This window comes from Pelodiscus sinensis, chromosome 33, assembly GCF_049634645.1.
Source record: "Pelodiscus sinensis isolate JC-2024 chromosome 33, ASM4963464v1, whole genome shotgun sequence".
Taxonomy (NCBI): domain Eukaryota; kingdom Metazoa; phylum Chordata; order Testudines; family Trionychidae; genus Pelodiscus; species Pelodiscus sinensis.
Genome location: NC_134743.1, coordinates 3,003,204 through 3,070,978, shown reverse-complemented (window position 1 = coordinate 3,070,978; position 67,775 = coordinate 3,003,204). Strand labels below are relative to the sequence as shown.

Below are 67,775 nucleotides of genomic sequence, written 5' to 3'. Positions count from 1 at the left end.
GCCAGACCAACTTTACTTTCATGCTAACCTGCTCCTGGGTTTGCATGTGGCCTTTGGTGGCCAGGCTGGCAGCTATCCTGCCATAGACAGCCACATTCCTCCATCTAGTACGGATATCATGGAAGTTGGGGGCATCCCCCCCAAATCTGAATAGGGTCCATGATCTCCACCCTGGACAAGGAAGGCGCCTGCCTTCTCCAGCCCCTGTCAGGCTCCTGGGAGCTGGCAGACTGCTCCTGGGAAGCGGTGGAGGGCTGGCTGCCAGTGGCTTGCTGGCTCATGTTTTGGGGCCACTGGGTCAGGGGCTCCGGTGGCCACTGCTGGCTCTGGGCTGGCAGGCTTGAAGCTGGCACAGGCTTGGAGCTGGCTCCGGGGCTGGGGGAGAGGAGAGTAAGCTTTCCTGGTTGTGCCCAGAGTGGTCACCAGGGCTCTCTGGGAAGGGCTGGAGGCCCCCTATTTTGAATTAAGTGTCTACACAGCACTTAATTCGAAATAGCTATTTCGAATTTGGTGTTACTCCTCGTAGAATGAGGTTTACTAAATTCGAAACAAGGGCTCCACTATTTCGATTTATTTCAAAATAGCGGTTTGCCTGTGTAGATGCTATTAAAGTTAATTTGAAATAACTGCTGTTATTTCGAATTAACTTTGTAGTGTAGACATACCGCATATACTTGTGTTTAATATGGTGTATGTGTTTGTGTTATTTTCTGGGAGTCTCCAGCTATCTGGGAAGTACGTGGGAATTACCCTGGGTTAGAATTTTCCTCCCAAGCTGCCCTGGTGACCCTCCCAAGAAGGAGTGAGGGGGGTGGAGGCACCGCCAAATAAATGCATAGGAAAAAATAAAGTGAGCGTATGGCAGGATCCAGAAGAACCCAGACCTCTCCATCAGAACCTATAAGCAGATTGGCATTAAAGAAGATAACCAGGTGGAGAGGGGGGGCGCTACAATTATGTTATTAACGACAGTGTGCAGGGGCATAGATACACCCGCATCATATGTCGATGTAGCAGAGCGTGAGCACACATGGATATGTGTGTACACGTTTGGATGCCCATGTGTGGGTGTATATGAGTGAGGGTATGTGACAGACGTGCACATACAGGTCTGTGGAGGTTGTATCAATGTGCAGTAAACACACTGATCACCTTCACAAAGTATCACTGGCCGATAGCCATGGCTCTGCCCCCAGTCCAACTCCTCGGGACTGACACACACAGTCCAACAGTCCAGCAGCTGTTTCCTCTCAAATCAAATGTCCAGGGAACTTTTCCTTCTCCCCCCCCTCCCCCCAAAGTGTGTGATCTCCCTCCAAACTCCTCCAGCCCTTGTCCTGGACACGTGCAATCCCCTGGCCCAACGATCCACTACAAACTTGAGCCCCTCCAGAGCTAAAAACAGCAAATTCAGGCTCAACAGAAGGAGGATTTGCAGTGGCCCAATGAGACACACAGAACTCACCCAGTCAGCGGGACGGGGGGCACTGCATGGGGAGAGAGAGAGTGTTTGGGGACGGATGGACAGACAGACAGACAGATAGAGGAGGTGTTGGGGACAGAAATACAGACAGACACTCAGTCGCAGACACATACCCCACACCCTAGCCCAGCTGGACAGACCCCAGACATAGGATGAGTTGGAAGCCCCGAGGAGGGGGCCTGGGAACCTGCTCACCTGGGGTTTTCAAGGGTGCTCCTGGTCTTGTTGCTTATCTCAATGCCCACACTCCTGCCAGCAGCCACCTCCAGCATCAGCCCTTCGATGGTCTCCATCTCGCAGCACCGAGGGCTCGCTGAGCAGCAGAACTGACCCACTGGCCTCCCAGCCAGCCCAGGTCCAGCCCTGGCTGCGTGTGCAGCCCACACGTCACCTGCGGGCAGGGTCGCTACATGACAGTGGCAGGATGTGAAGGTCTCAAATCAGCAGGGTTTCTGCAAGAGGAAGTCCTGTCTACTCGAGTGGGGGAGGGAGCTCTCAGGGGAGAAACAAACCTAGCGTTCTCACGTTGCTACATAAACACCCCAGGGAGGTGAGTTTGTAGAAATGGTGGTGCCCAGAATGGGCCCTCGTCCCTCCCCTGCACCTGCCTAAGGCTTTGGGAGGGAGTTTGGCTCCGGGCTGGGGCAGGGAGTGGGGGTGCAGGAAGGGTTCAGATTCTGGGAAGGCTCAGGGATTGGGGTGCAGGAGGGAATGCAGAGTTCAAGTTCTGGGAAGGAATTCGGGTGCAGGTGGGGCGAGGGTGGGAGGAGCGGACACGGGGGCAGGGAGTGAGCAGTGTTGTGCTCACCTGTGGCACTCCTCCTCTGACATCCGTTCCTAGGCAGGGGGATGGGGCAGGGGTTCTGTACCCTGCTGCCTGCATGCACCTTCTCTGCAGCTCCCACTGGCCACAGGAGCACTTGGGCTGGTGGGGGATGTGCAGGGACAAACACACACACACCCTGCCCAGGGGCTGCAGAGACGTGCCGGGAGCCATCGCAGAGCGAGAGCAAGCAGGGAGCCGCGTTAGCCCCATTGCTGCAGGGGGTGACAGTGTAGGGCAGCCTGTACAACCCCGTCTTGACCAGAATAATAATGTCTGTGTTGTCCCGCCCTGCAGGGCCTGGACTAACGATGGCTGCCTTGACCAAAGTGTGTCTTCCAACATAGCAAACCAGGCCTGATTTGAACCTAGTGCATGAAAGCACATGGGCCAGGCCAAGTGGGGGTGAGCTTTGAGAATCAGGAGTGCGTTAAACTCTAGTGTGCTGGGAGTATTGGTCTAGAGATACTGTGCCGAGATCACTGGGAGTAACCCGGTACTGGTACATAACAATTCTAATGAGCAAAAATCACCCATGCAGCCATAGAACTATCCATTAAGTATCGAGTAGTTTGACTAGCAGGACGTGTCCAAAAGAGGGGCATAAACAATACATGATTAATTGGTAGATTTTACTAGAACGAGCAAGTCTTGCTATGGCTGTAAAAGTAGGAGTAGAAAAGATAATCGGTGGGAGGGATTCGGTAAGGGGTCCCCACGACCTAACCCACTGCAACTAGAAGCTGTGCCTGTTCCTAGTGACTAAGGCATGTGGACACCTCTGCGCATGGGGAAATGAGGCCACGACCTCCCGTCTGACAATCATCTGACAATCGTAAGGTCTTAGCGGTGGAACTGTGAGTGATTTATAGACATAAGTACATGTATATCCCATCCTTAAAATCAAGTATCTGGGGTATTGTGCCAGGTGTAGGTGTTCTATTATTGTCTGTGCTATCTATCCTGTGTATTGAACAGATCTATGCAACCTTGCACTGCTTTCCTTTACCATTCTGTGCATGATAAAGTTAAGAAGAGTTTATCTGAGGTGTTTTGACTGGCTCCTCTCATATCCAAAAGCCGAACCACACGACAGACAGCAGCAGCCCGGGGGCCTTTTTAAATAATAGAATCAGAGAATCCCGGGACTGGAAGAGACCTCAGGAGTCATCAAGTCCAGCCCCCTACTCAAAGCAGGACCAACCCAACTAAATCATCCCAGCCAGGGCTTTGTCAAGCCAGGATTTAAAAACTTCTAGGGACCCCATCCCAGTACTTCACCACCCTCCTAGTGAACTAGTTTTTCCTAATGTCCAACCCAGACCTCTCCCACTGAAACTTGAGACCATTGCTCCTTGTTCTCCCATCTCTCATTACTGTGGATAGCCTTTCTCCAGCCTCTTTGGAACCTCCCTTCAGGAAGTTGAAGGCTGCTGTCAAATCCCCCCTCACCCTTCTCTTTTGCAGACTAAATAGACCCAAATCCCTCAGCCTCTCCTCGTAGGTCGTATGCTCCAGCCCCCGAAGCATTTTGGTTGCCCTCCGCTGGACCCTCTCCAATGCGTCCACATCCATTCTGTAGTGGGGGGTCCAGAACTCGACACAAAACTCCAGATGTGGACTCACCAGAGCCGAATAAAGGAGAATAATGACATCTCTGGATCTGCTGGCAATGCTCCTCCTAATGCAGCCTAATATGCCATTAGCCTTCTTGGCTACAAGGGCACACTGTTATCTGATATCCAGCTTCTCGTCCACTACAATCCCCAGGTCCTTTTCTGCAGAACTACTACTTAGCCATTTGGTCCCCAGCCTATAACAATGCTTGGGATTCTTCCATCCCAAGTGCAGGACTCTACACTTGTTCTTGTTGAACCTCATCAGATTCCTTGTGGCCCAATCCTCCAATTTATCTAAGTCACTCTGGACCCTATCCCTGCTCTCCAGCGTATCTACCTCTCCCACTAGCTTAGTGTCATCCGCAAACTTGCTGAGGGTGCAATCCATCCCCTCAGCCAGGTCATTAATAAAAATGTTGAATAAAATCGGCCCTAGAAGTGATCATCCGGCACACTGCTTGAAATTGACTGTCTACCAGTCATCAAGCCATTGATCACTACCCATTGGGCACGACCATCTAGCCAGCTTTCCGGCCATTTATCCAATCTATAGTCCATGTATCCAATCCATACTTCCTTATCTTGCAAGAAAGAATATTGTGGGAGACCATATCAAAAGCTTTGCTAAAATCAAGGTATCTCACATCCACTGACTTTCCCATATCCACAGAGCCAGTTACCTCATCATAGAAGCTAATCAGATTGGTCAGGCGCGACTTGCCCTTTGTGAATCCATGCTGACTATTCCTGATCACTTTCTGCTCTTCTAAGTGCCTCAAAATGGATTCCTTAAGGATCCCTTCCATCATTTTTCCAGAGACTGAGGTAAGACTGACCGGCCTATAGATCCCTGGATCGTCCTCCTTCCCTTTTTTGAAGATGGGCACTACATTTGCCTTTTTCCAATCGTTCAAGATCTCTCCTGATCTCCACAAGTTTTCAAAGATAATGGCCAAAGGCTCTGCAATGACATTTGCCAACTCTCTCAGTACCCTCAGATGCATTAAGTCCAGACCCATTGATTTATGTATGTTTAGCTTTTTTAAATAGATCCTAACCTCCTCTTTACCCACCGAGGGCTGTCCATCTTCATCCCGTCTCGCATTAGTCTGGGAGCTGACCTTGACTGCGAAGACAGAGGCAAAGAAAGCATTGAGTACTTCAGCTTTTCCTACATCAGCTGTTACTAGTGTTGAAGCAAAAAACGCTCCTCTCTGTTTAGGCAGCTAACAAACAGCTTTATTAATTAATAAAGCACAGCATGAGCCAAACATGGTCCCAGCAGAGCCAGGCCCAGTAAGGCTGGCTAATACAATCAATCCTAGTATCTTTATACCCTTAGCCAAACAGTCTGACGTCAGGGCATCCAATTACAGAAATCCTCAATTAAACTTGGAAAAACAAAGCCTTATCAACAAGATGGCAGACAGGTACAAGGGAGTGCATCTCCTGTCCCAACCAGCCCAATTAACACATACCAATAGCCCATCCTGTAGGCCTCTTCTCACGGGGTGACAAAGTTCACTCTGGTCTACGTGCTTGAGAGAAAAGCTGAAATGGTTTCTGTTATACAAGATGGCTTCTAGCTAAATATGAAAATGGTTTCTACAGCTTCTACACTAGGTTACCTCCTTCATCCAGTAGGGGCCCCACACCCTCTCTGATCACCCTCTTATTGCTAACATGCCTGTAGAAACCTTTCTTGTTACCCTTCACATCCCTTGCCAGTCGCAATTCCAATTGCGCTTTCGCCTTCCTGATAACCTCCCTGCATTCTCGAGCTATACATTTAAACTTCTCCCTGGTCATTTGTCCAAGTTTCCACTTTTTGTAAGCTTCCTTTTTGTGCTTAAGTTCACCGAGGATTTCCCCTGTAAGCCAATCTGGTCTCCTACCATGTTTGCCTCTCTTGCTACGTGTCGGGATGGTTACTTTCTGTGCCTTCAATAAGGCTTCTTTAAAATACTGCCAGCTGTCCTGGACTCCTTTCCCCTTCATGTTAACATCCCAGGGGATTCTGCCCATCAGGTGTCTGAGGGAGTTAAAGTCCCTCCACATATCGCTGCTCTTGTGAGTATTAGAGGTGGGGACGGGGGTAGGTGCTTGGGAAGCGCACTGGGGAAATGGGAGGAGACAGTAGCAAAGGAGCAGACAGAATGGTAGGGAAGGGGGTCTACAGACACTGGTGTCTGGGGACAGGCCTGAAGATCTCATGCCCTGGCGGAGCTGGTCGGGCTTTTCTGATGAATGAGGGGCACAAGGAACCCGAGAACAAGTCACTCCGCTGAGTGGTTGTGGCTGGGAGTAACAAGAGATGAATCCTGGCGGCTTCCAGCCCAGGAAACGTAGCACCCAGATCGGTTCCAACCACTAGCGATGATAAAAAAGAAGCTGAAGTCAAATCTTCATTCACTTGTGAGCAGGGGCGGATATAGGGCAGGGCAAACGGGGCGGCCGCCCCAGTCCCAGCGCTTAAAAGAGCCCCGCACATGCGCTGTGGTGCCACCACGCATGCGCATGGTGTCACGGCGCATGCGCCAAGGCAAAGGTGGGGCCCCTCGGAGTTATGCTGCCCGGGGCCCCGCAAAACAATCATCTGCCCCTGCTTGTGAGCTTCAACTCTCTAGTTGGTCCTGACGACATGTCCGCCCATGGCTGGAAGTGCCCCACTGTTCAACTCTCAGTGTTTTATAGGACCATGTAGCCAATTATTTTAGTAGCTGGTTCATTTATTGTGTGGTTATGATGAATTGGCACTGTATGCTAAATAGAGTTAAGTTGTAGGGCTATAGAAGTATGTATCAGGATGTAGGAATAATCCTGTACTAGATGTCTCAGTAAGCTTGAAACTCAAGGCCTGTGGGTTGAGGCCTGCAAGATTGTAGCTGGGCTATTTTAGGCCTTACAGCTAAGAAACGCTGACACAAGTAGGTGAGCGAGGAAGAACTTGAAGCCCTAAATATCAGAGGAGCAGCCATGTTAGTTTGAATCAGTCCTGTGGCACCTTATAGAGCAGGGGTGGGCAAAAGGGCCTCCTCAGGCCGGATCTGGCCTGCCAAGTAGGTGAATCCTGTGCTGCTCCACTGCCTCCAGGCCTGGGGACAGAGGAGCGCCCGAAGCCTTCTCTGCTCTGTCCCCACCCTGCCAGTAGTGCGTGGTGGGGGCAGAGCAAAGAAAGCTTCAATGTTTCCCACCCCCTGCCCAAGGCCTTAATTGGCCTGGGGGTGGGGGAATGCACAGACTCTCCTCCCACCCTGCCAGGAGCACCTGGTGCTTTGAAGTACCATGCGCTGCTCGCAGGGCGGGGGCAGAGCAGAGGAGGCTTTGTGAGCTCCCCTGTCCCCCAGGCCAAGTAGGGTCTGGGGGCAGGGGAGCTGTGACGTTTCCTTCACGCTTCCCCAGCCCTGCCAGGAGCCCGCGGCCCTTCAAAATGCCACGTGCATGTAGTGGAAATTCCAGAGGCAGTTATAAATATCCAGGCACACGAAAAGAAGGGAAGACCAACAGGGCCAGCTTTAGGCCGATTCAACCTATTCCCCCGAATTGGGCCCCGCGCCTAAGAGGGCCCCGTGCCCTAAAGCCGTGGTCCCCAACCGGTCGATCGTGATCAACTGGTCCATCACGAGGCCTCAACCAGTTGATCGTATGGTGTTCGGGATCCCCCATCCCACTATCTACTTGCAGCGTAGTGCCGGCTTCCCACGGGGTTGGACAAAAGTCCTTCCTGCAGCTTCGCACCACTTCCAGGGATTCCGGAAGTGCGCTGGCTGCTCCCTTCCCACAGCTCAGTGGCATGCCGGGCGCAGTGCAGGAGGGGGTGTCAGCCCCGGAGGAGAAGCGTGGCGCCGTTGGCTTCCCTGCACTGTGACCACAGGACTCAGGAGGGGTGAATCGAGCTCAGGGGTTTTGACTGTGCCATGGGAGGACGGTTTGGCCTCGGGGAAGGCAGGGGAGTAGTTTTGGCCGTGCCGCGGGAGGGGGTTTTGGCCCCGGGGCAGGCGTGAGTGTGGGTTTGGCCTCTGGGCAGGTGCAAGCGGGGGTTTGGCCCTGCCGCGGGAAGGGGGTTTGGCCCCAGGGCAGGCATGGGACTGTGGGAGGGGTTTTGGCTGTGTCGTGGGAGGGGGGGTTTGGCCAGCTTCTGGGGTGGGGGGAGAATCCTGGGAGGAGGCAGGTGCAGGGGACTCTCTACCCCCACTGGTCCCCGTTCCCTCTCCCCACTCCCCTGTTCCCTCTCTCCACTCCCCAGCCTCAGAAACCTGTCCCCACTGGCACCCTGTCCCCAGCACTATGTCCCCTGCTCCCACCAACACAGTTGGGGCCACATTAGTGAAGCTTGGGGGGGGGGGTTGGAGGAGGGGTTTTTTTGCATCTCACTTGTGTGGCCCCAACTGAGTTTTCTGTGAGTCAGTGACCCCGACTCAAAACAGTTTCCCCACCCTTCTCAGAAATAAAGACAATGCAGAAACTTTTTGTGTTTGACACAGTATTTTATTTAAAAATGAAGCCTGGCCAACAAACCCCCAATTGGAGCCAAGCCACCATCTGGTCACAGCATCATAACACTCCTGCACTCCCCTTTCCCCCAGACCCTACATCTGATAATCAGTTGTACAACTATCAAAACAAATTATTTTCCTAATATGAAAGTGAAAATCTATAATTAATATTCTTTTAGAATAAAGTGGTGACTTCTATCAATATGAGTAAGTAAGAGATCAAAACTTTTATGTGTGGTGTGTTTTTTGTTTTTTTGTTTTTTGCTCAACAAAAAATCCTGGGTGCCGGGGCCCCGTCGAAACTCTTTGAATTGGGCCCCGCACTTCCTAAAGGGTATGTCTACACTACCCTCCTAATTCGAACTAGGAGGGTAATGTAGGCATACCGCACTTGCAAATGAAGCCCGGGATTTGAATCCTCGTGGAATGAGGAGTAACAGTAGTTCGAACTACCTAGTCCGAACTACCTAGTCTGTGCCGCGTGTAGCCGCATGGCACGGGGTTCGAACGAGCCGGGATTTAAAAATGGCGGCACCTGGCTTATGCAAATGAAGCCCGGGAAATTCAAATCCGGGCTTCATTTGCAAGTGCGGTATGCCTACATTACCCTGCTAGTTCGAATTAGGAGGGTAGTGTAGACATACCCAAAGCCAGCCCTGAGGATCAATCAAGAGGGAGGCCAGAGATAACGAGCTCAATTCAGTCAGGGAGGATGAGGCCCACTTCTAGCAGCTGATGCGGAGGTGTGAACAGCAAGAGAGGAGAAAACTGCTTTTGTAGTTGCCCAGCCCTTCCCAGTCTTTGTTTAATCCTAAACTGACAGTGTCCAATTTGCAAATGAATTGTAGCTCTGCAGCTTCTCTTTGAAGTCTGTTTTGGAAGTTGTGGAGCATGGGCCGGGCATGTCGTGGGGAGCAATGTCCTTCCGTGTGTCACCACGTAGGTCAGTCTGTCCCCCTCTCCCATGCTCAGGAAGGGGGTGAGAACCTGGACTTTGTCTTTCCTGGAAAACATTGACCAGGCGGTTGGGCCGGGCCTGGATCCCTGATCCCACCCCATAATAGACCTTTGTCCCCACCTTGCCAGGACGGACGCTACACTGTGCAGGCCTCATGCTAACCTGCCCATATGGCATCATTTAACATCTCCTTAAATTCACAGTGTGCCGCAAGCTTTTTCAAATTTGCTACAAATTGTACAACTGTTTCACTTTCTTTTTGGCCTCTGTTATGGAACCTAGACCTTTCTGCAATTACCAGTGGTTTTGGAGCATAATGTGACCCCAGGATTTCCACAATGTCACTGTAAGATTTGGTCTCTGGCTTAACAGGGAGCAGTGCAGCAGAAAGTGGGTCTTAGCCCCTACAACACTTACAAATATTGGCATCGTCTTCTCTTCCTTAATGTCATTCACAATAACAAAAAGTTCCAGACTCTCAGTATGTACGTGCCATTGCTCTATAGTCTCCTCAGAAAATCCCAGTGTAAGTGTAGCCATGGCTGCTGCAATTCCTTTCCTTCCTTCCTTCCTTCCTCCCTCCCTCTGGGCTCCACGGATCTTAGTTTCAGTTTGCACTGTCAGTACAAGCAGTCAGTTCTTACCCCCACCTTCCAGAACAGCTAAAAGCTTTGTTTCCTTACACTGACTTCCACTGCTTCTGTTGCTGGAGGCAGCACAGGTTTCCCATTCTTGTCACCACTTGGTTATTCCGTGTGGAATTCCACAGTTGAGGAAGAAATCATTGAAAACACAGTGAGCTTGAGTAATTGCAAGTGTCCATTTTATTGCATGACACAGAACTTACTGGAACCAGCCCAAACTGGCTGGGTTGACCGAATTCAGTTACTATAAAAACAAGATCTGTATCTACAACCCAATACACAACACATGTAGAAACCTTTCTTCCTGATTGCACCCTGCATGCTTGAGAAATATATTTATACTTCTCCCTAGTCACCTACCCAAGTTCCCACTTTTTATAAGCTTCCTTTTTGAGTTGAAGCTCACCAAGGAGTTCCCTGCTAAGCCAATCAGGTCACCTGCGATATTTGCTTTTCTTACTGCGCATCAAGCTGGTTTGGCCTTCAATAAGGCTTCTTTAAAATACTGCCAGCTCTCCTAGCCTCCTTTCCCCTTCATGTTAGCACCCCAGGGGATCTTGCCCATCAGTTCCCTGAGGAAGTCAAAGTCTGCTCTTCTGAAGTCCAGGGTGCGTATTTTGCTACTCTCCTTCCTTTCTTTGGTGGGGATCCATAAATATAGCATCTCATGATCACTGCTGCCCTGGTTGCCATCCACATCTACTTCCCCTACTAGTTCCTCCCTCTTTGCGAGCAGCAGGTCAAGCTGTGCATGGCCCCTGGTCGGTTCCTTGTACCCGGAAGTTATCCCCAACATTCTCCAAACACTTCCTAGATAGTCTGTGTGCTGCTGTATTGGTCTCCCAACATTTGTCAGGGTGATTAAAGTCCCTCACTGGAACCAGGGATTGTGATCTGGAAGCCTCTCTCAGTTGTCTGAAGAAAGCCTCATCTACCTCATCCATTTGATCTGGTCTATAGCAGACACCAACCACAACATCACCCCTGTTGCTCCGGCCTCTGAACTTAACTCAAAGATTCTCAACAGGTTTTTCTCCCTCTAAGTACTGGATCTCCAAGCAATCATCCTGCTCTCTGAGGGTATGTCTACACTACAAAGTTAATTCGAACTAGCGGAGCGCTTAGTTCGAACTAGGTAAACCTCATTCCACGAGGACTAAGCCTAGTTCGAACTTACTAGTTCGAATTAAGGGCTGTGTAGCCCCTTAATTCGAACTAGTGGGAGGCTAGCCCTCCCCAGCTTTCCCTGGTGGCCACTCTAGCCAACACCAGGGAAACCCTATTGCCCCTCCGGGCCCCGGACCCCTTAAAGGGGCAAGGGCTGGCTACGGTGCCCGTGCCAGGTGCAAGCCTGCCAGCACCCAGCCAGCAGACCCTGCACCGGGCACAGCTCGAGCCAGCCACCCGATGCCCCCCAGCCCTCCCCCTCTTCCCGGGACCAGGCTAGCGGCTCCCGGGAGCTTGCCCAGGACCACAAGAGGCGGGCACCCGCCTGGTCCAGTACAGACATCGTGGACCTCCACACTAGGCACAGGAAAGCGGCCGTCTAGGGCAGGAGAGCTGCCAGCCTGGCCACCCAGGAGCAGGTGTGCATGAAAATCAAGGTGGTCCAGTGAGATCCCCGACCCTGAGTCCTGAGCTTAGAATGGCCGTACTGGGTCAGACCAAAGGTCCATCTAGCCCAGTAGCCTGTCTGCTGACAGCGGCCAAAATTAGGTATCCTGGAGGGGATGGATCGAAGACAATGACCAAGCCATTTGTCTCGTGCCATCCATCTCCAGCCTTCCACAAACAGAGGCCAGGGACACCATTTCTACCCCCTGGCTAGTACCACTCCATCGACCCAACCTCCATGACTTTATCTCACTTCTCTTTAAACTCTGTTCTAGTTCTAGCCTTCACAGCCTCCTGCAGCAAGAAGGTCCACAGGTTGACTATTTGCTTTGTGAAGAAGAACTTTCTGTTATTAGTCTGAAGCCTGCTACCCATTCATTTCATTTGGTGTCCTCTAGTCCTTCTATTATGGGAACTAATGAAGAACTTTTCTTTATGCACCCTCTCCACACCACTCATGCTTTTATAGACCTCTATCCTATCCCCCTCAGTCTCCTCTTTTCTAAGCTGAAAAGTCCCAGTCTCTTTAGCCTCTCTTCATATGGGACCTGTTCCAACCCCCTGATCATTTTAGTTGCCCTCCCCTCTCCCACCCTCTCTCTTCCCCTCTCCCACCTCCTTTTCCCAGTCTCCCCGAGTTTTGTTCAATAAAGAGAGTTTCTATTTTTGAACACACGTGTCCTTTATTTTGTACACCAGGAAGGGGGGCTAGGGAAGGGTAAGTGGAAGGAGGTGAGGGAGGAATGGGGTACGAGCCCGCGATGGGGAGGACTGGGGTGGCTCGTGGGCTCCTTGTGGTGGAAGCTCTCCTGCAGGCCCTCGATTAACTTCCTCCCCCCCCCCCCACTGCTTCCGGCCTGTCTTAACTTCGGTTCAGGGTCCACTCAATGTGGACGTGCTAGTTCGAATTAGCAAAATGCTAATTCGAACTAGTTTTTAGGTCTAGATGCACTAGTTCGAATTAGCTTAGTTCGAATTAACTAATTCGAATTAAGTTAGTTCGAATTAGTGCTGTAGTGTAGATATACCCCATCTGTGTAAACCCTTCCTTAAGAGCTGGGCCAGGAACGCAGGGACTGGTGGTAAGAACTGACAGAGGAATGGATGGTTTTGTTCACACTCACGGGTACAAGGGGTTGGGCTGGTAACCAGCCACACCTGGCGTGGAACAGGTAATGTTTGTGTCGATGCAAACTGGCAGAAGTCAGAGGAGGGGCCTCTCTGGCAGTGTCCTGGGGCATTGCCTGGGGCATGGGGCACGAGCAGGTTGGAACCAGTAGAGGTGAGTCTCTGTCCCTGGCCTTCTCTACACTCTGACTTGAGGCCTTGGGGCACTCGGCCAGAAGCTGGGGGTGCGTACAGGAGTGGGGGGGGGTTCTGCGATGTGCAGGGGTCAGACTAGGATGGCCCAGGAGGCCGAGCTAGGGCCATTGTCGTGAGCACATATGTCTCAGGGTGGCTGCACCAGGGCGTGTGGCCACAGGATTTCTCGGGCCAGGAACTGAGCAAGATTCAGAACAAGAGCAGAGGAGTCGTCCCTCTGGGGGTAGTGTGGGCGGGAGGGGCAATAATACGTAGCTCTCTAGAGGGGGGACATGTGCGCACCTCTGGGGCCAGGCATCTACATCTGGACTCTTTAGAAAAAAAGATTTAGAGACACTGCCCCCTGGTGACAAGGCAGAATGCAGCAGGCAGTTACTCTGGTAAGGAGGCACAGCACAGCACAGCAGGCAGAGACTGGAAGTGGAATGTAGATGGCTCTGGGTATGGGGAACTAAGGGCTTTCCACATACCCCTGTTGAAGTACCTCAGCAGGAACTACACACTGAACTATTCTGGTGTTCGGAGGTAGTGTTGGTTCTCCCGCATGGCCCTGAAGGAGGTGTTCTCCACCACCGCTGTGAGGGCTGTGCCCTCTCCCCCCCCCCCCCCCGCCAAAGTGACAATGAGGAGGCTGCTGTGAGCCAGCCCCATCCTTCAGGAGCTTTGCAGATCCCATTGCAGCCCTCATGGGGGATGAGCCGGGGCCAGAGCCAGGATTGCGCACTGGGAGCAGGGTGGGCTCCACCCCCCTTACAGCAGCAAGCGCCTCGTGATCTGCAGGGTGGGAGGCGAGTCCCAGCCCCGTCGATGGCCATGGTGCGAATCCTGAGCAGCGCTGCTCGCCTTCCACAGGCATCTGTGGGGACTGGAAGAACCATTTCACAGCAGCGCAGAGCAAGGCCTTCGACGGGATCTACCGGGACCGCATGGGAGGCCTCCTGGGGGCGTTCCCCTGGGATGCGCCCTGGGAATGAACAGTGGGAATAAAGCAGCCAGGAGACCACAAGGAGCCAGGGCTGAGTTGCCGGGAGTGGCTGGCTGCCGTGGTTCACACAGCCTATGGGAGGGAATGGCTCCGGCCTGGCAGAATGGACCAGGCTGAGGAGCATTGCCTGGCTTGGCCATTCCCTGCCAGCAGTACCTGCCATGTCCTCCCTCCCACCAGGCACTCGAGTCAGCCTGGCCTCTAGCCACTGCAGCTCGCTCCCTTGGCCTGTGACAGCCCCCTGAACCTTACCGGCACCGCTCTACAGACTGTACAGAGGTACATGTTCTGGGGGTGAGGTGTTGTGTTATCCCCTGCCGTCCACAGGCCTTTCACATTGGGTCCCAGCAACATGATGGGTGTAAAACGTCCAACTTACACAGCACGCAGGGTGTGGCCTGCTGCCCTCCACCCCATCCCGCCCTGACTCTGGGCCACAAATGCGGCGATGAGCCAAAGCCAGTGACCTTTGCCCCGACCCTCTTCCCCCAGGTGCCAGGGCACCGTGTGAGGGGGAGCCCACCCCAGGGCAGGGCCGTAGGGACGGGCACCCACAGGCCAGGACATGGGCACAGGGCTGACACTGCCAGCCCCTCACGTGAAGGGTCCCCTTTGGCTCCTGCTCCCTTCGCACATGTGTGTGTGGGGGGGGGGGCAGTTCCCGACCCCCTGGAGCTGGAGAACCCTCTGCCTGCAGCGGGCTGTGGGTGGGGGCTGCTCCCAGGTACGGTTCCCTGTTCACATCCTGCCCTGTGAGAGCAGCAAGTCCCTGGGCAGGGCGGCAGCGCAGGGCACAGACAACCAGAAAGGACATTGTCTTGACGACTTGATTACCTGCATCCTGCTTCAAAGACCTTTTAAGACTTCATTTCAAAGAGAATCCTCTGAACTGTCATTCATGATTAAATTTGACACTTTACACTCAAATTTGAATAAAGACCCTAATTATCTTACCCATTACAAAGATAGCTTCCCCAATTATCACCTCTAATATCATTAGGTCACAGACATCTACCTCCTCCCCTTCCTCCCCTCCATCCCTCTTCTGTTCTGAAATTTGATTTGTCCTTTTCATATGTGTTCATTTTTTTTTATTTGTATCCTTTGGTATATATGGTTGTGACAATTTTCTTCCACTATTTGATCTGATGAAGTGGGTCAATAACTGAATGGATCAATAACTCCATCCTCCTGGACAGGTACGGGACACAGTCAGGTGAGACCTGACAGTTCTGCAGAGATGTTGCATGCATCACAAGATCCATAACTTGGGATAGAACTGAGTCAACACGAGTTGCTCTCTTAACTTGTGCAGCAGTGATGGGCGTGTGCTCTACCTGTTCAAAGTAGAAGATTTCCTTCTAGCCACTATCTTGATGTTTGACTGGCAAAGGCAGCCTACAGGGACCATCCGCATTGCCATACAGAGTGGATTTCTGATATCTGATCTCATATGTGTGTCCCTGTGTCAGGATCCCCACTCAGGCCCCTTGGTCTGGGTTACCTTCTGGTCCACAAATCAGCCAGAGATGCTTCAGGTGCAGTCACCTGTGCTTTAATTGTTAGTTCCCACCACCTTCTATGTACAAAGCTTACAGTCAATTCAACCAGCTCCTCCATCTGCCTGGAAGCACACCCAGCCACAACCTGGCTTCTGGCTCCTGGCTTCTCCTTGCCTCTCCTGGCTTCCTTCCTCTGCCTTATATAGCCCTCTCCCAGTGAGGCCCACAGCTGCTTCTAATAGCCCTTCAGGCCTGGGCTTGTTCAGCTGTTTCCTCTCAGTGTCTTTACCCAGGCTACAGTGGCAGAGCTCTGGTTTGCCAGCCATCTGTCACAGTCCCAAAAGCCATGATGCCCATAGTTGCATACGACTAGCAGCCCGTTAGAGATGGAGATCAGTGAGAAGTGTAAACTTTCGTCCAAACAGGTACTGGTGAAATTTCCAAAGCCCGAAAACAATTCCCAATGCTTCACACTCGATTTAAGCATAGTTAGTTTCAGCCTTGCGTAAGGTGGGTGAAGCAAAAGCAATTGGTTTCTCTTCTCCTGAAGGCAAAATGTGTGACAAGACCACTCCCACTCCATACGGGGAGGCATCACAGGCCAACTGTAAAGGTGAGGATGGATCAAAATGTGTGAGGACCTCTGAGTTTACATCAAAGGCTTCAGTCCACTTCCAGGCCTTGTTCTGGCCAAGGAGCTCATGAAGTAGTTTGAATAGTGTGGCTGACTATGAAATAAACTTTCCATAATAGTTCAATAGTCCTAGTAACGAACAAAGTTGACTAACATTTTGAGGGGGTGGAGTCTCCACAAAAGCCTTTTAATTTTGAAGGGGACTTGGCCAGTAGCATCAATGGGGTTGTACCATTTGACTGGAGAATTGCTAATATAGTTCCTATTTTTAAGACAGGGAAAAAAAGCGACCCGGGTAACTATAGGCCTGTTAGTTTGACATCTGTAGTATGCAAGATCTTGGAAAAAATTTTGAAGGAGAAAGTAGTTAGAGACATTGAGGCTAATGGCAATTGGTACAAATTACAACATGGTTTTACAAAAGGTAGATCGTGCCAAACCAACCTGATCTCCTTTTTTGAGAAAGTAACAGATTTTTTAGATAAAGGAAATGCAGTGGATCTAATCTACCTCAACTTTAGTAAGACATTTGATAGAGTACCACATGGGGAATTATTGGTTAAATTGGAAAAGATAGGGATTAATATGAAAGTTGAGAGGTAGATAAGCAACTGGTTAAAGGGGAGACTACAGCGGGTCATACTGAAAGGTGAACTGTCAGGTTGGAGGAAGGTTACTAGTGGAGTTCCTCAGGGATCAGTTTTGGGGCCAATTTTATTTAATCTTTTTATCGCTGACCATGGCACCAAAAGTGGAAGTGTCCTGATAAAATCTGCAGATGACACAAAGTTGGGAGGCATTGCCAATTCAGAAAAGGATCAGGATATCATACAGGAAGATGTAAATTGGAGTGATAGCAATAGGATGAAATTTAATAGTGAGAAGTGTAAGGTTATGCATTTAGGGATTAATAACAAGATTTATAAGCTGGGGACACATCAGTTGGAAGTAACGGAGGAGGAGAAGGACCTCGGAGTCCTGGTTGATTATAGGATGACTATGAGCTGCCAATGTGACATGGCCGTGAAAAAGGCTAATACGGTCTTGGGATGTATTAGGCGAGGTATTTCCAGTAGGGATAAGGAGGTGTTAGTGCCATTATACAAGTCATTGGTGAGACCCCATTTGGAATACTGTGTGCAGTTCTGGTCTCCCATGTTTAAGAAGGATGAATTCAAACTGGAACAGGTACAAAGAAAGGCCACTAGGATGATCCGAGGAATGGAAAACCTGTCTTATGAAAGGAGACTCAAGGAGCTTGGCTTGTTTACCTTAACCAAAAGAAGGCTGAGCGGGGACATGACTGCACTTTTAAATATATTAGAGGGATAAATACCAGGGAGGGAGAGGAATTATTTAAGCTCAATACCAATGTGGACACAAGAACAAATGGATATAAGCTGGCTAGTAGGAAGTTTAGACTTGAGATTAGATGAAGGTTTCTAACCATTAGTGGAGTGAGGTTCTGGAACAGCCTTCCAAGGGAAGTAGTGGGGGCAAAAGATCTATCTTGCTTCAAGATTAAACTAGATGGGTTTATGAAGGGGATGGTTTAATGAGATAACATGATCTTGGTAACTATTTGACCATTCATTATCAGTGGGAAATAGGTCAATGGAGGGATGATAGGAGTTACTATAGAGAACTTTCTGAGTGTCTGGCTGGTGAGTCTTGCCCACATGCTCAGGGTTTAGCTGATCGCCATATTTGGGGTCGGGAAGGAATTTTCCTCCAGGGTAGATTGGCAGAGGCCCTGGAGGTTTTTCGCCTTCCTCTGTAGCATGGGGTGCAGATCACAGCTGGAGGATTCTCTGCATCTTGGGGTCTTCAAACTATTTGAAGGCTTCAATATCTGAGATATAGGTGAGAGGATTATTCTAGGAGGGGGTGGGTGAGATTCTGTGGCCTGCACTGTGCAGGGGGTCAGACTAGATGATCATAATGGTCCCTTCTGACCTTAAAGTCTATGAGTCTATGAGTCCCAAATATTCAACAGAGGTCTGAAAGAATGCACACTTTTCTTTGTGGACTCATTGACCATATTCTTCCAGTCTTTGTAGGGTAGCCACTAAGTTCTCAAGGTGATCCTCTTCATTCCCGCCCATGACCAGGATGTTATCAAGATAGCACTGGATTCCTGGCAAACCACACAAGATCTAGTCCATTGCCCTATGGAACAAAGCTGTGGCAGAAGAGTAAGCGACAGTAACGTTAAAGCACTTTGTGTCACAATAGTCAACAGCTCTTGAGATTTCTAATCAACATGCACCAGTAAATATGCTTGACTCAGACCAAACTTGCTGGACTTTTGCCCCCCAGCCAGGCCCACAAAGAGTTCATCGATGAGGGGAAAAGTGGTATTGCTCTGCACACAACTCTGGGTTAACAGTGACCTTAAAATCTCCACCAATACGAATAGAGCCATCTTTGTTCAATATTGGAACTTTAGGAGTTGCCCATGGACTATGGGTAACTGGTATTAGGACTCCATTTCTGAGTAAGCGCTCCAGGTCCACTTCAACTTCTGGCCTGACGGCATATGGCACAGTTCTGGCCTTCAGATATTTTGGCTGGCTGCCGGGTTTAATGTTCAGTTTCATGGTGATTCCCCTCAAACTTCCCAGAGCCTCTCCAAAAACAGCAGCATGTTTCTTTAATACATCGGTCAGAGCTGTTTCTTCTTTAGTCATCCAGTGCACTTCTGTCCAGCTCAGCAGGATCGTCCTAAGCCACAATCTACCCATTTAGGCTGGGTAATGACCTTTCACCACAAACATTGGCAATTCAGCAGTCTGTCCATTGAGCACCACCATCATCAGTATGGGTCTTCAGAATGATCTTTGTTGCCTTATGCGGAAGATGCTGTAGCTTTTCCTTATACACAGTGGCTACGTCTAGACGGGCATGATTTTCCGCAAATGCTTTTAACGGAAAAGTTTTCCGTTAAAAGCATTTGCGGAAAAGAGCATCTAGATTGGCACGGATGCTTTTCCGCAAAAGCACAGTCTCCAGCAGACTAGCAGACCAGGGAGACGCGGAGCAAAGCCGCGGAGCACGGGGGCAGCGGGACAGCCCATACACGCCACGGCTGTCCTGCTGCCGGCGTCCTCTGAGGCTTTGCTCCCCATCTCCCTGGTCTTCTGGAGACAGCAGACCAGGGAGACGGGGAGCAAAGACAGCCGTGGCGCGTCTGGACTGTCCCGCTGCCCGTGTGCTTCGCGGCTTTGCTCAGCGTCTCCCTGGCCTGCTGGGGGGGGCTTCCCCCCCCCCCCAGCAGACTGGGGAGACGTGGAGCAGCTTTTCTCGCCCCAGAGGACACGGGTGGCGGGACCGCGGCGCATCTGGGCGTCCCGCCGCTACCGTCCTCCGGAGCGAGAAAAACCCCGTTCGTAACTGCGGATCAGACATAAGTCGGATCCGCATAACTCGGGAACTGCCTGTATTGATACACAGGGTCCTTACACCAGCATTCTGATGCATGGTGACCTGGCTTAGCACAGCAGTAACATTCCTGCCTCCCAGCTGTTTTGTGGGTAGGTTCCTGGGACACTTTGTGCACCCTAGGAGATGCACTGAGATTTTGTGCCTCCCGTGTGGTCAATTCCATGGAGACTGCAATATCAATGGCCTTCTGAAGGGTGATCTGGGCTTCTGTTAATAAACGGAAGCTACTCTGTGCAGGCCACACAGTAACCTGTCCTGTATGGCATCATTTAACATCTCTTTAAATTCACAGTGTGCCGCGAGCTTTTTCAAATTTGCTACAAATTGTCCAGATGTTTCACTTTCTTTTTGGCCTCAGTTATGGAACCTAGACCTTTCTGCAATTACCAGTGGTTTTGGAGCATAATGTGACCCCAGGATTTCCACAATGTCACTGTAACATTTGGTCTCTGGCTTAACAGGGAGCAGTGCAGCAGAAAGCAGGTCTTAGCCCCTACAACACTTACAAATATTGACACCTTCTTCTCCTCTTTAATGTCATTCTCAATAGCAAAAAGCTCAAAAGGCTCCCTATGTACGGGCCATTGCTTTATAGTCCCCCCAAAAGGTCCCAGTGACCCTGTAAGCGAAGCCATGGCTGCTGCAATTCTCTTCTTTCTTTCCCAGTCTCTCAGCTCCACGGATCTTCGCTTCAGTTTGCACTGTCAGTTCTTACCCCCACCTTCCAGAACAACAAAAAGCTTTATTGTCTTACACTGACTTCCACTGCTTCTGTTGCCGGAGGCAGCACAGGTTTCCCATTCTCGGTGCCACTTTGTTATGTCGGGTGGAGTTCCACAGTTGAGGAAGAAATCAGTGGAACACAGAAGCTGCATTTATATTGGCAAGATTTTGCACAAAAGCAGCTGCTTTTGCGCAAAATCTTGCCGCCTGTCTACATTGGCCGCGAGTACGCGTGTTTCCCAGGGTTACTGCATTCGTGTGCAGACACCGTAGATAACTAGCTGATTGCCCAACCTTCTCCATACAACTCAGGACTCCTCTGTCTTGTATTTCCTGTGGGGTCAGGTGGTGGGGCGAGGAAGAGTACATGGGGAGCAGGTAGGGGGTGGCAGGACAGGAGAGCCCTGGCCATGAACTTTGCTGGAGCTGGGCCCCTGGGCCAGGAATATTCCTGGAGCCCAGGTACCATGGGAACATATAACTCTCTGCCTGTGTAAACCCTTCCTTAAGAGCTGGGCCAGGAACGCAGGGACTGGTGGTAAGAGCTGACCGAGCAATGGATGGTTTTGTTCACACTCGCGGGTACAAGGGGTCGGGCTGGTCACCACCCACACCTGGTGTGGAACAGGTAACGTTTGTGTCGATGTAAAATGGGAGAAGTCAGAGGAGGGGCCTCTCTGGCAGTGTCCTGGGGGAATGGGGCATGTGCAGGTTGGAACCAGTAGAGGGTGAGTCTCTGTCCCTGGCCTTCTCTACATGCTTGAGGCCATGGGGCACTCGGCCAGAGGCTGGGGGTGTGTACAGGAGTGGGTGGGGGGGTTCTGTGATGGGCAGGGGTCAGAAAAGGATGGCCAAGGAGACTGAGCTGGGGCCATTTTTTTGAGCACACATCTCAGGGTGGCTGCACCAAGGTGCGCAGCCGCGGAAAGTCTCGGAGCAAGATTCAGAACGAGATCAGAGGGGCTACGTCTAGACTAGCATGATTTTCCGGAAATGCTTATAACAGAAAAGTTTTCCATGAAAAGTATTTTCAGAAAAAGCGCGTCTAGATTGGCAGGATGCTTTTCCGGAAAAGCACTTTTTGCAGAAAAGCGTCCGTGCCAATCTAGACGCGCTTTTCCGCAAAAAAGCCCCGATCGCCATTTTCGCAAAAACAAATCTGAGCTGTCTACACTGGACTTTTGCCCGAACGGGAGCAGCATAGTATTTCCGCAAGAAGCACTGATTTCAGACAGTAGGAAGTCAGTGCTCTTGCGGAAATTCAAGTGGCCAGTGTAGCCAGCTGGCAAGGTTTTCTGCAAAAGCGTCAGTCTAGACACAGCCAGGAGGCGACCCCGTGGGGGTAGTGTGGACGGGAGGGGCAATAATACGTAGCTCTCTAGAGGGGGGACATGTGCGCACCTCTGGGGCCAGGCACCTACATCTGGGCTCCTTAGAAAAAAAAGTTTTAGAGACGCTGCCCCCTGGTGGGGAGACAAATTGCAGCAGGCAGGGACTCTGGTGAGGAGGCAGAGCGCAGCAGGCTGGAATGTAGATGGCTCTGGCTATGGGGAACTAAGGGCTTTCCACATATCCCTGTCAAAGTACCTCCGTGCTGACTGGCAATAGCCTGCGTGTCCAGTTGGGGAGGACACACTGAACTTTTCTTGCATGCAGAGGCAGTGAAAGGGTCACAAGACTGAGCTCACAGTAGAAATTACTTGTTCACAGCCAGGCAATTAGCCTCTGGCAACATCTTTTAAACAATCAAAATGAAGTTTCCATTTGCAGGCCCCTCTAGAGCACCGGCACCGTTCTCACAGCGCAGTGTCCAATGCCTCCACGGATGCAGATGAAGTAGCAGCCACAAAGGAATTAGTCACCTTCTAGCAGGGGTGGATGAATACCGGCCTGCTGACTGGATCCAATCTGCCAGTGTTAGCCCCCAGTGGGCCCCCAAACCACCGTATTCACCTTCACCTCTGCGGGGTGGGGGATCACAGCTCCCATTGGCCACAGATCGCCGTTCCTGGCCAATGGGAGCTGCAATTGGCCGTATCCGTGGAGATGCGGGTAAATATAGCACCAGTGGCCCACCAGGGGCTAACCCTGGCAAAACGCCACTGGTTTATTGCCCACCCCTGCCTTATTGCGACCTTGTGTCTGCTAAAGCAGCAGCCAGAATAATTCATTGAAGCACCTGACGTGCTTCTGTGGGCACGTGGCTGTAGAGTGCTGAAAGACAAACCAGAGCTCTGGCTACGCCATTGTGCCCGAGAGCTACACTGAATTAATCACGTGCCAGGTGAGCCAAAGCATAAATTTCACGGCTCCCACCGCCCCATGCGCACATGCACACACACACACTCCGTGCCGGCACCAGCTGCCTCCACTTCCCCCACAGCTCCTCCCCCAACTCACTTCTCTGACGCAGGCCAGGGTCAAGCACCAACTTTCTCATTACTAAAAACTGCACAACTTTACCTCGTCTCTTCCTCTAAGGAACCAGAGAACAACTCACTCTCAGCTAGAGTGGTAGTGGCTGGGAGTAAGAAGAGATGAATCCGGACGGCTTCCAGCCCAGGAAACGTAGCACCAAGATCAGTTCCAACCACTAGTCATGATAAAAAAGAAGTTGAAGTCAAATCTTCATTCACTTGTAGTCCGATAGCCCCCTCTGAGTGGAAACTCTCTAGTCGGTCCTCACAACATGGTCGCCCATGGCTGGAAGTGCCCCACTGTTCAACTCCCAGAATTTTATAGGACCATGTAGCCTATTTTAGTGATTCATTTATTGTGTGTTTATGATGAATTGGCATGTTAGGTCACATATAATCACCGTGTGCTAAACAGAGTTAAGTTGTAGGGCTATAGAAGTATAAGACTGATCAAGATGTAGGAATAATCCTGTACTAGATGTCTCAGTAAGCTTGAACCACAAGGCCTGTAGGTTGAGGCCTGCAAGATTGTAGCTGAGCTATTTTAGGCCTTACAGCTAAGAAAGGCTGACACAAGTAAGTGAGCAACGTATGACTTGAAGCCCTAAGTATCAGAGCGGTAGCCATGTTAGTCTGAATCTGCATAAACACCAAGAAGTCCTGTGGCACCTTATAGACCAGGGGTGGGCAAAAGGGCCGTGGAGGCCCTGCGGCTCCTTCCTTCTCCCTGCCCCAACCCTGCGAGGAGCCTGCAGCACTTCAAAGTGCCACGTGCTCCTCACAGGGCAGGAGGAGGCTTCCTGTGCTCCCCAGACCCTCATTGGTCTGGGGGTGGGGGCGTGTCCCAAGCGTCTTCCAGGGCATGGGTGCTTAGAGGGAAGGGGGGGCAAAGGGACTTCCCCATGCCCAGACCAATCATGATCTGCGCTGAGGTAGCCCCTTCCCTTCCTGTTTAGTCCCCGTCAGATGCATGTAGTGGAAACTCCAGAGGCAGGTATAAATATCCAGGCACATGAAAACAAGGGAGGACCAATCAAGAGGAAGGCCAAGATAACGAGGTCAATTCAGTCAGGGAGGATGAGACCTACTTCTAGCAGCTGATGCGGAGGTGTGAACACCAAGAGCAGAGAAACTGCCTTTGTAGTTGGCCAGCCATTCCCAGTCTTTATTTAATCCTAAACTGACAGTGTCCAATTTGCAAATGAATTGTAGCTCTGCAGCTTCTCTTTGAAGTCTGTTTTGGAAATTGCTGGGGGCAGGCTGCAGAGCATGGGCCGGGCATGTCGTGGGGAGCAATGTCCCTCCACGTGTTGCCACGTAGGTCAGTCTGTCCCCTCTCTCCCGTGCTCAGGAAGGGGGTGAGCACCTGGACTTTGTCTCTCCTGGAAAACATTGGCCGGAGCGGGAGGGGGCTGGGCTGGGACTGGTTCCCTGATCCCGCCCCATGACAGACCTTCGTCCCCACCTCGCCAGGCACTGTGCTAAGCTGGGGTTCAGGGCACTGCAGTGAGAACTTTTCTTCTGGCCTCTGTCCTGACAGGGCTCTTATGCCCTGGCTGCTGCCACCCACACTCCCAGGCAGAGCCATCAGGGCAGGTGAGTACAAGGGCTTTCCCGAGGGCAGAGTAGCCACCAATTCCTTTGAGAGGGAAAGCTCCTCTCCAAGCGAGCTGGGCAGGGAGGGGGCTGGGAAGGGGGTGCCCTGAGCAGGGGAACCCAGCTGGGAGGGGGCTGGGTGAGCTGTGCCTGGGGGAGAGTGACCAGCAAGAAGGGGACTGGGGAGGGAGTGTCCGTGGGAGGATGCCCAGCAGGGATGGAACTGGGCAGGCAGTATCAGGCAGAGGGGTGTCCAGGAGGGAGGGGGATGGACTTGGGGGAGGGGTACCCAGCAGGGATGGGGCTGGGCAGGGAGTGCCAGGGAATAATGTCCAGCAGGGAGATGTTCAGGGGGTGTCCTATGCAGTTGTAGGGCTGAATCATACAATCATAGAACCATAGAGCTGGAAGAGACCTTAGAAGGTAATCAGGTCCAGCCCCCTGCTCTAGGCAGGACCAATCCCAACTCAATCAACCCAGCCAGGGCTTTGTCAAGCCGAGACTTAAACACCTCTAGGGATGGAGACTCCACTACTTCCCTAGGGAACCCATTCCAGTGCTTCATCACTCTCCTAGTGAAATAGTTTTTCCTAATATCCAACCTGGATCTCTCCCACCACAACTTGAGACCATTGCTCCTTGTTCTGCCATCTGTCACTACTGAGAACAGCCTCTCTCCATCCTCTATGGAACCTCCCTTCAGGAAGTTGAAGGCAGCTATCAAATCCCCCCTCACTCTTCACTTCTGCAGACTGAACAAACCCAAATCCCTCAGCCTCTCCTCGTAGGTCTGTCACGTTGCTGAATTGGAGGGAAGCAGCCAGATCGCTGCTGCACCCCTAGGTGGGGGTGTTGGCCCCAGAAATTGGTGTGGGGGGAGCCATGTGGGGTATTGAATGGGAGATTATTGTTTGTTGATCTTATGTACGCTATTTATGTGAGTGTATAATGTCTATGTGTGTAGGTAGGAATCTGTAATCTGTGTGGAAGCTGAATATTTCTCTGAATGTGGTTAAGCATGGCTATGAACAGGCTGAGTAGCAAAGTCCTGTGGAACAATGACTCTCAATAGGCTATGGACACACCCAAAGAATGGGATTTGTCACCTGAGGGCAGCCGGCAGGGAACATAGAGATTGGCCTCTGACCAGGTGACTTGCTGCATACAAGAAGAGGCCAGGAAGGGGATAAAAGAGGCCATGTGGTCGATGCCATTTTGTTCTCAGCTCAGCACTTCATCCCAGAGGCAGCACTGCAGGGATTGAAGAGCCCGGAAGACCTGTGAACCCATCCTGATCGTAGGATGTGCAACAAGAACTTTTAAACCAGCAGCTGCAACATCTCTGCTAGAGCCTGCATCGAGAACTGGGAGATTCGGTGCATGTAACGTACTGTACTTTAATAACCTTACTCTCATGCTTTTCTTTCTTGTAATAATAAACCTTTAGATATAGATTCTAAAGGATTGGCCCAGCGTGATTTGTGGGTAAGGTCCAGAGGGTAAATTGACCAGGGATCTGTGGCTGGTTTCTTGGAACCGGACAGAACTTGTTCGGGGTAGGTGGGATTGGGTGCTAGGACCCCCCACCTGTGTATAGGCCCGGGGCCATCTGGGGCACGGATATTGCTGGGGTGTCGGAGGGGTTTTGCTCGGGAGGCTTCAGGCAGGCAGCTGAAGCGCTCTGTGAGACTGGTTTGTGGCCTGTTTGGAGAGGTCACCAGTCAGGGGGACTGTAAGGAGCCCCGGATTTGAGCAATTCGCCCTGAGCGGACGCCCTCAGTTGTGCCCAGACACGGCCCGGTCCGTCACAAGGTCATATGCTCCAGCCCCCTAATCATTTTGGTTGCCCTCCGCTGGACCCTCTCCAATGCGTCCACATCCTTTTTGTAGTGGGGGGCCCAGAACTGGACACAGTAATCCAGATGTGGCCTCACCAGAGCCGAATAAAGGGGAATAATGACATCTCTGGATCTGCTGGTAATGCTCCTCCTAATGCAGCCTAATATGCCATTAGCCTTCTTGGCTACAAGGGCACACTGTTGACTCATATCCAGCTTCTCATCCACTGTAGCCCCCAGGTCATTTTCTGCAGAACTACTACTTAGCTGGTTGGTCCCCAGTCTATAATAATGTTTGGGATTCTTCCATCCCAAGTGTAGGACTCTGCACTTGTCCTTGTTAAACCTCATCAGATTTCTTGTGGCCCAATCCTCCAATTTGTCTAAGTCACTCTGCACCCTATCTCTGCCCTCAGGCGTATCTACCTCTCCCTCTAGCTGAGTATCATCCACAAACTTGCTGAGGGTGCAATCCATCCTCTCATCCAGGTCATTAATAAAGATATTGAACAAAACTGGTCCTAGAACCAAACCTTGGGGCACTCCGCTAGAAACCAATCGCCATCCTGACATCGAGCCGTTGATCACTACCTGCTGGGCCCAACATTCTAGCCAACTTTCTATCCATCTTACCGTCCATTTATCCAATCCACATTCCTTTAACTTGCTGGCAAGAATATTGTGGGAGACTGTATCAAAAGCCTTGCTAAAGTCAAGGTATATCACATCCACTGACTTTCCCACATCCACAGAGCCAGTTCTCTCATCATAGAAGCTAATCAGATTGGTCAGGCACAACTTGCCCTTTGTGAATCCATGCTGACTATTCCTAATCACTTTCCTCTCTTCCAAGTGCCTCAAAATGGATTCCTTAAGGATCCCTTCCATGATTTTTCCAGGAACCGAGGTAAGACTGACCGGCTTATAGTTCCCTGGATCGTCCTTCTTCCCTTTTTTGAAGATGGGCACTACAGTTGCCCTTTTTCAATCATCCAGGATTTCTCCCGATCTCCATGACTTTTCAAAGATAATGGCCAAAGGCTCCTCAATGACAAAAACACCACTTGCGCTCCAAATTCTTGGATCCTTCTTCCCAGCGCTAAATAATCTGCAGTAACCCACTCAAGGTCGTTCTTGGCCGTATCATTAGTTCCCACGTGGAGAAGCAGGAAGGGGTAGCGATTCAAAGGTTTGACCATTTTGGTAAGCCTCTTAGTCACATCCTGAATTTGAGCTCCCGGTAAGTAGCCCACCTCTTGAGATTCCAGGTCCAGTCGGCAGAGGGATGGCTCAGTCCCTTTTAGGAGCGAGTCCCCGACCACCACCACCCGTCGTTTTCCTTTGGGGGTGGTGGCCGTGGAACCCCCATCCCTACGACTATGCATCCCATGCCTTCTAGTAGATGGTGTTCCCTTCTGGTTTCTTCCTTGTGAGGTCCCGTCCAAACCATTCAACACTGCTGAGCCTGTGGAGAGAGCCTGAAAGCGATTGTTTACCTCTATAGCACTGGGGGATTCCCGTGCTGGCCTTTTTCCGCTTCTAGAAGTTACATGCTGCCAGTTCTCTTCTTGGTCCCGTACTGCCCTCTCTGGCTCTTCTGCCTGCCGTGCTTGAAGGATTAAACGCTGCCTTCTATCGAGGAAGTCTTCATCCTCTCTGATCGAGCGCAGGGTTGACACTTGGGCCTCCAGTCCTCTAATTTTTTCTTCCAAAATGGCGACCAGCTTGCACTTCATGCAGACGAAATCTGTTCTTTCTTCCAGGACGAAGCCAAACATGGCACACTCTGTGCAGGTAACAACAGCAGACCTATCACCATCCATCGCTGCTGTCCTGGAGAAGGGATTTAAAAAGAAGGCAATAGAACCTCGCCTCCTTCCCAACTCCCTCTCTAAACTCCCTGGGTATGTCTACACTACAATGTTAGTTCGAACTAACTTTCATAGGCGCTACACCAGCGCTCCGTTAGTTCGAATTTAATTTGAACTAACGGAGCGCTTAGTTCGAACTAGGTAATCCTCATTCCACGAGGATTAAGCCTAGTTCGAACTAGCTAGTTCGAATTAAGGGGTGTGTAGCCTCTTAATTCGAACTAGTGGGAGGCTAGCCCTCCCCAGGTTTCCCTGGTGGCCACTCTGGCCAACACCAGGGAAACTTGTCTGCCCCGCTTCTGGCCCCAGACCCCTTAAAGGGGCATGGGCTGGCTACGGTGCCCGTGCCAGGTGCAAGCCTGCCAGCACCCAGCCAGCAGACCCTGCACCTGGCACGGCTCGAGCCACCCACCCGATGCCCCCCAGCCCTCCCCCTCTTCCCAGGCTGGCGGCTCCCGGGAGCTTGCCCGGGACTGCAACAGGCGGGCACCTGCCTTGGCTAGTGCAGACATCATGGACCTCATCCACGATCTCCGCACTAGGCACAGGAAAGTGGCCGGCTAGGGCAGGAGAGCTGCCAGCCTGGCCACCCAGGAGCAGGTGTGCAAGAGAATCAAGGGGGTCCACTGAGACCCCCGACCCTGAGCCCTGACCTTACAATGGCCATCCTGGGTCAGACCAAAGGTCCATCTAGTCCAGTAGCCTGCCGACAGCGGCCAACCCTAGGGACCCTGGAGGGGATGGACCGAAGACAGTGACCAAACCATTTGTCTCGTGCCATCCCTCTTCAGCCTTCCACATACCTTGGGCAGGGACACCACTCCTACCCCCTGGCTAATACCACTCCATGGACCCAGCCTCCATGACTTGATCTCACTTCCCTTTAAACTCTGTTCTAGTTCTAGCCTTCACAGCCTCCTGCAGCAAGGAGTTCCACAGGTTGACTATTTGCTTTGTGAAGAACAACTTTCTCTTACTAGTTTGAAGCCTGCTACCCATTCCTTTCCTTTGGTGTCCTCTAGTCCTTCTTTATGGGAACTAATGAAGAACTTTTCTGTATGCACCCTCTCCACCCAACTCCTGCTTTTAGAGACCTCTACCCTGTCCCCCCTTCGTCTCCTCTTTTCTAAGCTGAAAAGTCCCAGTCTCTTTAGCCTCTCTTAATATGGGACCTGTTCCCAACCCCTGATCATTTTAGTTGCCCTCCCCTCTCCCAGCCTCTCTCTTCCCCTCTCCCACCTCCTTTTCCCAGTCTTCCCCAGTTTTGTTCAATAACGACAGATTCCATTTTGGAAGACATGTTATCTTTATTTTGTACATCAAGAAGAGGAGCTAGGGAAGGGTAAGTGGAAGGAGGTGAGGGAGGAATGGGGCACGAGCCCCTGATGGGGAGGACTGGGCTGGCTCTGCGGGCTTCTGGGTGTGGAAGCTCTCCTGCAGCCCCCCAATTGCCCCCTCTCCTCAGATGGCAGCCTGCGGCAAGTGCAGCCAAGTGCTGTGATGTGCCCAGTGTGGGTAGTCCGGGCACTCCAAGACAGGACTGCTTTGCAAGTGGGGCACCCCTGAGAACTGTCTGTCCAGGGTGGGGGTCGGGACCCTTTAAGCACAGCCCTCGACTAGCCTGAGACAGCAGCGCCATGCTCTAAGTCCTCCTCTGATGCCCTGCCGGCACTGCTTCCGGCCATCCTTAACCCCGGTTCAGGGACCACTTAATGTGGACATGCTAGTTTGAATTAGCAAAATGCTAATTCAAACTAGTTTTTTAGTCTGGATCCGTTAGTTTAAATTAACATTGTAGTGTAGACATACCCCCTGTTAGCACTCACCTGTTCGCAAGCTCCCTGGTCACTTGCCCACTGTCTTATAAAGCCCTGGAGTGCCTGAAAGTCCCTCCCCCTAGCAAGGCTCAGCCAATCAGCAGAGGCTTCTAGAATTCAAACTTTAATTAGAAGCCAACTGTTTCCACCTGCCAATCACAGAATACACTGCATGAAGGGGAGGGGGAGGGGCAAAGGGGAAGTGAAAAAAAAAAAGCCTCACTCACAAACAGGGAGAAAAAAAACCACACCAACAAAACAAAAAAGCACACACACCAACCCTCACTCACAAGCTCAGCACACAGCAAGAAAGCCCCAAACACAACACACACTTCCCTCAAGAGTCCTGTATCTGCTTCTCCTCTACCTGGAGAACTCCCTCTCTAAACTCCCTGGTAGTACTCTCCTGTTCACCGGTTAGGAGGTGCTGGGGGAGGCTAACAGTGCCTATGCAATGATGAAAGGGTGGGGGGGAGGGTCTGCAAACAGGCTGACCAAGGCCCAAGGCCCCTCGGCAGGGTGCACTGGGGGAGGGGAAATAGATGGGTCTGCTGTCGGGCTGACCAAGGCTCGACACCCCTCAGCAGGGTGCAGTGGGGAAAGGGGGTGATGGGTCTGCAGTCGGGGAGAGACAAGCCCTTGTGCTTGGTTATGGGCTCCTGCATCTCCCTGCAGGGCCACCCGTCTAAAGCGCTGCAAGGACGGGCAATGCCAGTGGAATACGTCATGTACCAGGGCATCAAGTTCCCCCCTGCGTACAACTCCGAGCAGAGCCTGCACTTTGCCCACCGGGAGTTCCAGGTGCAGGATGACGACGTCTTCAACGTCACCTACCCCAAATCAGGTGGGGGGCTGTGGGCACAGGGGTGGGATCAGGAGAGGGCCCTGGCAGGGCGAAGGGTGCACACCTTACTCTGGAACCCAGGGCAGGGCTTGCAGAGGGGCGGAGAGGGCAGAGTGTGGCTGGCACTGTGGGTCCCTAAGATGGCTCCAAAGGTGCCACTGATGGAGCTTCCTCCCCCCGCCCCCACCCCACCCCGCCCCATTCTTCACAGGCACCGTGTGGATGACTGAGATCTTGAGTCTGATCCGCAGCGGCGGGGACCCAGCCTGGAACCGAACTGTCCTCAACTCCACCCGCATGCCCTGGTTCACCACCCGCCTGGGGCTGGAGGCTGCACTGAACTACCCCCCACCCCGCCTGCTGACCTGCCACCTCCCCATCCAGCTCTTCCCCACCTCTTTCTTCGGCTCCAGGGCCAAGGTGAGCCAGGTCGGCAGCGCACAGGGAGCAGGTTACAGTGCCAGGCTGGGGCCAACCCCCCAGGGTTATCCAGGAATTACTGATGAATCTTTCATTAAGGATTCTGTCCTGTGATGAAATCTCCAGAAATACGTCCAAGCGAAACTAGCAACCCTGAGGGTGAGAGGGGGCAGGGCTGTGGTGCTGAGCAGGGGACAGGGCTGTGGAGCAGAGAGGGGGGAGCAAGCGTATGGTGCAGAGCAGGGGAGCAGGGCTAAGAAGCATAGGCGAGGGGTGCAGGGGGGCAGAGCTATGCTGCAAATCCAAAGGGGTAGGATGCATAGCTGAGGGGTGTGGGGTCTAAGCTGCAGACTGGGGGGGGGGAAGCAGTGTTATTTGCAGAGCAGGGGGGCAGGGTTATGGTGCAGACCCAAGAGGAGCAGGGCTGTATAGCTGGGGATGCGGGGGCTAAGGTGCATATCTGGGGGGAGGGAGTGGAGATGCAGGGGCTAAGGTGCAGACCCCTAGGAAGCAGGGTTTGAGGCACATGCAGCAAACGGAAGCCTTAAGCATGTGCCTGAATTCCAAGTTCCTTGACCCTGCCCCATAGTGCCGTGGGGGATTCCCTGGCTCACCGGTGGCTGGATGCCCACAGACAAGCTAGCTGGGCACTTCAGGGTCTCCCTGACCCATAGGGGTAATAACTGAGCAGCATTGCCCCTCGCCCCAGCCCACGTCTCTGGCCCTACCCCTGCCTGCGCTCCCCTCCAGGTGATCTACACGCTCCGCAACCCTAAGGACGTCCTGGTCTCCTACTTCTATTTCTCCAAGATGTGCAGCTCATACGAGGACCCCGAGTCCTTCGAGCAGTTCCTGGGGGACTTTCTGAGCGGGGACGGTGAGTGAGGCTCCAGGACCTCGGCCATCTCTGGTCATGGGGAGGAGGAAGCTGAGCAGGGACTGGAGACCCATCTTCAAATGTGGGGAAAGTTGCTATAAAGAGCATGGGGATCAATTGTTCTCCCTCTGCTCCGAGGGGAGGACAGGAAGGAATCCGCTCAGTGTGCACCAAAGGAGTTGTAGGTTAGAAAGCAGGACAAACCAGGGCACCTAAGCTCTGGGGCAGGTGACCTAGGCAGGTTGTAGGATTCTTGTCATTGGAGGTTTCCAAGAACAGGCTGGACAGACCCCTGCCCGGGTGAGTCTAGAGTGACTCAGAGGGATGGAAACGGTGACCCCTCCAGGGTCCTTCCTGCAGGAACGTTCCCTGCTCCATGCAGCTCCTGCCCCTTGGGAGAGTCCCCTCTGCGGATAGTCTCTGGCTGGCGCTCACAGCCCCACCCCGCTCTGCTCTTTGCCCCGGCAGTGCCCCATGGGTCCTGGTTTGACCATGTGAGAGGCTGGATGGAAATGAAGGGCAAGGACAATTTCTTCTTCACGACGTACGAAGAGCTGCAGCAGGTACAGGGAGCCAGGCACGTCCCTCGCCAGAGCAGACTGGCCGGAGCTGCAGAGGAGTCAGTCGACCAGATCCCCCGGGGAAATCAGGAGTAACTGAAGTGGTGTCAGGGGAGCTGATTAGTTGGGACTGGAAGTATTGTTCTTTTTATATTTATATTTTAGGTTCAATAAGGTGGCAATGTAGTTGAATGATGTAGCAATCTAAGGTAACATATTATTATATTAAGTCCTTTTAGTTAAATGTATATCCCTTTGTCCTAACGCTTAGTAAGTTTAGCAAAAGGCCTAAGTAGGGACAGATAAACTACTAGAAGAATGTTGAAGGCTGAGACCTTAACTGCTTGATTTACAATGCCTTTCGGTCTGAGAGTTTAAGCATAAGACTCCCCTTCTACCCCGGGATGTAATTCAGGCGGCGCTATGGGAACCAGTGGGAGTGAGGGGTGGGCTGCCTCCGCGCCTATCCCACTGACGTCTGTGTTTCAGAGCAGACACCACCCAGGTATAGAAATTGTCCTCTTCACCCAGCCAGGCCTGCCAGGCCCTGCCCTGTTGTGGTCCCCGTCTACCCGGCACCGTGGGGGGCTCTGCCAGACCCTGCCCCAGTTACTGTCCTCATCTCTCCAGGCAGCATGGGGGGCTCTGCCAGACCCTGCCCCAGTTACTGTCCTCATCTCTCCAGGCAGCATGGGGGGCTCTGCCAGGCCCTGCCCCAGTTACTGTCCTCATCTCTCCAGGCAGCATGGGGGGCTCTGCCAGACCCTGCCCCAGTTACTGTCCTCATCTCTCCAGGCAGCATGGGGGGCTCTGCCAGGCCCTGCCCCAGTTACTGTCCTCGTCTCTCTGAGCAGCGTCGGGGGCTCTGCCAGGCCCTGCCCTGGTTACTGTCCCTGCCCCCATTTGCCCAGGCAGCATGGGGGACTCTGGTTGCTGAGGGCGTTATTTCCCCTAGGACCTGCGGGGCAGCGTGCAGCGACTCTGCCAGTTCCTGGGGCAGGCGCTGGATGAGGGAGCCCTCACGGCGGTGGTGGAGAACGCCTCCTTCAGGGCCATGCAGGAGAACCAGATGTGCAACTCGACACTGCTCCCAGCGGACATCATGGATCAGGAGAAGGGCACCTTCCTGAGGAAGGGTGAGGAGATGGGCACCCTGGGGCAATGCCCAACAAGGCTTCTGGGAGCATGGATCTGCCCCCCCCCCCTCCACTCCCAAAGTTATAGTGAGGAGGCTGCTGACAGCCAGCCCCATCACTGGGGAGCTTCACAGATGCCATCGAGCCCTTGTGGGGGATGAGCCGGGGGCAGAGCCAGGATTGCGCACTGGGAGCAGGGTGGGCTCCACCCCCCTTGCAGCAGCAAGCGCCCCGCGATCTGCAGGGTGGGAGGCGAGTCCCAGTCCCCGCGATGGCCATGGTGCGAATCCTGAGCAGCGCCACTCGCCTTCCACAGGCATCTGTGGGGACTGGAAGAACCATTTCACAGCAACGCAGAGCAAGGCCTTCGACGGGATCTACCGGGACCGGATGGGAGGCCTCCTGGGGGCGTTCCCCTGGGATGCGCCCTGGGATTGAACAGTGGGAATAAAGCAGCCAGGAGACCATGAGGAGCCCGGGCTGAGTTGCCGGGAGTGGCTGGCTGCCGTGGTTCACACAGCCCATGGGAGGGAATGGCTCCGGCCTGGCAGGATGGACCAGGCTGAGGAGCGTTGCCTGGCTTGGGCATTTCATGCCAGTGCTACCTGCCATGCCCTTGCCCTCCCTCCCACCAGGTTCCATAATCAGCCTGGCCTCTTATTGCCACAGGGAGCACCTCCAGGGTCAGCCTCCAGCCACTGCAGCTCGCTCCCTCGGCCTGTGACACCTCCCTGAACCTTACCGGCACCGCTCTACAGACTGAGGTGCATGTTCTGGGAGTGAGGTGTTGTGTCATCGCCTGCCCTGGAACTCTGGGTGCCTTAAATGCTCTGCTGCTGGGCTCACAGCCTGACACCCATAGCCTCCGACAAGCCCACGGAGCCCTGTGTGCGCCAGCCTGTGGCTTCCTTCTTCCCTCCAGAGCTGAGTTTCCCCCAGCCAGGCCTTTCGCAGGAGTACGAGGTGCAGGCTTCCTGTCTCCTCCTTGCTGGCAGGGCCCATCCCACTTAGCTCTGACTCCTGCACTCCCCACACCGCCAGCCCCCTGCCCTGAAGGACCCGAGCAAGGCCAAGTAAGTCTTCTAGTAAAATATTACAGCTTAAAAAGAGAAGCAATGTTTTGGTAAGAGAGTGAAGGAGAGAGGTACAGATTGGCCTTTCTCACCCTCGTTGTCTGAAGAAACAGTTCAGCATTCAGTAACTAAAGGGTTCACCCTGGAAAGTGGGTGACCAGGAAGTGTTGGCAGGTAGCCAGGAGAACCAATGGGAAGAACGTGTTAGATTTGGCTTGAAAGGGAATCTGCCTGCTACTTTTCCTTTGGGCATTCAAACCAAGAACTGGGGGGAAGGGAGATGAATACCCATGCCTAGAAATGGACTAGACTTTGGAAGTACAAACATGTGAGTAGATAGGGAATGTTTATAGTTATACACAATTTTCTTTGTTTTGGTGTTTAGTTAAACCCCCCTTACGCTGTAACTAAAACTGAATCCCAGGGAAGCAATTCTCTGTGTTTTAATCTATTCTTTTCTCAGCTGCTCTATAACACCTAGCAATGAAGTATCCTTTATCAAGAATATCTTTTTGTTTTGTTAATAAGAACACCCTTTTAAAGACTATGATCTGATTCTTGTGTCCTGGAAAGTAATAGGAGGTCGGTGAGTGCATGACTAAGACTGAGAGGTCAGCTATCAGAGATTATTGGGTTTTTTTCAAGTGGTAGCAGAGCTTGGGGTACCCCTCTGAAGAAGTTCCCAGGTGGGTAGTTCCTGGGTTCCGAAAGAAAGAGGTTTTGCACTTGGGGTTGCAGCTACCCCCCAAGGACAGGGAATCTGTGACCTTGGGGAGTTTTCAAGCAGAAGCCTCTACAGCAGTGTTTCTTAAACTGTGTCACAAGGCATTCAAAATGGCCACCCTTAAAGGGGGCAGACAACCTTTTTTTTTTTTTTTCCCAACAAAAAATCCTTGGTGTTCCTCATAGAAATAATTATTGTTTGCTGATCCTCAGTCTTCAAAAGTTTAAGAAACACTGCTGTACAGGCAAGGTATTTTTCCAAGTGCCAGGGTGGAGAACAGCCTTCACAGAAACAAAAGGGTGAAAACTAAATAAACCCAGAACACAATGAAAGCGATTAAAAGCTAAATACTCGTCCATTTTTAAGCATGTTTTTACAGCCTAAAGAAATGGCAGATGCAGGAAATAGAGAAGGATATTTCATTGCCACAGCTTCATAACAAACACTCCTGTGAGACCACTTGAAAAAGGATTTGAGACCACTTGAAAAATGCCATGGACATGGAGGGAGGGTTTGACGTAGTGGGTTTTGTTTTCACTCTGGTTGCTTTATTGCGTTATGTGTGATTCTACTGTCCTGTGCTGTTCTGTAGTGACTGTGTGGCTACGTCTACACTAGCAGCTTCTTGCACAAGAACTCTTTTGCGGAAGAGTTCTTGTGCAAAAACTCTTCCACAAGAGAGCGACTACACTGACAAGTGCCTTTGCACAAGAGATGTGCCTTTGCGCGAGAGCATCCATGCCAATGTAAATGCTCTCTTGCGCAAGAAAGCTCTAATGGCCATTTTAGCCATAGGGGTTTCTTGTGCAAGAAATTCATGTTGCCTGTCTACACTGGCCTCTTCTGGAAGAGCTCTTGCGCAAAAGGGCTTCTTCCTGGGAGGGAGGGGGTGAATTATCTCTGCAGCCAGGGAGCTCCAAGGGCAGATGAGTAATTAAATCCTCAGTCATTTTGGCATCTCTCTTGAATGCTGATCAATGTCTCCCCGATTGCTCCCTAGTGACCACTGATGGCTATAAAATCCTTGCCGCTGTCCCCTGTTCTTTCCAATTAGCGACTCTCTCTAGTCTCTGCCTCAGATCCTGCCCCATTTTCTCTCTAATTCCCCAATGTCCATTTCCAAACCCCTCCAACTGGCCAGTGACAATTTGTCTTGCTTTAGGCAGGAAACTGGTGCCCTGAGTCAAAGAGAAGTCGCTAGTCTCCCCTGTCTGAGCCTTTCCCGGCACCGCTGTACATCCCATCTCACAGTCTGTCCTCGGGTGTAGAACCCGGCACGGTACACATGTACCCACGTCGGTACACACAGACATCAGTACCGCCAAGTCACAGGGGTCTACTCCCAAGGGGCACTGTGGCCAATGGAGAGGAGTGTGGTGTCGCTGCTCCCAGGAGCCAGCATCCCACACCGGCAGCTCCTCATAGTTGTGCCATCCTCAGCCGTGGCATCTCCTGTCTGGGATCAGATATCTCTGCTTGGGAAGAGGGAGGACCTGGCTTTGGAGGTCACTGGGGGGCCTGGTGCTGTGCAGAGGCAGCAGTCGGGCCCCACACACACTCCCCACATCAGTAGGAGCCATGGGGAAGCAGAGCACAACAGAGCATGTGCATTTGTCCAGTGCGGTCGGACTCCGCCATGGCTCCTGCCACACAGAGAATAGAGGGGGCATGACTGCTGCCTCCATGTGGTGCCAGCCCCCCAGTGATCCCCAAAGCTGCATCCTAGGGTACAAGGTGCCATGGGGGGAGAGGGCGGGGTGATGGTGGGAAAGGGCGGGGCATGGGGCGGTAATGGTTAGGGAGTCCCAGGGCAGATTGTGCAATTGCTCCAGCTGAGGATGGCCCACAGGCCGGGGACAGTGCTGCTGAACACGATCTGGGGGTTATCCAAGATCACAAATGGGCATATGAGTCAACAAGGTAATACAGCTGCAAAAAAGGGTTTGTCTAAACAGGGCTCTGGCTTGTCAGACCTGGGCGGTGCCTGTCCTCCTCCACCATTCTCAGCTGACGGACTCTGTTGGGTTCTGGCTGCCACACTGTAGGGAAGATGTGGGCCAGGTGGAGCGAGTCCAGAGGAGAGTCACAAAAATGATAAAACGTGTAAAATACCTGACCCATAAGATACCTGACACATAGACAGTCTTGAGAAAAGAAAAGGTAGGGAGGGCCGATAACAGGCCTTCACGTGTGTTACGGGCTCTTTTAAAGGGGCTGGTGATCAGTTGTCTCTATGTCCACTGAAGGTTGGACAACATGTGAGGGACTTTACCTGCACCGAGGGAGATTTAGGGGAACTTTCTGTCCCTAAGGGCAGTTAAGCTCTGGAAGAGGCTCCCAAAGGAGGCTGTGGAATCGCTATCGCTGGAGGGATTTAAAAAGACGCTGGGCAGACACCTGTGAGGAATGGTCCAGGGTGACGTGCTCCCCTCACAGCTCAGACTTGAAGATTTCAGGGGGTTCCTTGCCGCCTTGCCCCTCCAGGGCTCTGTGCTTTCTGCCTCGCTGCTCTGAACGAACTCCCCGAAAACATCCGTTGAGCTGCCTCATCATCCCTTCCCTCCGTAGCACTCCCCGTCTCCGTGACGCCTGCAAAGCCAGGAGAACCCTGGGGCTGATGGTGTGATGAGACCACTGGCTCTCCTGGGGACGATGACTCCTTGTGCTGCCCTCCCAGGCAGTCTGGGCGCTGAACTTCTCTTCACTGATCAGGTGCCCAGCACAGGGCGGTTCTCCTCACGGCGCAGCAAACGGCTTGGCTGGGGCTGTGACAGACCGGACCGTGTCTGGGCACAGCTGAGGGCTTCCGCTCAGGGCGAATTGTTCAACTTCAGGGCTCCTTACAGTCCCCAGACTGGTGACCTCTCCACACAGGCCACAAACCAGTCCCACAGAGTGCTTCAGCTGCCTGCCTGAAGCCTCATGAGCAAAACCCCTCCGACACCCCAGCAATATCCATGTCCCACATGGCCCCGGGCCTCATACACAGGTGGGGGGTACTAGCACCCAATCCCACCTACCCCGAACAAGTTCTGTCTGGTCCTAAGAAACCAGCCACAGATCCCTGGTCAATTTACCCTCTGGATCTTACCCACAAATAACGCTGGGCCAATCCTTTAGCATCTAACACCTAAAGGTTTATTATTACAATAAAGAAAAGCATGAGAGTAAGGTTGTTAAAGGAATAGTATGTTACATGCACCGAATCTCCCAGTTCTCGATGCAGGCTCTAGCAGAGATGTTACAGCTGCTGGTATAAAAGTTCTTGTTGCGCATCCTAAGATCAGGATGGGTTCACAGGTCTTCCGGGCTCTTCGATCCCTGCAATGCTGCCTCTGGGATGAAGTGCTGAGCTGAGAACCAAGTTGGCATTGACCACATGGCCTCTTTATACCTCCTTCCTGGCCTCTTCTTGGCTGCAGGAGATCACCTGGTCCTCAGCCTCTCTCTGCTGGCTGCTCTTAGGTGTCCGCCCTCCTGCTTTAGGTGTGTCCTTGGCCCATTCAGTGCCATTGTCCCACAGGGCCTCGCTAATTAGCATGTCCACAGGCCGGGCTCTGCCCAATGCTCAACCACATGCAGAGAAATATTCAGGATCCACACAGACTACAGATTCCTAACTACACACACAGACGTCATACAACCACATAAATAGCTTACATAGGACTATCAGATAATAAGCTTCTATTCAGCACCCCACATGGCCCCCTTTTATACCATTTTCTGGGGCCAACACCCCCACCTATGGGTGCAGCAGTGATCTGGCTGCTCCCCTCAAGATCCAGTAATGTGACAGGCAGTGACTGGAGGAGCTGCCTGGGCATAGTCTGTAACCCAGGGGCCCACTGTGCAGCAATCATCAGCAGTGTCTGTGTCTCCCCAGCCCCTATTCAGAGCTGAGTACAGGTACCTCCCCGGCCCCCTCCCCACCCCCGTCTCCTGCTCACAGCAGGTCAATAGGGTTCTCCCATTCTTGGGCCTCTGGTTCCCATGCAGCTGCTCCCCACAGGAGTCCCTTGCAGCCCGGCAGGCTGGGGCAGGCCCCATCTCTCCAGCACCAAGGTGATGACGGATACAGACACCAGGAGGAGCGAGACGAGGGTGCAGCGAATGGCCTAGGGGGCAGGAGATGTGGCCGGCCCTGCAAATGGAAAGGACCTGGTGACGGTCGGGTGCAAAGCGGCGGGCGGCCCTGCAGTGCCAGCACTAGGCACAGAGCAGCTGCCGTGTAGAGACCTTGTGTGAGTGCCCAGAGGGCTAGATCTACGGGGGATCATGCTGCAGGGGGCATGTTCCCCCGAGAGGAGGCCGAAGTGACAGAGGCTGTTGGGGACTCTCCTCCCTTTGCCCAGGTGGTGTTGGAGGAGCTCAGGCTGCACCAGGACTTGGTGCAAAGGCCTGACAGGAGCCAGCAACGGACACAGCAGCCCAGACCCTCTCTCTTCTCTCCAGTGTGGCTGGCGGCTCACAGGGGCGACCCCGCCCTGGGCACGAGGCCTTGGCACCGGCTGTGGGCTCAGGAGGGGGCGGACATGGGACATAAGCGATGCCGAAGGGAGGGGTGTGGGCATTAGAGGCCACTACCATTGCCCCGCCCCCTTCCCCGCACCTACCCCTGCCCCTGTTCTGAGGCCACGCCCCCACTCATTCCACTCCCCCCTCCCTCTGCTGCTTGGGCTCCCCCACCCTCACTCAGGTTCGCTGGCCTGAGGCTGGGGTTTCGGTGCAGGATGGCTGGGGAGTGGGGCGCGGGAGAGGCTGCGGGTTGCAGGCTCTGCGATGGGTTCAGGGCAGCGATGGGAGTTTGGGTGCAGACTCAGGGGCAGTTAACTGTGGGAGGAGGATCCAACAGGAGGCTGGGATTTGGGGTGGGGGGTGTCTAGCCCAGCTGCCTGAGAGATACTAGACTGACTCTGGTTTCCCTGTGTCTCCCCACCTGGGCTCTCACTCCCACTTCTCCTCTCAGGGTCCCTGCCGGCTCCCCTGCTCTATCTGAATGCGTCCCTGGCGCCTCCAACCCCCCCAAGCCTCACGAATGTGGCCCCGACTGAGACATCTCACTCCCCTGGCACTCCAGCCCCAGGCCAGTTTAACTCTCCTGGGTTCCAGGGTGAGTGGCATTTGCGGGTACCTCTCAATCTGAGGGGGGGCCAAAAATGAGGGATCCCCGAACCTCAGTCCTCCCTGTCCCTTCCCCTCACCCAGTGGGGCTGGAGCGCCAGAGCAGTGAGGTGCCCCAGTTGGGGGCCATCTCAGTGAGGCTTGTGGGTTTTGGAAGAAGGGTTTTTGTATTTTGCTTTTCTCGTGTGTGGTCCCCAACTGGTTTTTCTGGGGGTCAGTGGCCCTGGAGACAAAAAAGGTTCCTCATTCCTGCCTTAAATAAAGAAAACTTTGAAACCCTGTGTGGTAGACAGAAATTAACAATTTACCTTATTTAAAATGAAGTTTCATAAAGTTAAAACACCTAATCTGTGTAAAAATTCAAATTAAACCCGTCACCCAAGCTCCAGCACTAGCACAATGGCTCCGCGTGATGATGCAATGAACGGTGCGCACCCAGGCTCCTACCCTAAGCTCCCTTCTGCACCCAACCGCCCCGTCCCAGACCACAAACTCCTCGGTAGAAATGAGGCCCTTGACCACTTGCCAAAATGCCCCCCCCCATTAAAAATTATTGACCAAGCCTGATCCAAATGTTTTTTGAAACGTTATTTAATCAGAATTTAAATACAATTCTATACAATTCGGAGGGTTGGGGGGAGGGGAACGCAGCTGCTGGCTCCTCAGCTCCTTGTGCTCTCACTGGCTGTCTTCCTGCTGCAAGGGAAGCAGAATCCATCAGATTCATCCCTGGGGACTCAGGCGTACTGGGCCACCCCAGCATTTCCACCCTCCTCCCCCCGTGCTGAGACTTGTTCTGCTCTCTGGTCACCCCCCGTCAGGCCCGCAGGGTGAGCTTCTGACCCACCCAGCAGGGACGTGGGGGGGGGGGCAGCATGAGGAAAGGGGCAGGGGACTCCCTGAGGGGATGGGAAGGAGACCCTGGCCCTGCCCCACTCTCCTGATCTGCTCCGGCTGCTCACCATGTATCCCAGGAGCTGATGGGCCTGCCCCTGCAGGGCGTGGGCCAGGACCAGCCCGGCCTGGCTGGGGTGCCGCAGGGGGGAGCGGGCAGCGAGCAGAGCCGTCTCCAAGAAGCAATTCTCCTGCTCTGCTGTGAAGAGCTGCCCAAAGACCTGGAATCAAGAGCACAGGAGGTTTCAGCTGACGGCCCAGAGCCCGGCCCCAACTCCTGGGGCTAAAACAGCTTCCTCCTTCCCCAAACTCCCTTCCAGACCCTGCACCCAGACACTCTCCTCACCCGGCACCCCAACCCCTGCCCCAGGTCACCCCTTCCTCCTGCCCCCAAGACCCTCCCAGACCTCACCCCCCTCCGCACAACAGAGCAGCCCTAGGCCACTGGCCAACATCTTGGAGCAGCCTCCATCGAAAAGTGTTGCCCCCCCGTCCCGCCCTGGTTCCCCTCCTACGGGAGATCCGGGGCTCCGTGTGGCGCTGCCCCTAGGAAGCGCCGCCCTTTTGAAACACCAGGACAGCGTCACAAAGGGGCAGCCCACCCCTGAGCCCTGCCCTGCCCTGGCAGCGCGTCCTTACCTCTCCCACCCTGACGGTGTTGCTGTGAGCCAGGACCCACCTCTCCTTGTACCAGTGCCTGCACCACAGGTCCTCTGCCTGGTGGATGTTGAGGCCTGCAAGAGACACAACAGGGTCATTCTGCTGGCAGGTCTGAGCCCTTCCCCTCCCACAGGTCCCTGCAGGCATCCCTGGGCAAATGGAGGGGCACAGGGGGCAGAAGGAGGGGAACACAGAGGGACGCATCCCCCCTTGGGCCAGTCTGGGGGAAAAGGGCTGGGTCCCCTCCCCCCGCCGCCGGCACCCTCAGGGTGTCCCTGGGGCCCAGGTCCCGGCTGGGTTCCTTACCCCTGTGGTGCAGGAGGAGTTGATACAGGCTGTGCACCCCCTCCCGGGCCAGCCGGCTGACGTCTTCGGATGGGTCCGAAATAAAAAGGCCCAGCTGGTCCACGTGGTGACCCATCCTCGGCCAGTCGGCGGAGTTCTGAGGGGAGAGAAGAGGGGGGGTCCCTCAGCATCCTGGGGCTGCACGTCCCATGCAAACGGCCGCCGAGGCGGGTCTGAGCTCGGGGGACGGACAGAGACACCTCCCGGGGCGGGGCGGGGCCGGCCTTGCGAGGAGACAACCCTGAGCAATGGCCCCGACTGAAGGGTCACTCCGGGGGTGGAACAAGGGGATCCACTGACAGCCACTCCCTAGTCTGAGGCCCAGGTGCAGTCACACAAGAGCCCCCCGGAAAGGCCCAGGGTCGCCCCTCCCCGGGGAAAGGAGAACGCGGCCCATTCCCAGCCCATTCCCGGCCCTGCCTCTGCCTCCCGGGGACGCTCCCAGCCCCGCGCCCTGCAACCCCAGACCCCCCGGCTCCGAGGTCACTTACGTCAAACCCCCGGAGGGTGGTGGCGACTCCCAGCAGAGCTGTGGTGCTGCGAAGGGCCGTGGCTCGCTCCTGGGGCAGGCGGGACTCCAGCCACGGGCTCAGGTGCTGGGGGGGAAAGAGGCAGGTCAGGACCCGTAGGGAGGCGCCGGTTCTGGGCAGAGCCTGGGGCTCCTCTCAGACTGTGCCCCCCCCAGCCACTGACACTGCTCCTCTCTCGGCCCCCCGAGGAAGCAGGGACAATGGCCCCGTCCCCCCCACGGGGCTCACCTCCATTATGAGCTGGAGCCGGGCGGTGTCTGGGGACTCGGCGAGGAGGCTCACCAGTAGGGCCTGGAGGTCGTAGGGAAGGGCCCGGATGAACTGCTGCAAGACAAGGGGGAGCCCTGGGTCAGAGGGGGGTTGGGGAATCCAGGCCACCCGCTGGCTCCGGGGTGCAGCCTTGAGCAGGGTCTGAGCCGCCTCGCAGAGCAGGGAGGAGCCCAGGCTGGGCATGGAAGGGACGGGCCCCCCGGGAGAGCAACGGGAACCCTGGAGGGAAGGATCCAAACCTGCAGCTTCTTCCCGCCCTCTGCCCCCCCCCCCGGAGCTCCAGCCCAGCCCGGAAGCAGGGCCCAGAGGGACGTACCTGCGTGTGGATGGGCTCCTGCTGCCAGTCCCCAGACACTGTCTGTCCCACGGCCGCCGTCAGCAGGGGGCTCAGGAGCTGGGTCTGCAGGGGAGGCTGCAAGGTGCTGGCAGGAGAGAGGGGCAGAGACTGTTAATTGAGCAGCAGGAGACAGAGACTTTCCCACTCCCTGGTCAGGGGATCTGCTCTGGGGGGGAGTCGGCGGGGGGGGGGGGGTCGGTACCTGAGGCTGCAGGCGGCGTTGAGGCAGTCGGCCAAGACCAGCGGGGGGGGCGAGTCCTCCATGATCTCCTGTGAGACCCAAGGAGACAAAGGGGTGTGTGAGGCTGGGGCCCCCAAGAGACGCTCACGCGGCCAGCGCCCCCACCCAGCAGGATCCAACCCCACTGCCTCCCGCTGCCCTGTAGCCCCCTGCCCGACACAGGGCCCCTCCCAGCACCCCCCTCCCAAACCGGGACCAGCTCAATCCTTGTCCCCAGGCCATCTCCTGCCCCTCCCTGCCCTGGTGACCAGCCTCTGAACCTCCTCATCCCTGCTCCCCAGGCGCATCCCCAGCAGTCCGCTCGGCTGCCTTCCAGCCCCCCATGGCCCGGGGAGACCCCTCCCTGTCCCGAATCCCCCTCCCTGTCCAGCACCCCAGACCTGCCCCATTTCTGTGTCCCTCCCTCCTCCAGCATCCCCACCAGCCCTCCCCATGTCCATCTCCCTTTCCCCCTCCCCCTCCAGCACTCCTGGCCCCACCCATCCCGTTTCCAGCACCCCCACCCGCCGCCATGGCCCAGGCAGACCCCTGTCCACCCCACGTATCCCCTCCCCTCCTCCCGGCCGCCGCGACTCGCTCACCACGATCCTGGCCACCATGGTGTCCTTGCAGCAGCGCGGCGCCAGGGTGTCCTCGCCCCTTTGGAGGGCGGCGAGGCAGGCGGGGGTGACGGCCAGAAGGAACCGCTGCAGGGCGGCTGGGCTCTGCACCCCAGAGAGAGTCTGTGAGCCTGGGGCCTGCCTGCCCCCCACAGACAGCTGCAGGGCTCAGGCCTCCCAGGAGTGGAGGTGGGAGCTGCCGGTTGTCCAAGCACCCACACTCCCCCCCAACTGCTGCCTCAGGCTTGTGGGGGCCCAGCTGGTGCATGACAAGAGACCCCAGCTTGGGGGGCCCAGGCCATGCAGGAGAAGGGGCCCCAGGGGATCCCCAGAGACAAGCCCCTCCCAGAGGGGGGGGACGTGCTGGGAAGGGGCCGGACAATCTCGGGTCCCCCCTGTGTGGAGAAGTTTCCTACCGTGTCCCGGGTGTGGAGTTGCTCTTCAATGTCGTAGATGGCCCCTTCCTCCACCCGGGAGTCCACCCGCTCCTGGCAGAGCTCCGCCGAGGCGCAGGGGGACTCTGTGCGGGAGGGAAGGGACCAGGGTGACTCCAGCGGCCAGCAGGGGTCACGCGCCCCCATGTCAGGGACCCAGGGCAGGTTGGGCCCCACACGCCCCTCGCAGGGACCCATCCCCCTTCCACCCTCACATCTGCCAACGCCCTCAGCAGAGCCCCCACCAGGAACAAGAGAGCCAAGCAGCCCCCCGCCCCCATCCATTGCCCTGGCTGCGGGGCAGACACTGGGGCTGCCCCTCCCCCCCCCCCCGGGTACTGGGTGAGCCCCTGGGCCCAGCGTGTTCACGGCCCCTCACCTGGGTCTGAGCGGCTGCGGGAGGTGGCCCGGCTGCAGCTGGAGGCCCAGGCGCTGCTGCTGACGGACCTGGACCCACAGCTGCAGGGGCTGGTGCGGAGAGGCTGGGGGCTCCCGGAGACTGGCAGGTCCCCGGGGGCCGGGCAGGGCGATGCCCCATGGTGGTAATGGGGGCTGGGCTCCTGGGGCAGGTGTTTCTCTCCACAGAGGAGGCCCCGGAGCCACCCTACCCGGCTCCCCCGCTGGGCTGGGTCCCGCCTGCCCAGCCGCCCCTGGAGCCAGGTCCGGGGGGGCCTGGCCGGTGGGCGAGTCGCCCCGAGCTGGTGGGATTCAGCTTCCCCACCCGCAGGGACGGAGGAGCTGCTCCCCACCGGCCCTGGGGCCATCTTCAGGGCTTTCCTGAACCACAGCCGAACGCGTTTGGCCATGCTGCAAATGAGGGGAGCAAAGGGGAGCTTGGGGCGCAGCCTGAAGAGCAAAATCCAGGGGTTCCAGCTCCCCAGAGCGACTGCCCCCAGCCCCCAAATGGCCCCTTGCTTATCGGCTCGGTCTTGCACAGGCACTGCAAGGACCTGAGTCTCCTGCCCATCAACAGCCCCTGCTCGGCCAATCAGGGGAGAATCTAAGGTGTGGGGGGTGGAGCGTTCTCCCCAAAGACACCGGCATAGACCTGTTCCAGCCCAGGTCCCCACAATGGGGGCTGCATCCCCCGCCCCACGGCTCCTGCAAACCACCCCCCGTCCTTCAGCTAGTCTGTTGGGTCACAAGCTGGGGAGTGGGGGGGGGGCAGCAGGGGAAGGTCACAGGAGAGGCAAGAACAGAGCAGAAATGTGGGGGGATGGAGGAAAAGGGAAACCAACCAGGAGAAAGCCCCAGTGGCGCTAAGGACGCAGCCCAGGTGAGGAATCACCTTCTGGCCTTTGACTAAGGGCTGGGCCTGCCTGGAACCCAGCCGGCCCCGGGCGGGATCCAACCCCTGGGGGCTCTTACCTTCGTCACAAAGGTGTCGGGATGTGGAACTCACAGAACGCGAAGGAACCGTGAGGAGGAGACGCACCAGAGCTAAAGCAACCGGGGGTCTCCAAAGTCCCCTGGGCCCGCCCCCCGCTTTTATCAGCCTGAGATGTGGGTCCCTCTGTGAGGTCAGCACCTCCCCACCTGCCCTTTGCCTTATATGCTGAGGGCTGCCCAAAGCCCCTGTGAGGTCAGTGCCCCCCCCTCACCCTGCCAGGCAAATGTCCTGCCTCTGGCCACCCCCCTGGGAAGTTTGAGCCATTACTAGGGGTCTCTCCCCCTCCCTCACTGGGCACCCTGCAGGCAGCAGCTCCAGTAGCCCCATAGGCTGCTCCCTGCCCTACACTGCAGGCTTCTTGCACAAGAACTGTTTCACGCCAGAGTTCTTGCGCAAAAGGCCTCGTGTTAGAGCGCCTCCACCCTGCCATGTGCTTTTGCACAAGAGCGTCCATGGCAGTGTGAACGCTCTCTTGTGCAAGAAAGCTCTGATGACCATTTTAGCCATAAAAGTGTCTTGCTCAAGAAGCCCCTGGTGCCCGTCCACGCTGCCTTCTTGCACAACAGCTCTTACACGAAGGGGGCTTATTCCTCGTGGGGAGAGGAATAACTCTTGTGCAAGAAGGCCTGCTCTCTGATGCTTTACTGCAAATTTACTTGTGCAAGAACACACGTTTAGTTTAGACGTGCCACAAGTTTTTCCACAAGAACAGTTGTTCTTGAGCAAAATGCCTGCCGTGCAGACGTGGCCTTGATGTCACCCAGCACTGGACTTCCTGGCCAGGAGCAAGACTTAGAGCCTCCCACTCGCCCCGCTGCCTCTCACGGGCTCCTGCCCGGCCCCGGCCCTCGGTTTTGCCCTAGCGCATCCCAGCAAGGCCTCTGGCCTGCACTAGACCCATTGACATGCGGAGAATCCACCACTGCCCTGGGGCGCTTTTGTCTGTGGGACTCGAACTCACAGCTGAGCATGGAGCCTGATTTCTCCCAAGACTTTGGCTCTTTCCTGGCCAGGCCCTGGGGCTGGTTCCACCTTTGTCTGCCAGGGACCGATACTGTCTCTCCAGGGAGGCCCTGCAGTGCAGGCTCCTTCTTTTCCCCCTGGGCCCGCTCAGGAGCTCAGGAGACACCATTTTTCTGCACCCCACAAAGCAGTGGGGGGCTCCTGGTTGCCCAGGTACCAATCTCAGAGCTTCTCTCTCAACGGGGGCCAGGCCTGGAGGCTCTAATCCCCCTGAGACTCACTGTTGCTGGCTCACCCCCTGTCCTGCTCGTGGCTCCGTTGTCCTCCTCCCCACAGCCCCCTCCACCTCTAAATGCTCCTCACGTCAGTTCCCCTTCCCCTTCCCCGTGGCCAGGCCCTGCAAGGCTCTGGGGGCTGGTTTGCTGCCCTCAGCCCTGCAGTAGCCTGCTCCCCAGTTTGCAGCCCCTCCCATCATGTGTGGGGTCTCCTGGTACCGGAGGGAGGACGGGGGCAGACCAGGAGGATTAATTTGATGTTGCAGTGGCAGGAGAAGGGGGGGGGGGGTGGCAGAGAAGAGCTGTCAGTACATTATCCCAATACACCATCCGAGGACAGGCGTCGCACTGGTTCCTGCAGCCGATGGAGAGGAACCCACTCCTCCTGGGGGGAGGAGCAGCCAAGAGAGGGACCCATTCACACCGGTCTGGCAGTGTGATGTAGTGGAACCAGCGCTGCCTAGGTGGGATTCTACCTCCCCCCAGTCTGCTTCTGAGACCAAGTTTCCCCCTCTGCCCCATGGGCTAACAACAAGGCACTTTACAAACATTCTCGGTGTCATTGGCATTGTATGAAGGGGGAAACTGAGGCATGGAGCAGCATCTGATTTATACAGCTCAACCTAGTCCCCGTCCCTCTCTATCTGCAGAAAAAGAAGCCAAGTGTTCTTGCTATTTGGCCCCACTATCTCTCCATTCCCCTGCTTCCACCTGATGTCAAACACACTCAGCTTGCACTACTTCTTCTTTCCTGCGCTGAAGCCAAGCAGATCAGGATGGGGAGGAGACATAAGGGAGCCCCCAAGTGCTTGCTGTCTCTCTCTCTCTCTCACACACACACAGGTATATATTACTTCAGAAAATGCCGGGCATGAGGTAGAGGAGAATCCCCATTAACTGTTAGCACTATAGGGCATATGATACATACATAAATCATTTAGAGTCCATCCAGCAGAGGGCAACAATACACCCCGCACACATGTAGCTCCCCCTCCTTTTCCAAATGCCCCAAGTCTTAAACTACTGGGGGGCTATAGCTACACTGACATGATATTGCAAAAAAAACTCTTTAGCGCCATTTTTCTTGGGTTAAAGTAGTTGTGCAAGAGAGCGTCTACACTGGCATGTGCTTTTGCACAAGAGCATCCATGCCCGCACAAGAAAGCTCTGATGGCCATTTTAACATAGGGCTTTCTAGTGCAAGAAATTCATGTTGCCTGTCTACACTGGCCTCTTGTGCAAGAACAGTTGCGCAAAAGGGCTTATTCCTGAGTGGGACCATCCTAGTTCTTGCACAAGAAGCCCTGATTTCATACAGTAGAACATCAGTTTACTTGTGCAAGAACACATGCCCAGTGTCGACAAGCAGCAAGTTTTTGTGCAAGAGCGGCCGCATTGGCGCAAGACGGCGCCAGTGTAGACGCAGCCCTGGAGACTACTCATTAGCTGTTAGTTGTATAGGAACTATGACACACACATGCAGTTCTGATGCCATCCAGAAAGATCTCACCAAACTGAGGGTATGTCTACACTACAAACGTTAGTTCAAATTGGCTTTGATAGGCGCTACACATGCAAACCGCTAGTTCGAACTTCATTCGAACTAACGGAGCGCTTAATTCGAACTAGGTAAACCTCACTCCACGAGGACTAACGCCTAGTTCGAATTAAGTAGTTCAAATTAAGGGCTGTGTAGCCACTTAATTCGAACTAGTTGGAGGCTAGCCCTCCCCAGCTTTCCCTGGTGGCCACCCTGGGCACCACCAGGGAAACTCTTCTGCCCCCCTCCCGGCCCCGGATCCCTTAAAGGGGCACGGTCTGGCTACAGTGCCCGTGCCAGGTGCAAGCCTGCCAGCACCCAGCCAGCAGATCCTGCACCTGGCACGGCACAAGCCAGCCACCCTCTGCCACCCAGCCCTCCGCTTCTTCCCGGGACCAGGCTGGCGACTCCCAGAAGCCTTCCCAGGGCCGCAGGAGGCGGGCGCTCGCCTGGTCTAGTGCAGACATTGTGGACCTCATCCAGGTTTGGGGGGAAGCCTCCAACATCCACGACCTCCGCACTAGACGCAGGAAAGTGACCGTCTAGGGCAGGATAGCTGCCAGCCTGGCCACCCAGGAGCAGGTTTACATGAAAATCAAGGTGGTCGAGTGAGACCCCGACCCTGAGCCCTGAGCTTAGAACATAAAAACATAAGAATGGCCGTACTGTGTCAGACCAAAGGTCCATCTAGCCCAGTAGCCTGTCTGCTGACAGCGGCCAACACTAGGTACCCTGGAAGGGATGGACCGAAGGCAATGATCAAGCCATTTGTCTCGTGCTATCCATCTCCAGCCTTCCACAAACAGAGGCCAGGGACACCATTTCTACCCCTGGCTAATACCACTTTATGGACCCAACCTCCATGACTTTATGTAACTTCTCTTTAAACTCTGTTCTAGTTCTAGCCTTCACAGCCTCCTGCAGCAAGGAGTTCCACAGGTTGACTGTTTGCTTTGTGAAGAAGAACTTTCTGTTATTAGTTTGAAGCCTGCTACCCATTCATTTCATTTGGTGTCCTCTAGTCCTTCTGTTATGGGAACTAATGAAGAACTTTTCTTTATGCACCCTCTCCACACCACTCATGCTTTTATAGACCTCTATCATAACCCCCCTCAGTCTCCTCTTTTCTAAGCTGAAAAGTCTCAGACTGAGGGGCTGATTCTCAGCGCAGGGTTTAGGCCCCCACCACTCTGGTCATCTGAAGAAGTGGGCTGTGCCCGCCAAAGCTCATGGTCTCATCTGCATGTTTTATTCGTCTCTCAAGTGCTGCCAGGCGATTTGTAAATGCCAGGCAGCCTCAGCCTGCAGAGAACCTGGGGGAGATGGCTCAGAAGCAGAGCCCCCATTTTGCATGGGGGCTACCCAGCAGGGCATTAGCCCTGGGACCTCCAAACCCAGATAGAAATGGAGTTAACACTTGCACCCACCCCATTCACAGTGACACACTGTTAATTCTGAAACCTAGCGATGCCTCTGAAACTAGGCATTAAACTGTCTGAACATACTGTATAAAGAATCCCTGAAACTGTCTCTGGTGGCTGCTGCTCACTCTGGTAGCTGTCAGCCTGCATGCATGCATGCATAATAAAGTTTTCCTTCTGGGTTTCTCTCCTGCCTCACTGCTTTGACCTCCAGCCTCGGACCCTTCTGGGGGCTCTGTACCCCAGGGGAGCGAGATTTCCCCGACAGCCATCATGGGTGCAAGTGAGTCCTGACCAGGGAGGAGTGACGATGGATGTTTACTCCTTGCATGGGACTGTACCTCCCACAACCCTAAACCTGCTGTGCATGAATCTGGTGTACCCGTCGGAATGAGTCCTGCACTCTGCCACTCAGATGGGCAGCTCCGGGCAAAGCCACAGGCAGCCCTTAAGTAACCTGCTATGGCCGGGCAGACTATGATCACATGTCTGCTGGATTTCCTGCCAAAACACAGATGGGGAGGGAAAAGGAGGGAGAAGAAGGGTGGCCAAAATGGAGCACCTGTTGTTGTTTAGGCTTTCAAAATGGCACCTGTGCCCAAGATGGTGTTTCAGAGAATTTTAACCCTACAGTAGCCACCTCCCCACAGCTCCCCAGACCCATAATTCCTTCTCAGTCCCTGCTTCCCTGCATCCCCGGTCCCCAGCAGTCGGTTCTGGGAATGGGTTCAGCTTCCTGAGAAAGCTGGGTCTAGGGCAGGGTCCTGTAAGTTGGATACTTGGGTGGCTGCTCAGAGGAGATTCAAATGCTGCCCCGCTGATTAGCAGAGCACCCACAACCGGCAGCAGCTGTTTCTACTGGTGGGGCACATCAGCACAGACCAAAATTTATTCCACACATGGGTGGAACAGTTACAGAGAACCCTGGTTCAGGGCTTAGCTTTGTTGGGCCCCAGAACAAGGATGGCAGGAGGCCTGGCCATAGAGACGTGAGAGGGAGGGGAGCCTGGGGAGCAGCCAGCAGCCCAGAATGGGGCTGAAAGACTTTGGAGGGCCAGAAAGTGTCCCCCAGTCTGGCACAGATAACTCAGGGAGCAGAGATGGGGGTGAAGGGTTAAATGAGGGGCCTCCGACCCAGGCAGCTCCTCCCCCATGTCCCCTGTTAGTTCTTGGCACCAGGCTGTGTGGGGCTGTAGGTGTGCAGTGGTGGGATTCTCTCTCCCTCCCTGGGACTCTGGGGCCAAAGGTTTGCCTGGGCTGGATCGAGGCGCGTCCCATCCCACCACTGATTTGGGGAAGCTAGCTAAAGGATTACACAGCCTCCATCGCCATAGCAACTGATCCCCCCCCATCAGTTAATATCTTTAACCCCTGATGCCCTCTCCCATGAGGCCCAACACCTTCATTGCACTGATGGGAAACTGAGGCACAGACGGGCTCAATGACTTGCCCAGAGTCACACAGGGCACCTGCGGAGAAGCAGGGAAGTGAACCCAGGTCTCTGTCTGGTATCCTAACCTGCCTCCTACATCTCCCGTCGACATCAGAGAAAAAGCCCCGTGCTGGGAACGGAGCTGGAGTTTGCACAGCTGACGAGTGATTCTGTCAGCTTTGGCATTGGAGCTCACAATATTGGAAAAAATGGGTTAAATACATGTAGCACCCCCTCTCCACCTGGTTACCTTCTTTTAAAGCCAATCTCCTTTCAGGTTCAGATGGATAGGTCTGGGTTCTTCTGGATCCCGCCACCTACTCAATTTTATTCTTTCTGATTGATGTATTTGGCGGTGCCTCCACCCCCCTCACTTCTTCCTAGCAGGGTCACCAGGGCAGCTTGGGAGGAAAATTCTAGCCCAGGATAATCCCCACGTATTTGCCAGATAGTTGGAGACTCCCAGAAAATAACACAAACACATACACTATAATAAACACAATTATATTAAACAAGAGACAATTATAACAGAATAGGGTAAAACACTATTTTTAGGGTCACCAGTGCCCAGCAACTGTGAGGTTAGTGTCCCGTTGGTACGCGTACTTTGTTGGGGCCCTTGATGACTGTTGACCACACAATCCTTCTCTGCAGAGGTTTAGCAGTGGAGCTGACTAGGTCCAGTACAGCCCAAAGGACTCACAAATGGGAGAAGATGTAAATCCCTCCACAGTTTAATATGCTGCAGGTAATAAAATCCCCAAACAAATTCCCTGCCTGACTAACTAAAAATTGGTGCACTCTCAATTGAGAGATGACTCAGTCTCTGCAAAGGGCTGCTCTCTTCTCACAGGGGTCCTCTTTAAGCAGGAACCAGGCTGCTTCGGTCCCAGAATTTCCCCTCACCACAAAGGGCTGCAGGGCTCAAGATGCAGGCCACACAACTGCACCAAAATTCAAAACTACAGCCTCCCAGCCCAGCCTCCAGACCCACACAGCAGGCAGCAGCCCTGAACTTGCTGCTAGAGCCGAGCTGACCATGCAGTGACTCTCTCACCCAGGGAGCTGGAGCCAACTCAGCCTGGCTGGGGAAGCCTCCCAGCAAACTCCACAAACTGGGAATCAACAGGGGAGACATAAACCCAGCTGAGGGATCCTGCTTTCAGGTCCCTAGAGGCCAGTTCTCAGGGGGAACCCTGCATGCAGGCCTGGGGCTCACTAGCTCCCACACACTCAGTCCTCCCCTTTTCCTGGCTGGCTCCAGACTCCCCTCAACAATGGCCTCTCCTTCCCCCTGGGGGGGGCATCTCACTCCCCATGGGTTGCCGGGCAGACTCTGGCCCTGGTAGGGAGCGGGAGCCAAGGCAAACTCAGAGCCTCTCCCTGAGCTGCCAGCAGACAAAGCCCCGGGAATCCAAGCAATCTCCTTGGGGGTTAAATACACATTTGATTGATATGGCTGCCATTTTGGTTGAATCTCCATCTTGAATTGGCAAAAGGACAACCTGGCCTCCATCTTGGGGCCCCTTCTTCTCCAGACTTTTGGTGCCAAAACAGAGGAAAGGGAGGGAACATGGAGAGTCATGTGACTCTGCCCAGCAACTAGAAAACAGCTAGGGGAGTGTCTGCCACTCTGGCAGGGCTCTGTGTCTCTGGGTGCTGTGTGAGCCAGCCCTGCTGAGAGCCAGGGGAGAGAACATGTAGAAGGGACCCTTTAACATACATCCCTGCACAAACCCAGACAGGGAGGGTCCGCATGCCACACACAGGGCGGTGTGGGGCAGAGGATTGAGGGAAGCCCAACTACCTCTTCCAGAGGTTGCTGGAATCCAGTTCCTCAAGTTCCTGTGTCCTTCCCTGTGTGGAAGAAAACATTGTCCTCCTTCTGAGTTTGTAAGCAACAAGTAGCCAGAGGCAGTTTTATTACGAGCTGCAGCAAGGGAAAAACTGGTTCGGGCAGGGGGGGAAGCCCCCCCCCCCCCTCCGAGGCAGATCTTCGAATACAAGCAATTATGAAGCAGTTTATATACTTTCTATTAGACATAATAACAATTAGTCTCCTTCCCATTACAAACACCAATGGCTAACAGTTATTTAGTTCCACCCGGATGCTCCTTATCTCAAGGTCCCTACCAGAGTCAACGTTCTATCCTTATCTCCGTATGGAGGCGAGAGGCAAAGGCAGCGTCTAATTACAGATCTCGTGTTCTCAGGCCACAGACTTAGCCTGACACTTGCTCTCTTGTTAACAAGACCAAGATGGCTGCACACAAATTCCCTTATTCCCTTTTCCTGCCTCCACACCTGTGTCATCCCAGTGTTTACAGGACATAGGATAGTCCTTCCCTATTGTCTTGTTCCGCTATTGTAAGCATCTGGGCTCTGGAGTTCATTCCCTAAGATAACACCTGTGCCAAAGTCTGAGCCATTATTGCTCTGTTGCAGGGAGTCCTGGTTTGTTTATTTGTATGATCTAATAAAGATCTTGTTATTGGTGTCTGAGTGACACTGAACATTGATGACAGATGCAGAGGGTCAGGATGCTGCATACAGCCCGTCTTCTGATCAATAAAACCATAGATCTAAGTGTTTCAGGCTAACAACGGGAGCAAGAAACTGAGCCAACCAAATCCTGTGCTGGGACTCAGCCATGGGGGAGCAGGATGGGAGGGGAGCAGGAGGCATTTTTAGAGGCATTTCCCCAAATGGCCTTAATTGCCCCTTGAACCGTGGGCAGCCTCCCGCAGTGGCGGATCCTGCTTTATCTGCCCCCAAATGCCTTCAACAAATCTCCATCTTGAATTGGCAAAAGGACAACCTGGCCTCCATCTTGGGGCCCCTTCTTCTCCAGACTTTTGGCGCCAAAACAGAGGAAAGGGAGGGAACAGGGAGAGTCATGTGACTCTGCCCAGCAACTAGAAAACAGCTAGGGGAGTGTCTGCCACTCTGGCAGGGCTCTGTGTCTCTGGGTGCTGTGTGAGCCAGCCCTGCTCAGAGCCAGGGGAGAGAACATGTAGAAGGGACCCTTTAACATACATCCCTGCACAAACCCAGACAGGGAGGGTCCGCATGCCACACAGGGCGGTGTGGGACAGAGGATTGAGGGAAGCCCAACTACCTCTTTCAGAGGTTGCTGGAATCCAGTTCCTCAAGTTCCTGTGTCCTTCCCTGTGTCATTCCAGTGTTTACAGGACATAGGATAGTCCTTCCCTATTGTCTTGTTCCGCTATTGTAAGCATCTGGGCTCTGGAGTTCATTCCCTAAGATAACACCTGTGCCAAAGTCTGAGCCATTATTGCTCTGTTGCAGGGAGTCCTGGTTTGTTTATTTGTATGATCTAATAAAGATCTTGTTATTGGTGTCTGAGTGACACTAAACTTTGATGACAGATGCAGAGGGTCAGGATGCTGCATACAGCCCGTCTTCTGATCAATAAAATCATAGATCTAAGTGTTTCAGGCTAACAACGGGAGCAAGAAACTGAGCCAACCAAATCCTGTGCTGGGACTGAGCCATGGGGGAGCAGGACGGGAGGGGAGCAGGAGGCATTTCCCCAAACTGCCTTAATTGCCCCTGTAGTAAAATATAGTAAAAACTATGTGTGCTTCTTCCCCCTTCCATTACTTAAGCTTGAAACAGCACATATCATTTAGCTAATTGCGCATGTTTTAGAAGCTGTAGGAAAAAGGGGAACTAGCTGTTTAGACCCATTTCTCAAGGACTGGAGTACACGTATTACTTGAGTTAGGGAAATTTGCTAATTGCTATTGCTTAAGTAAGCTATACTGGTGGTTGTTACTGAATGGAATAGAGTTGAAATATGCTAACCAATAACGCGGCAACACGAAGCTAAGGTAACAAATCAAGACGTGCCAAGTTAGATAAGAAAGTTAAAGAAAGTATAAAAAAGGATGCTTAGCCAACGCTCAGGGTCGGCTCTGCTTTGAACATTGAGTTCCTTAGCCGTACCTTGGTTGCAACCAATAAACTTGAGTTGGACCCAGCCTGAAAGTGTGACTCTCTTCTTGGGGTAAATCAGACTAGCCTCCAAGGGGACGAAACCAGCAATTTATGCAACACCCCCTGAACCGTGGGCAGCCTCCCACAGTGGCGGATCCTGCCTTATCTGCCCCCAAATGCCTTCAGCAAAGCAAAGTGCTTCTGGAGAGCAGACTCCAATTGGTGCCTCTCTGCTCTCACTGACTGTCTGGGCGCCTTGCAGATTTTGTTGGGGGGGGGCTGTGACTTTAAGCCAGAAGCTATTTAGGCGCCTGAAAACGCTGCTTCTCTGGCAGGTAATTTAGCCGCTAATGACAGAAGCCCAGCCCTAATTCCTATAGAAACCAGAGACCAATATTAGCCCCATTCAGCTCCAACAACCTGCTCTGACGTCTTGTAGCAAATCTTAAAAATCAGCCAGTCGTCCCCAGCACCTCAGAGAGACACACCAAATGTAGCTGGTGGCAGGAGCGCTAGTGGGCACAGCCCACTTCTTCCGCTGAGCGGAGTGCAGGCGCCCGGGGCACCAATCAATGGCAGAGACAGAGAGGGGACGGGGACGGAAAGAGAAGGGGAAAAACGGGGGGAAATATTGTCCATGAGAGAGTCCCCGCCCAGTGAGGCTCGTCAAGTGGGCTGGCAGTGCTCCACGTCCCTGGCTTGACTTTGATGCATTGGGGGTGCAATGGAGCAGCCCATCCGGCTCAGGGCTTTGTGCAAATCTCCATTCCAGGGGTCAGACTGGTCAATGGAGCCAAGCACTGCAGCCTCGCTCTCCAGCGGGGCGGAGAGGGGGGTTGAAATTGCTCGTTAATAGCACAGTCATGTTTGCTCCATTTGGGAGTGCAGGGAGGGGGGGGCGGAAGCTGCTGGCTCTTCAGAGCCTCTGCCCCTGCAAGGTCTGGAGCAGCTGGTGTAGGCACTGGATGTCGGGAGCTGGAGCTCATCCTACCACAAGGGAACAAAAACCCATCAGGGACTGAGCCCCCTGGGCGTCAGGAGCACCAGGCCCCAGCAGCATTTCCACCTGCGCCGTCAGAGGGACCAATTCTCCCTCCTCCCTGTTGCATAAATTGCTAGTTTCGTCCCCTGGAGGCTAGTTCAATTTGCCTCAAGAAGAGAGTCACACTTTCAAGCTGGGTCCAACTCTATTTTATTGTTTGCAAACAAGGACGGCCAAGGAGCTCAGTGCTCAAAGCAGGGTCGACCTTGAGCATAGCCTGAGCTGAAACTTTTATAGATTTCACATTCCTTCTGGTCAGCGTGTCGCAACGTGATTGGTCACTGCAAGTTTACTCAGTTCCCTGGCAGAAAGTTTAGCAGCTTCTAAGACATGCGCAATCAGCTAAATGATACGTGCTGTTTCTAGCTTAAGCAATGGAGGGGAAGAAGCACACTTAGTTTTTACTACATCCCTACAGTTAAAAGAGTTGTTTTGCCCTCTGGTCACCCCACTCCCCCTTGTATCAGCCCCCAGGGCTCCTGACACCTCTGCCCCCTCCCGCCATCCGGGACACAGCTCATGTGCACAGAACCTCTCTCCCACCCCCAGAGGTGCTCGCAGGGGCAGGAGGGATTCTGCCAACAGGGACGTGGGGTGGGGGGCAGCCCTGGAAAAAAGGGTGGGTCCTGTGGGGATGGGAAGGAGGCCCCAGCCCTGCCCTACTTTCCGTTGTCTACTTTGGCTCTTCACTATGTATCCCAGGAGCTGCTGGGCCTTCCCCAGAAGGGCATATGCCAGGACCAGCCTGGCCTGGCTGGGGCACAGCAGGGTGAGTGAGCAGAGAGCAGCACTGTCTGCAGGAAGGAACATTTCTTCTGCTCCATGAAGAGCTGCCCAAAGACCTGAAACCAACAGGACAGGAGGCTCCAGTTGACAGCCCAAAGCCCGGCCCCAACTCCTGGGGCTAGAATGGCTTCCTCCTTCCCCAGTCTCCCGCCCAGACCCTGCACCCACTCCTACACCCAGATGCTCTCCCGACCATGCACCCCAGTCTCCTGCTCTTGGAGCAGCCTCCATCCCTAAGTATTGCTCCCACCGACAACCGCTCCCATTCTAAGCACACAGGGCCCCAGCCAGTATCACCGTCTGAGCTGTGTTCTGGCCTGGCAGCATGCCCTGACCTCTCCCACCCTGACAGTGTTGCTATGCGCCAGGACCAGGCTCTCTTTGTACCAATGCCTGCCCCACAGATCCTCGGCCTGGTGGATGGTGAGGCCTGGGAGAGACAAACAAGGGTCATTCTTCTGGTGGGTCTGAGCCCTTCCCCTCCCACAGGGGGCTGCCCAGTGGGCAGAGAGCTCCCGGCATCCCCTGTCCAATGGAAGGGAAGAGAGCCCAGAAGGACCAGGACACATCACCCTTCGGTCCAGTTTGTGAGAAATGGCCTGGGCCCCATCCCCCCTGCTGCTGGCACCCTCAGGGTGACACTGGGGCCCACCAGTGCAGGAGGAGCTGGTACAAGCGGTGTACCCCCTTCCAACCAATCGGCTTTATGGTGCAGGAGGAGCTGGTACAAGTGGTGTACCCCCTTCCAACCAATCGGCTTTATGGTGCAGGAGGAGCTGGTACAAGCGGTGTACCCCCTTCCAACCAATCGGCTTTATGGTGCAGGAGGAGCTGGTACAAGCGGTGTACCCCCTTCCAGCCAATCGGCTTTATGGTGCAGGAGGAGCTGGTACAAGCGGTGTACCCCCTTCCAACCAATCGGCTTTATGGTGCAGGAGGAGCTGGTACAAGCGGTGTACCCCCTTCCAGCCAATCGGCTTTATGGTGCAGGAGGAGCTGGTACAAGCGGTGTACCCCCTTCCAACCAATCGGCTGACGCCCTCAGATGGGTCCATGACAAGGAGGGCATAGTTGGGCCATGTGGTGAGCTGACGTGCTTGGTCTGACGGGTTTGGTGCCTCAGACCGGAGGGCACCCAGGCTGGGGCTGGAAGTGGCCCTGTCTCTCAGCAACATGCCCTGATTCGACCCCTCTGAGCAGTGCCCCCAGGAACCCACTATATTACAAATAGGAAACTGAGGCACAGGGCCAGGCTGGGCCTCCCAGGCTGACAATGGCAGGGGCCCCAGACTGTCAGTGGTGCAGAAAGAAGAGCCTGCCAGCGGGCAGGGAATTTCCTATCTCCTGCCAGAGGATCTGCCCTTGGAAGGGGCCTAGGTGGGAGACGGGTGGTACTGCCCAACTATGGGCCAGGGTAGCAGGGGGGAGAGGTTGGTAGGGGGTGAAGGAGTCGGTATCTGAGGCTGCCAGTGGTGCTGAGGCAGTTGGCCAGGACCATAGGGGTTGGGGAGTCCTCCACAATCTCCTGTGAGACCCCAAGGGACAAAGGGGCGTGTGAGACTCAGGCCCCTGGCACGTCCCCATGAGGAGCTCCCATGCCCAGCTCCCCCCAGCCAGAGGGCAGTTTTAGCTTCTAGTGATTACTGAGATCACCTCCAAATTGTGCTCCCTTCTGCATCCAACCAGCCCATCCCAGACCCCAAACTCCTTGGTAGAAATGTGGCCCTGGGTCAATGGATAAACCCTTGGAGTGCCCCCCCCCCCATTACCAATGATTGACCAAGCCTGCTCCAAACGTTTTTTCAAATGTTGTTTAATCAGAATTTAAAGACAATTGTAGCCAATTCGAAGGGTGGGAGGTGGGGATGCAGCTGCTGCCTCCTCAGCTCCTGGTGCGCTCACTGGCTGTCTTCCTGCTGCAAGGGAAGCAGAATCCGTGAGACAGAGATCCATCCCCGGGGAGTCAGGGGTACTGGGCCCCAGCAGCATTTCCACCCTCCTCCCCCCAGCGCTGAGACTTGTCCTGCTCCCCGCTCACCCCCCTGTCAGGCCAGCAGCCCGTAGGGTGAGCTCCTGACCCCCCCTCCCAGGGCTCCTGACACCTCTGCCCCCTCCCATCTCCCAGGACACGGCTTGTGTGCGCAGAGCCTCCCCCAACCCCAGGACGCTCGCGGGGCAGGAGGGATTCTGCCAGCAGGGACATGGGGTGGGGGCAGCCTGAGGAAAGGGGCAGGGGATTCCCTGAGGGGATGGGAAGGAGACCCTGGCCCTGCTCCACTCTCCTACATCTGCTCCAGCTGCTCACCATGTATCCCAGGAGCTGATGGGCCTGCCCCTGCAGGGCGTGGGCCAGGACCAGCCCGGCCTTGCTGGGGCGCCGCAGAGGGGAGCGGGCAGCGAGCAGAGCCGTCTCCAAAAAGGAGTTTTCCTTCTCCTGGGAGAAGAGCTGCCCAAAGACCTGGGCAAATGGAAGGGCAAAGGGGGCAGGAGGGGAACACAGAGGGACGCATCCCCCTGCAGCCCCAGACCCCCCCGGCTCCGAGGTCACTTACGTCAAACCCCGGGAGGGTGGTGGCGACTCGCAGCAGGGCCGTGGTGCTGCCAAGGGCCCTGGCTCGCTCCTGGGGCAGGCGGGACTCCAGCCACGGGCTCAGGTGCTGTGGGGGAAAGAGGCAGGTCAGGACCCGTAGGGAGGCGCCGGTTCTGGGCAGAGCCTGGGGCTCCTCTCAGACTGTGCCCCCCCCCCCCCCCAGCCACTGACACTGCTCCTCTCTCGGCCCCCCCGAGGAAGCAGGGACAATGACCCCGTCCCCTCCACGGGGCTCACCTCCATTATGAGCTGGAGCCGGGCGGTGTCTGGGGACTGGACGAGGAGATTGGCCAGCAGGGCATGGAGGAAATCAGCAAGGCCCCGGCTGAACTCCTGCAAGACAAGGGGGAGCCCTGGGTCAGAGGGAGATCCAGGGGGATCCAGGCCGCCAGAGGCTGCTCCTTCTCCTGGCTGGGGTGGCTAGGGAGGGGACGTACCTGCGTGTGGATGGGCTCCTGCTGCCAGTCCCCAGACACTGTCTGTCCCACGGCCACCCTCAGCAGGGGGCTCAGGAGCTGGGCCCGCAGGGGAGGCTGCAAGGTGCTGGCAGGAGAGAGGGGCAGAGACTCTTAATTCCTCAGCAGGAGACAGAGACTTTCCCACTCCCTGGTCAGGGGATCTGCTCTGTGGGGGGGAGAAGGGTCTGCGGGAGGGAGGGGAGCTTCTCCTGCTCCCTTTCCAAACACCCATTCTCTCCATCTTTCCTCTTCCTGGCCGGAGCCCGCACTGCCCCTGTGCACAAGGGAGAGTTGCCCCCTGCTCCCTGGGAGCCTGGCAAAGCTGGGGAGCAGCGCCTCAGGGCGTACGGCTGGGAAACAGCCCCATGGGACTAAGCACCCTGACAGGGAGTAAAGGGACTGGGGGAGGAGCAGCCAGAGCAGGAGAGGGGATGAGGCCTGAGCTCCCCGGGGTCTGCAGCCCACCCTAGTCCGACTGACGCTACACAGTTACTTGGAAACATCCCTTCTTTACCAGGTTGCTGCTGCTGGGGTTGATGTACCTCCTGGTGGCAAAGCGGGCCAGCCCTTCCTCGGAGACAAAAATCTTCAGGGGGTCACAGGACATGACCAGGACATAGATGTGCATGTCAAATTTGAAGCATCAATAAGGAAGGGCTGTGAGAGACAAGGGCGGCGTGGTCTGGGGATCTGCTCGGGGGGGGGGGGGAGGTGCTGCATCCTCGTGGCCGGGCTCCTCCTGTCCCAAGAGAGCAAGGGCCTGTCAGACGCGGGGCCCCGGGAACAAGGGGGGTCAGTGCGAGCTTGACCCTAGGCGGTGCCTCTCTAGGGCCCCCCAGGGCCAGACCCCTCTGGCCTATCATTGAAGGAGCTGCTACCGCCTCCCTCCCCCGCCCCATGCCAGCTGTTCCCCCTCAGCATCTGGCTGCCCCAGGGCCCTGGCTGGGCCTGGCCTTGGGGGGAGGGGAAGCCCCATCCATGCTCCTGAGCGCTGGGCAAGCATCTTATGGAGCCGTAGCAGAACTCACTGGCGCTGCGCCAGGACTGTGCGCGGAACAGGCAGCGCCCTGGAATCTGCACATGTCCGGCTAAGTCCCCTCCCCGCTGGCCGATTCGCTCCCCAGACCGCTCCCGGCCAGCCGGTTCTCCCCACTTCTCCTCCTGAGCTTTCCTGGCCAGCCCCGCTGCCCCCACAGCCTTGCTTCCGGCGGCCAGTTCTCCCCTCTTCCCCCAGATCTCCTCCAGCCAGCCCCGCTGCACCTAACCCCCCTCCCAACCCTGCATCCCACCGGCTGGTTCCCCCACCCTATCTCCCCCGACCTGCTTCCCCGTGTCAGGCCTGCTTCCCACTGGCTGCACTGCCCCACATCCCCCCACCCTCCCTCCCGGCCCAGACCCCCACCCTCATCTGAGATCAAGTGTGTCCGATATTTTTCTTTAACTCACCTGGTAACCCTACTCCCATTGCTGGGTGGGAGCCCGGGCGGGGTCATTTCCGCAGGGCCCCTGGCCTGGCATCTGCCGGTGTCTGTTCTAGGGGCCCGTTGCCCAGCGGGGTCCCTCACCTCCGGTACAGCAGCAGTGGGCAGAAGAGTCAGGCCCCCCGCGGCCAGCCGGCCGGTGTCCTTGGCCGGGCACTCGAGGGCCAGGGCCAGCTGGGCCCCAAGCTCCCTGGGAGGGGGCTGAGCTGGGATGAAAGGGAGGAGACAGGGCCCCATCAGTGTCCTGCTCCCAGCTCCCAACCCCCCTGGGCCAGGCGCCTCCCTCCCCACGTCCCTCAGACCGGGGAGAGGAGTTAACGAGACCCCCAGCTCCTGGGGCGAAGGGCGGTGGGCAGGGGCCCCCATGGGGACTTGCACCCCCAGCTGGTTTTGCAGGGTTTGGACTGGACAGTGCCAGCCAGGCCGTACGTAGCTACACAGCAGAGAGGAGGGGGCAGGTCCGGGGAGAGAGGGACTCCTGGGGGCCCGACTCACTCGCGCTTCGCTGTGACCATGCGCGGGACAGGCAGGGCCCCGGGATCTGCATGCGCCCAGGCCAGCCCCGCTCCCCACTGGCCCCTCCCCCCTTGGCCAGACCCGCTCCCCCCAACTCCATCCCGGCTAGCCCCCTGCTTCCCGCCGGCTGGTCCCTTCCCTCCCCGCTCCCAGTTCTCCCCCCGTCAGCCCTGCTCCTCCCGACCTCCTCCCAGCTAGCCCTGCTTCCCGCCGGCTGGTCCCTTCCTTCCCCTCCCCGCTCCCAGTTCTCCCCCCGTCAGCCCTGCTCCTCCCGACCTCCTCCCAGCCAGTCCTGCTTCCCGCTGGCTGGTCTCCCCCGCCCCTGATCTGCCGCGCCAGCTCCGTTCCCCCCAGCCCCATCCCAGGCAGCCTCACTCCCCTCCCAGCCAGTCCCCCCTTCCCGTTCTGAGATCACGTGTATCTGGGATGTTTTTCAAACCCATCTGGTAACCCTTCCAGGGGACAAGGAGGGGCCCAGGGCCAGAAAGGAACCTGGCTGGAGCTTGGGATGGAACATGGGTCCTTATCGTCCCCGGGTCTCCCCTGAGCCTGGAGAAGATGAACTGGGCCCAGTTCTGGCTCAGGCCCGGCTCTGACTCTGTCCTCCCCAGGGGTCACTCCCAGCCCGCGGCCCTGCTGCTGCCGGCCCTGCAGCCTGCGGGAGCCGCCAGGTCACGCCAGGCTCAGGGGCCGGCTCAGAGGACACTCGCCTCCCATGCCGGGTGCTGGGGGGCAATTACAACCGGGCTCTGCTGCTCCCTGGGGCCTTGGCGCTCCCTTGGGATGCTCTGGGCGTGATCCAGGAGTTGACGTGCTGCGGGGGAGAGAGGTGGGGCAGGTCAATAGACCCGAGCCCGGCCTGTGCCAATGAGCCCCCATCCCCATCCCTGGGGCTGGGCCCTGGTGCCCAGGGGGTGAGTCGGATCCATTAGGCACGGCTCTTAGGAAGGGCCTTGTCTCTCCAGACCAGGACAATGTGGATGGATCCCATGGGGGGGGAGAGGGAAGTTGGGGGGTGCGGGATTTGAGGTTCTTGTTCCGAGAACCAGCCAGGCCCTGATTTCAACTCCCATTTCCCAACCCTGTCCCTGAAGGGGGAAGGGCCCAACACAGCCCTGCCCAAGGGTCCCCAGTCTCCCCTTTCCCGCCCCTCGCCCCCGGCGCTGAAGGAAAACAGCCTCCCCCTACTTGCCCATGCTCACCTCCCCGCTGTCTGCGCGCCCGTGTGGGTCTCTGCCCGCAGCACCCCCAAAAGGCCGGCCCGAGGCCAGACCCCGCCGTGCTGAGGGTCCCCCTGGCTAATACTTTGGCTGGGTTTGCTTTTGGACACACACAGGTAGGAGCTGGCCGGCAAAGAACCCATAGCCTCCCCTCCACAGCTCAGGTGAACAGCTGGGAGTGAGGAAAGGACAGAGCTCAGAGCGTCCAGCCGCGCCCTGTCAGCTTCTTGCGCTGCCCACAGAGCTGCTGGGCTGTTCACGCTGCTGGAGGTGGCTGCTGTGAGCAGAGGGCAGGGTACCCACCAATTCCCCACACCCGGGGTCCTCTCACGCCAGCCGTTTGCTCGGCCCCAGTCTCCCGACTCCCCAGACCTTTGGCCAGCGTGGCGGGAAAGCCCCTGAGATGGAAACACCCTTCTTTCAGAGGGGTCCCCCGGAATTGTACCCTGCTCCTGCGAGCAGGGACCATGCTCTGGCCAGGGAGAGTGGCAATTCTCCCGCAGCCATTCTGCCTCTTGCACAGTCAGAGACAGACAAGCAACCCTGGGGTCAGACCTGTGGCATGAGCGCCCCTCCTCCACGCACACGGGCCCAGCCAGCAGCACTGCAGAGTGTGGCTCGCTAGCATATACCAGTGCCAGAGGCCGGCTAAGCCCCTGCCCCACGCGCTAACAATTGCTCCTTCCTGGCCGCAGAACTCGCATGTGCCCGAGCTTTGCTGAAGCCAAAGGGAGGCGCTCTGGGCAGATTCCAGCAGTGCGACTCGTGGAGCAGGACCCCAGGGCATGGCGAAAACACCAGCAGGGCGTTTGGGTCTCATTCCCAATGGCCTTCAGCCAGCTGGCGGTGTTTATGCGACGCCTACGGGCCGTGGCTCCGACAGGCAGCCCGGGCTGGCGTGGGGACATGCCTGCTGATGACAGCCCTCCACGAGAGGCGTTTGGTAGGCGGGGAGGTGAAGAACGTCCCCCTAGTTGGAAGCCAGCCGGGACACCGGGGCAGAGCTGCGGGCGGGCAGCTCGGGCCATACCTGTGGTGGTTGAAGCTGAGGACGGACATGGCGTTGGCCCGGGGCGGGGCGTGGCGGGGCGTGGGCGCGCTGCACGATGGGCGCCGAGGTAGCGATGACGGCTAGTTCGTGGACTGTGGCGCGGCTCAGGGGGTCGGGCACTGTGGGGAAGGTGCAGTCGCTATACGTGTGTTTTGGAGCCTTCCTGGCAGTCACAAAGACGCCCCTTGGGGCTGGCTTGGAGCCCCCTGGCGACATGGCAACGCATCCTGGGGGATAAATACCCTGCCCCCACGCCTCTTCTGCCAGCCCTGAGCGCAGCAGCCAGGCCAGCGTGGCACGGTGCAGGGCTGAGTGTGTCCCCCTCCCACGGCGCCTCCCTCAGGAGTCTGACTGGGAACATACTGAGGTATGGCCTGTCTCTCACTGGCCATCGCTGTGGGAAGGGGCATTTTGGCAAGCCCAGGCCTCCCCCAGCCCTTTCCCCCTTCTCCTCAGACACTATCGCAGCTGCTGCCTTCTCCCCTTCCCACTCAGGACTCACGCCCGGCTCCCTCTGCCTGGGCTCCAGCTCTCGGCCTACGGGCCGTGGCAGGGTAGCAGCCGTCGCCCCGGGACTCCGGGAGACTCTGAGCTCTAGCGCCCTGCTGGAGCCCTGAAGATGAGAGCAGGGCAGGGCTCTCCAGCTCCCGGCCCAGGCCAGGCTGCTGGCCTGCGAGGCTCATTCCGGGGTGACGGGAAGCAGAGCGCCCCAGGCCCGACGAGGCCTGTCTTGGGACATGGCTGCTGAGAGGAACAGGCTGCTGTGTGGCTCCCACAGTCACCGTGAGTGCAGCGGTCCCACCCCTGCTGCCGGCCCCAGTTAGCTCAGGCCCGCGGGCCAACCCGCGTGAGGGGACAGCTCTGCACCCACCTGCCCTGGCCCACAGGGAGTCGGAAGCTGCTCCAGCCCGGTTGCACTGCAGCGTGCGGGTGTTAAATTGCCCACGGATAGCAGGTGGGGCCAGAGGACATGGGGGGAGAGAGCCAGCCAGCCGGAGTGGCCGGGAGCCCTGCTAGAGGAGGGTGCCCGCTGGCCCCTCTGGGGGATTTGAGAACTGGCCCCAGCCCTAGCCCTAAGGCACACTGAGTTAGAGACCCGTGGCACCCAGACCTTTCAAGTGTCGTGGCCCCTTGGGAGTCCAGGTGGGAGGCAGGAGACAGACCCCTTCTGCCATCTCACTAGCTGTGCCAGAGGAGGGCTGCTGGGGGGCTTGGTAACCAGGCCATACCTGGGGGGCCCTAGAGGCCTGGAAGGCAGCAGAGTTTGGGGCCAATCTAGACGCTCTTTTCTGCAAATGCTTTTAATGGAAAAACGTTTCCATTAAAAGCATTTGCGGAAAATCATGCCAGTCTAGACGTAGCCCTAGGGTTTAATTTTTCAGAAAAATTCAGTTTGCAAAAATCAGACTGTACTCGTGACCACAAAAACAGTGCATAAGAGTTTCACAAACCTCCAGTTTCATGTGTATTGACCTTCCTAAATAACCACCTAGCTAAGATCAGGAAGATACTGCTGTAAAATGGTCATTCAACTGAAACCTTCCTGGCCTGATTCCATGCTAAGTGGTTGGCCCCCGGTTTGACACTGGAGTTAGCTCACTGGTTCACAATTGTAGAAAAAGTGAGGTGTCTAGAACCCCAGTTTCAATTCCATACTATTCCCACGTACTGCAACATGGATGGCACCACACACGTCAATAGGAATCTGCATTTTCTGCTTTCTCTTCTATCCTCCATGGACCACGTCACTCCCAACTAGCACTTTACCTTCAAGGTACTGCAGCAGAGCTGGAATCTTTACTCCCCACATCTCACCCACTGCTGCATGGATATTTTGGTGCAAGGCTTTTAGCAGCTGCAAGACAGAATATCCGTGTCCTTCTCTTTCATAAGGAGATGAGGCTACAACCTGTCAACGACGGAGAAAGCTAAGTTCTGCAGCAAGATACCAGCTTGTTCCTGAAGGAGGAAATATTTCAGATTCTCTCACTGTGGAGACTACACACTGTAGAGCTGCTGCTTCTACTGCAGTGACTTCCTAAAGAAGAAAGTATTCTAACTAGCATGAGGGTGTAGAACAGTGTGTCTCTGTCTGATCAGGGGAGGGTGGAGAGAGACCCAATCATACACATTCTTCAGCCTAAAGCATTTAGCTGGAAAACTGATTTTTATACTTAACTGTTCCACTTCACATTTATCAGAAAACCTGTTCTCCGTGGTCTACTTATCAGGAGTCGTGCCAGCAATCCCTGAGGTGTAGGGAGTCTCCCTGGGAAAAGAAATAGAAGATCATTAATTATGCCAGACTGGAGAATCCCGCTGATGTTGTTCACCTAGCCATTTCCAATGTGCCCACCAATGTTGCATGCAGCTGATAATATTTGCATTTCCATAGTGTTTTCAGGCAGAGCATCTCAAAAGTGTTTTACAAACATGAGTTAATTCCTCCTCATAGCACCTCTAAGAAACTGGCATTAATTAGTCCTCAATTTCACAAGTGGGAAAGCTGAGAGAGAGCAAGTGGTTTCCCCAATGTTATATCAGAATTTTGGTGGTGATCTGGAACCAGAACCCCCAATTTCTAGCTCCCTCCCATTGCCATGTTTTAATCCCAAGACCATCCTGCATTCCTTTTAGTCTCTTGACTGAAGATGAGAGAATTGGAACAGGATGAATCTGGTCATTTCATAGTGGCTGGTGAGAATAAATGAAAATGTTTCTGTTATAAACCTTGTCCACTGTAGTCCAGGCAAGCAGCTTCTCCTCCTTCTTGCATCTTTTTCTCAGCCATTTCCTGG

General features: G+C 55.1%; 5 protein-coding genes and 1 long non-coding RNA gene across 22 annotated transcripts in view; 1 reads left to right on the top strand and 5 right to left on the bottom strand.

The window, feature by feature from the left end:
- Positions 1–1,946, bottom strand: part of LOC112545284 (DELTA-actitoxin-Aas1a-like) — a 9,516-nt gene extending 7,570 nt beyond the window's left edge. The window contains exon 1 of the mRNA XM_025183097.2: positions 1,679–1,946. Coding sequence (XP_025038882.2) covers positions 1,679–1,776 — 98 coding nt within the window. The 5' untranslated portion in view covers positions 1,777–1,946. The remainder of the gene's footprint in view (positions 1–1,678) is intronic.
- Positions 1,947–24,113: 22,167 nt separating this feature from the next.
- On the top strand, positions 24,114–35,575 carry LOC102460158 (sulfotransferase 2B1-like). 17 transcript variants are annotated; one of them, XM_075914304.1, is made up of 9 exons: positions 24,120–24,261; positions 25,487–25,643; positions 27,863–27,893; positions 30,463–30,631; positions 30,843–31,051; positions 31,802–31,928; positions 32,397–32,491; positions 33,444–33,624; positions 34,294–35,575. In XM_075914304.1, coding segments are annotated over exons 2-9 (1,272 nt in total). In that variant the 5' UTR covers positions 24,120–24,261; positions 25,487–25,641; the 3' UTR covers positions 34,752–35,575. The 17 variants fall into 17 exon arrangements, with proteins under 17 accessions (XP_075770432.1, XP_075770433.1, XP_075770419.1 ...); XM_075914306.1 differs by having other exon boundaries at positions 25,487–25,648; XM_075914314.1 differs by lacking the exon at positions 27,863–27,893.
- A 6,496-nt stretch (positions 35,576–42,071) lies between these two features.
- LOC142823344 (maestro heat-like repeat-containing protein family member 7) lies at positions 42,072–46,078 on the bottom strand. The gene is made up of 9 exons (XM_075914276.1): positions 44,835–46,078; positions 44,401–44,523; positions 43,781–43,848; positions 43,558–43,663; positions 43,200–43,295; positions 42,933–43,037; positions 42,403–42,538; positions 42,116–42,170; positions 42,072–42,075 (listed from the first exon to the last, which is right to left on the bottom strand). Exons 1-9 carry the CDS (start codon positions 45,135–45,137, stop codon positions 42,072–42,074), a joined length of 996 nt encoding a protein of 331 aa, XP_075770391.1. The 5' UTR covers positions 45,138–46,078.
- Positions 46,079–59,116: 13,038 nt separating this feature from the next.
- LOC142823343 (uncharacterized) lies at positions 59,117–62,705 on the bottom strand. The gene is made up of 6 exons (XM_075914275.1): positions 62,686–62,705; positions 61,224–61,280; positions 60,689–60,794; positions 60,489–60,584; positions 59,967–60,318; positions 59,117–59,577 (listed from the first exon to the last, which is right to left on the bottom strand). The coding sequence occupies exons 1-6, from the start codon at positions 62,703–62,705 to the stop codon at positions 59,486–59,488; spliced, it is 723 nt and encodes a 240-aa protein (XP_075770390.1). The 3' UTR covers positions 59,117–59,485.
- A 498-nt stretch (positions 62,706–63,203) lies between these two features.
- On the bottom strand, positions 63,204–67,044 carry LOC142823411 (uncharacterized). Its single transcript, XR_012898624.1, has 3 exons — positions 66,745–67,044; positions 64,957–65,096; positions 63,204–63,520 (listed from the first exon to the last, which is right to left on the bottom strand). It is a non-coding gene; the product is annotated as an uncharacterized LOC142823411 (long non-coding RNA).
- Positions 67,045–67,699: 655 nt separating this feature from the next.
- LOC142823342 (maestro heat-like repeat-containing protein family member 2B) overlaps positions 67,700–67,775 on the bottom strand; it is a 10,518-nt gene continuing 10,442 nt past the window's right edge. Inside the window, exon 8 of the mRNA XM_075914274.1 lies at positions 67,700–67,775. This exon is cut by the window's right edge and continues 77 nt beyond it. Coding sequence (XP_075770389.1) covers positions 67,700–67,775 — 76 coding nt within the window.

What these genes read in the sequence shown, in the direction of transcription:
- LOC142823343 (XM_075914275.1), bottom strand. Translation starts at nt 62,705, where the DNA reads ATGGTCACAGCGAAGCGCGA. An exon ending in ATGGTCACAGCGAAGCGCGA is followed by an intron (nt 61,281 to 62,685) that starts GTGAGTCGGGCC and finishes TTTGTCTCCGAG; the next exon opens with GAAGGGCTGGCCCGCTTTGC. An exon ending in GGCTCCAGCTCATAATGGAG is followed by an intron (nt 60,319 to 60,488) that starts GTGAGCCCCGTG and finishes TTTCCCCCACAG; the next exon opens with CACCTGAGCCCGTGGCTGGA.
- LOC102460158 (XM_075914303.1), top strand. Translation starts at nt 30,397, where the DNA reads ATGGGTCTGCAGTCGGGGAGAGACAAGCCCTTGTGCTTGGTTATGGGC. An exon ending in CGTCACCTACCCCAAATCAG is followed by an intron (nt 30,632 to 30,842) that starts GTGGGGGGCTGT and finishes CATTCTTCACAG; the next exon opens with GCACCGTGTGGATGACTGAG. An exon ending in TCTTCGGCTCCAGGGCCAAG is followed by an intron (nt 31,052 to 31,801) that starts GTGAGCCAGGTC and finishes GCTCCCCTCCAG; the next exon opens with GTGATCTACACGCTCCGCAA.
- LOC142823344 (XM_075914276.1), bottom strand. Translation starts at nt 45,137, where the DNA reads ATGGATGGGGGCGGGGGGCTGCTTGGCTCTCTTGTTCCTGGTGGGGGC. An exon ending in AACGCCGCCTGCAGCCTCAG is followed by an intron (nt 43,664 to 43,780) that starts GTACCGACCCCC and finishes CTCTCCTGCCAG; the next exon opens with CACCTTGCAGCCTCCCCTGC. An exon ending in GGCTCCAGCTCATAATGGAG is followed by an intron (nt 43,038 to 43,199) that starts GTGAGCCCCGTG and finishes TTTCCCCCCCAG; the next exon opens with CACCTGAGCCCGTGGCTGGA.